Genomic DNA, 72,089 nt, shown 5'->3' on the forward strand with positions numbered 1-72,089 from the left:
AATTGTTTTCAAGGACAGCAAGGTCCCTCTAAACATCAACGCCTTTCAATCTCTCATCATTTAAAATATTCCACCCTTCTATTTTTTTCCACTGAAATGAACGACTTCACATTTTGCCGCATTCTATTCCATCTGCCACCTCCTCACACAGTCACTCAGCCAGTCCACGTTCCCATGAGTCTTTTTTGCATCCTCCTTACAACCCACACTGCCTCCCAGCTTTGCATCATCATCAAACTTCTGTGTATTAAACTCGGCACCCTTATCCAAATTATTGATGCAGATTGTGAGCAGCACTGATCCGTGTGGCACCCCACTGATCACAGTCTCCCAACCCAAAACTGACCAATGTATTCCTACCTTTTGCTTTCATTATCTTAAGTAATCTTCAATCCACACATATATTTTCCTCAATCTCACATGCAATAATTTTGTTCAATAGTCTCTTGTGAGACATCTCACTGAAGTCCTCCTGAAAGTCTAGTTGCACCACATTCACTGGTTCCCCTTAGCTATGTGGCTGGTTAGAATCTAGAGAAACTCCAGCAGATTCGTGAAATAAAATTTCTCTTTTATAACTTTGTTTTGACTGCCCAATCCTGTCATTATTTTCTAAGTGTCTTGTGACCATTTCCTTCATAATAAATTCTAGCATTTTCCCTATTATTGAAGTCTGGTTCACTAATCTTATTTTCTATTTCCTTCCCTTTGTAAACAATGGGGTTATATTTTCATCCTACGAATCTGTGGCAATGATTATGGAACTTTGGAAAATGACAACCAGTGCATCTGCTGTCTCCATAGTCACCTCTTTCAAACTCTTGAGATGCTGGTCATCAGGACTTGGGGATTTACTAGCTTTCAATCTCACTAATTTCTCCAGTTCTACTTCCTTATTAATGTAAATCCTTTGAGCTCCTCATTCACCCTTGGCCAGTTGTCCCCCACTGTTGGATGGAGGATTTTGTGTATCTTCTTCTATGAAAGCAGAACAAAAAGCATTTGTTTAATTCTCTAATTTTTTTCTTTTTCCCCAGTATAAAAGTTCATGCTTCCTTGGTTATTCCTACAGGATACCGAGGAGTACATAGACAAGAGATACAGGGAGGCAGTCACTCAGAGGGTGCAGGAGACAGGGAGATGGGTGACTGTCAGGAGGACGGAGAATAGGCAGATAGTGCAGAGTACCCCTGTGGCTGTTCCCCTCAATAACAGGTATACTGTTTTGGATACTTTTGGAGGGGACGGCCTACCAGAGGAAAGCCGCAGTGACTGGGTCTCTGGCACTGAGCCTGGTCGTGTGGTGCAGAAGGGAAGGGGGGAGAAGAGGAGAGCGGTAGTGATAGGGGATTCCATAGTAAGGGGGGCAGACAGGAGATTCTGTGGACGTGAAAGAAACTCCCAGATGGTATGTTGCCTCCCTGGTGCCAGAGTCAGGGACGTCTCAGATTGGGTCCACAGCATTCTGAAGGGGGAGGGTGAACAGACAGAGGTCGTAGTACATATTGGTACCAATGACATACAATACAATATTCCCAAGTAAGCTTGTCACCGAACTCCGAGACCTAGGACTCAACACCTCCCTCTGTAACTGGATCCTTGACTTTCTAACAAACAGGCCACAATCAGTGAGGATAGGCAACAATACCTCCGGCACGATTATTCTCAACACTGGTGCCCCACAAGGCTGCATCCTCAGCCCTCTACTCGACTCCCTATACACTCATTACTGTGTGGCCAGATTCTGCTCTAACTCCAGCTACAAGTTTGCAGATGATACCACCATTGTAGGCCGTATCTCAAACAACGATGAGTTGGAATACAGGAAGGAGATAGGGAGCTTAGTGGAATGGTGTCATGACAACAACCTTTCCCTCAATGTCAACAAAACAAAAGAGCTGGTCATTGACTTCAAGAAAGGGGGCGGTGTACATGCACCTGTCTACATCAATGGTGCTGAGGTTGAGAGGGTTGAGAGCTTCAAGTTCCTGGGAGTGAACATCACCAACAGCCTGTCCTGGTCAAATCACGTAGAAGCCATGGCCAAGAAAGCTCATCAGCACCTCTACTTCCTCAGGAGGCTAAAGAAATTTGGTATGTCCCCTTTGACTCTCACCAACTTTTACCGATGCACCATAGAAAGCATCCTATCTGGATGTATCACAGCTCGGTACGGCAACTGCTCTGCCCAGGACCGCAAGAAGCTGCAGAGAGTTGTGGACACAGCCCAGCGCATCACGGACACCAGCCTCCCCTCCTTGGACTCTGTCTTTACTCCTTGCTGTCTTGGTGAAGCAGCCAGCATAATCAAAGACCCTACCCACCCGGGACATTCTCTCTTCTCTCCTCTTCCATTGGGTAGAAGATACAGGAGCCTGAAGGCACGTACCACCCTACTTAAGGACAGCTTCTACCCCACTGTGATAAGACTATTGAACAGTTCCCTTATACAATGAGATGGACTATGACCTCACGATCTACCTTGTTGTGACCTCACACCTTATTGCACTGCACTCTGTAGCTGTGACACTTTACTCTGTACTGTTATTGTTTTTACCTGTACTACATCAATTCATTCTGTACTAACTCAATGTAACTGCACTGTGTAATGAATTGACTTGTACGATTGGTTTGTAAGACAAGCTTTTCACTGGATGAGGAAGACAAGGAAGATTGATGAGGGTAGTGCGGTGGATGTGGTCTATATGGATTTTAGTAAGGCGTTTGATAAGGTACCTCATGGTAGGCTTCTTTAGAAGGTCAGAGGCCAAGGGATCCAGGGAAGCTTGGCTGTGTGGATTAGGAATTGGCTTGCCTGTAGAAAGCAGAGGGTTGTGGTGGAAGGAGTGCCCTCGGATTGGAGGGCAGTGACTAGTGGTGTCCCGCAGGGATCGGTTCTGGGACCTCTACTTTTTGTGATATTTATAGATGACTAGATGAGGGGGTGGAAGGCTGGGTTAGTAAGTTTGCGAACGACACTAAGATCGGCGGTGTTGTGGATAGTGTGGAGGGCTGTCGGAACTTACAGAGGGATATTGATAGGATGCAGAGCTGGGCTGAGAAGTGGCAGATGGAGTTCAATCCGGAGAAGTGTGAGGTGGTACACTTTGGAAGGACAAACTCCAGGGCAGAGTACAAGGTAAATGGCAAGGTACTTGGCAGCGTAAAGGAGCAGAGGGATCTGGGGGTTCATATTCACAGTTCACTGAGTTGCCTCACAGGTGGATAGACCAGTTAAGAAGGCCTATGGGATGTTAGCTTTCATAAATCGTGGGATTGAGTTTAAGAGCCGCGAAGTGATGATGCAGCTTTACAAAACTCTAGTTAGACCACACTTAGAGTACTGTGTTCAGTTTTGGTCGCCACATTATAGGAAGGATGTGGAGGCGTTGGAGAGGGTGCAGAAGAGATTTACCAGGATGCTGCCTGGATTAGAGTGTATGGAATATGAGGAGAGGCTTAAGGTGCCAGGGCTTTATTCACTGGAAAGGAGGAGGATGAGAGGAGACATGATAGAGGTATATAAAATATTGAGAGGAATAGATAGAGTAGACGGCCAGTGCCTCCTTCCCAGGGCACCAATGCTCAATACAAGAGGACATGGCTTTAAGGTTATGGGTGGGAGGTTCAGGGGAGACGTCAAGGGCAGGTTTTTCACCCAGAGAATGGTTGGTGCATGGAATGCGCTACCTGGGGTGGTGGTGGAGGCAGATACATTGGACAGGTTTAAGAGTTTGTTGGATAGGCACATGGAGGAATGTGAGATAGAGGGATATGCGGGAGGAAAGGGTTAGATAGTGTGAGGGTGGTTTGATGGACGGTACAATATGGTGGGCCGAAGGACCTGTTTTGTGCTGTATGGTTCTATGGTTCTATGGTTCTATGGACCTTGGTACAAGTGACAATAATAAACCAATACCAAATACCATAGGTAGGAAAAGAGGTGATGTCCTGAAGAGGGAATATAGAGGGTTAGGGAGGAAGCTGAAAAGCAGGACCTCAAGGGTAGTAATCTCTGGATTGCTGCCTGTGTCACGTGCCAGTGAGGGTAAGAATAGGATGATTTGGCAGATGAATGCGTGGCTGAGAAATTGGTGCAGGGGGCAGGGTTTCAGATTTATTGATCATTGGGATCTCTTCTGGGGAAGCTATGACCTGTACAAAAGGGACAGGTTACACCTGAAATGGAGGGGGACCAATATTCCTGCGGGTAGGTTTGCTAGAGCTGTTGGGGAGGGTTTAAGCTAGTTTGGCAGGGGGATGGGAACCAGAGTGATAGGTCAGAGCTTGGATCATTTACTGTACAAGTAGATGCAGAGTGTAGAAAGACTGTGAGGAAGGATAGGCAGTTGATAGGGCAAAATTGCAGTCAGTTGGATGGGCTGAAGTGTGTCTACTTTAACGCAAGATGTATCAGCAACAAGGCTGATGAACTTAGAGCGTGGATAAGTACATGGAACTATGACATGGTGGCCATTACAGAGACTTGGCTGTCGCAAGGGCAGGAATGGCTGCTGGATATTCCGGGGTTTAGATGTTTTAGAAGGGACAGGGACGGAGGTAAAAGAGGTGGGGGAGTGGCTTTGCTGATCAGGGACAGTGTCACAGCTGTAGAAAGGAAGGACGTCCTGGAGGAATCGTCCACTGAGTCAGTGTGGGTGGAAGTCAGAAACAGAAAGGGAACAATCACTCTATTGGGAGTATTCTACAGACCCCCCAATAGCAGCAGAGATGCTGAGGAGCAGATCGGGAGGCAGATTTTGGAAAGGTGCAAAAATAACACAGTTGTTGTCATGGGTGATTTCAACTTTCCTAATATTGATTGACACCTCCTTGGTGTAAAGGGGATAGATGGGACAGAGTTTGTTTGGTGTGTACAGGAAGGATTCCTGACACAGTATGTGGACAGGCCGACTAGAGGAGAGGCCATACTGGACCTGGTACTAGGCAATGAGCCTGATCAGGTTTCAGATCTCTCAGTGGGAGAGCATTTTGGAGATAGTGACCATAACTCCTTGACCTTTACCATAGCCTTGGAGAGGGATAGGAGCCGACGATATGGGAAAATCTGTAACTGGGGGAGGGGGAATCACGATGCTATTAGGCAGGAACTTGGGAGCATAAATTGGGAACAGATGTTCTCGGGGAAGTGCACAGTGGAAATGTGGAGGTTGTTTAAAGAATACTTGCATGGGACTCTGGATAAGTTTGTCCCATTGAGGCAGGGTAAGGATGGTAGAGTGAAGGAACCGTGGTTGACACGAGATGTAGAATACCTAGTCAAGAGGAAGAAAGAAGCTTACCTCAGGTTTGGAAAGCATGGATCAGACAGGGCTCTGGAGAGTTACAAGGTAGCCACGAGGGAGCTTAAGAATGGACTTTGGTGAGCTAGAAGGGGGTATGAGAAGTCCTTGGTGAGTAGGATCAAGGAAAACCCCAAGGCATTCTACACATATGTGAAGAATAAGGGGATGACTAGGGTGAGGGTAGGACTGATCAGGGATAAAAGACGAAACGTGTGCCTGGAGTTGGAAGAGGTAGGGGAGGTCCTTAATGAATACTTTGCTTCAGTATTCACCAGAGGGAGAGACCTTGATGTTTGTGAGGATGGCGGACAACATGTTAGGGCATGTTGATGTGAGGAAGGAGGATGTGCTGGAACTATTGAAAAACATTAGGATAGATAAGTCACTGGGGTAGACGGGATGTATCCAAGGTTATTACGGGAAGCTAGAGAAGAGATTACTGCACCTTTGGCGATGATCTTCTTGCATCACTGACCACGGGAGTAGTGCTAGATGATTGGAGGGCGGCAAATGTTTTTCCTTTGTTTAAGAAAAGAAGTAGGGATAACCCTGGGAATTACAGGCCAGTGAGTCTTACTTCAGTGGTGGGCAAATTACTGGAGAAAATTCTTAGAGACAGGATTTATGGGAATTTGGAGAAATATAGGCTGACTAGGGACAGTCAGCATAACTTTGTGAGGGGCATGTCGTGCCTCACGAGGGCCTGTACTGTGCTGTAGTGTTCTATGTTCTATAATTTCTCCTATTTCTGTCTGTAAGGGACTCACATTAATTTTTACCAATTTCCTTTTTACACATCCATATTAAGCTTTTACGGTGTATTTTTATGTATCTCTTGGACTATTCTGCTTTCTGTTTCTTTTTCAATGCCTTGGTCTTTCCCTGTTGAATTCTGAAATATTCCCAAGTGTCAGGCTTGCTGACCTTTCTGCTGACATTATAAATCTTTGGATCTGATACTCTCTATAACTTCCCTTTTTAGCCACAGCTGGACCACTTTTCCTTTTGAGTTCTTGTACTTGAAAAAATATATATTTGTTGTCAGCTGTGCATTAATTCCTTAAATGTTACCTATTATTTATTTACTGTTGTACCTTTGAACTATGTTTCTTCGGCTGTTGTTCTCCACTATTTTCTTCTTCCATGAAGCCAGACAGAAAATCTCTGTTTAATATCTCTGCAGTTTTCCTTTTCCCCAATATCATTTCTCCTGTCTCAGTTTTTCAGTCTGTTTTTAATTTTCCCACTTCTTGTATTCTCCTCCTTTCCTTTTGAATTTCTTGGTCACTCTTTGCTGAAATCTATTTTTTTTCCCAATCTCATGGTAATGTTGTCTTCTCCTTTAATCTATACAATCTTTAACTTCTCTTGTTAGCCATGGCTGGGCCCTTTTACCATGGGGCTTTTGTGTCTGGAAGGATTATATTTCTTACAAACCATGTATTAATTCCTTAGATGTGATCAGGAGCATGAATAGCACTGGTAAGCATTGGAAAACACAAGACCTTCTAATTTCAGTTTCTCTAGATGCTGATAGATGGTTGTCAACAATAACAGACCTAAGATGTGCAGCAGCGGAAACTGTGTGAGGCTCTGGTGAGTGTTTCACACAGAGGGAGGAGGACTTCACTCTGGGCAAGAGGAGTGTGATGTCACAGGCCAATAATGTCATCATCCAATGGAAAGTGTGGCCACCACCATGGAGCATCACCTGAGAACTAGCAAGCACATCATGAATGCACCCTTGAATAGTGCGATAGATACCCCACCACTGCTTCTTCAGTGCCTGACAGATCAGCAAAGTAATCACTTCATAGGGAAGCGTGGGAGTGCTTAATGAAGGATAATGGTGTGAAGGCCGTGGAACCAATGGCTACTGTCAAACTGCCTTCCTTTCTTATGCATTGCCCTCACCTCTGTATCCTCCACTATCTCCAGCTCAGGGAGGAATTCAGCATTGTCATTTATGAGTCTGCTCCACGCCTATAATAGTAGGCTGCAGAACACTTAGACAAAAAAGGGGAATTCAAAACCCAGATGCTAATAAACACTTTACAATCTAGTGCTTTGTTATTCTGCTTTGCATTCTTAATCAATGTCCACTACTGTGCTGATTCTGCCCAAACTCACTTCATGTAGAAACCTTACAGCCAAATAGAGAGACACACCAGGGAACCAGGCCCATTGGCCCACTGAGTCCTCCTTGAGTATCAACCACACATTTTTTATACAATGCTAACTTATTTTGTTCTCCCCACATTCCCATCAACTCACTTGACAGATTGTACCTCTCATCTGCTATAGGAAAGATGCCATTAAGCTGGAAAGAGTGCAGGGGAGATTTACAAGGATGTTGGTGGGACTTGAGAGACTGAGTTATGGAGAGAGATTGAGCAGGTTGGGACTGTTTTCATTGGAGCATAGGGGAATGAGGGGTGATCTTATAGAGGTGTGTAAAATCATGAGGGACATAGATAGGGCGAATGCCCACAGTCTTTTTCCTAAGGTTGGGGAATCAAGAACTAGAGGGCATAGGTTTAAGGTGAGAGGGGAGAGATTTAATAGGAACCTGAAGAACAACTTTTTTATCCAGAGAGTGGTCAGTATATGGAATGAACTGCCAGAGGAAGTGGTTGAGGCAGGTATATTACCAACATTTAAAAGTCACTTGGACAGGTATATGGATAGGAAAGGTTTAGAGGGATGTGGGCCAAATGTGGGCAAATGGGACTAGCTTAGATGGAAACTTTCATTGGCATGGACCAGTTGGGCAAAGGTCCTGTTTATATGCTGTATGATTCTATGGCTCTATAGAGCTTATAGTGGCCAATTAACCTAACAACCCACACGTCTTTGGGATGTGGGAGGAAATCAGAACACCTGGAGGAAACCCACGTGGTCACAGGGAGAACACGCAAACATCACACAGAGAGCACCGGAGGTCAGGATTGAACCCAGGTTGCTGGAGCTGTGTGCTAGCTGCCACCTATGCTGCCCTTAGAAAAAGGAAACTCATACGTATCTCTTCATTTGCATGGGCCAAGGGCACAAGAAGACAAGATTTTAACTGCCACACCTCCTTCAGAACAAATGCTATGTTCTGAGAAGATGCAAAATAATATTGAGGAACTTCCATTGTTGTGGGTTGTACTGCAAGTGCAGAGTTATTGTAGCTGAGTCATTTCTTGTCCTTTCTCAGAGGCCTGATTGTCAAAAAACATTGAACTGCTCAGTAAGGCCTTTGTATAATCAAAACGACTTCTTGTAGCTGTGAGAAGGACCATTGTACAGAGCCTCTCAGCTGTTTGGGCTTGTGTTTTTACACTGCTGATGTACAGTTCATGACTAATTACCTCACAAGGATCTGGCACTGGTTCAATAGCTTTCTGCTTCCTACAACAGGAGATGTCATGTGCCACCCAAAGTTTGCTGTATAACTGCTCTTTGAGAATGATTTTGGAACAAATACTCTTAGATTTGTCATGCAATCGTTGCCAAGGAGCCAATCCTTCAAGAGAGAAGGAGGAGTAATAAATCCCCATGACAAATGCTTTCTGTTGATTCCCTATGGCACTGGAATATATTACACAATAAATCCCACTGAAAACAATGTAAGAATGAATGATGAGCAATTACTTTAACTTTGAAAGAAAAGGCCTTGTAAAAACTGAACCATGTTAGCATTTTGGGTACATAGTTTCATTGGTGCCATTGTTATAGTTCTCCTGTGATAAGCCTTGCTTGGTATTTGATTCTTTAAGGTCAATAAGACTAAGCCTAATACAGGAGGTATAATAGTGAGTGAGTTACACCAACATCCAAGATGAATTTCTACACCAAAATGTTTTAGAGGATATATTCGAGTATATTGACAACATTGCTCCAACCACACATTTACCTGCATTCCTGATGTAGTAAACTATATCCCGGGACACATGTAGAAACTGCACTCTAACTATACAGGTAAACAGAAATCTGCACACCAACTAATGAATGTGAGGTTGGGGTATACTGCTGAGTCAGAAGATTGAAGGCTGAAGACCTACTTCAGAAATCTGAACACACCTTTCAGTGCAACACTGAAGGAGATCCATTTTGTCAGAGGTGCTATGGTTCAGATGAGACATTTAATCTGTATTCTTAGATGCACATGGCAACCTCATGACATTACTTTGAAGAAGATCAGGAGTGTTCTCTTAATTGCCTAACATTTATCCATTATGCATACCCAGAGTTTCTAAACAATGCACTACCAGGGACCATGCATAGCAGTGTTAACTACACTTCAGAAGTATTTCACTGGCTATAATAAGCTTTTGACAGCCTGATGTTTGTGAGGGACATTCTATATCCACATGCTTTCTTTTATCTCACACAAGAATTTGAGAACAGCAAAGGATCATCCCCTGCTCTCCACCTCAGGCCTAAAAATACCCTGAGATAAATGCCAAGACACTCCTGACCAGAGTCACTGGAGATCCTGACTAAAATTAGAATCACATTGTAATATGAAAGTAAGAAATAAAACCCCCAGTGGCAAGTAATGAATTGAAAAGGAACTTAGGGGGTTCCCCTGAGTCTTTAAGTCCCCTGATGTTTGCTAGGGGGAAATTTTTTTTAGCATTTTTAACTGCAGTCAAGTTTTAAGCTGTCCTGTGGGTCTTTTACTGCATTAGGAACTGCCTCCTTTCTGTAACTGCAATTGGAAAAGTACTCAAGTTAAGTTTATTGTCATGTGCGCCAAGTACGGTGAGGTACAGGTACAATGAAAGACTCACTTGCAGCAGATTCTGTATAAATATGTACAAATTATACAAAAATTATGCAAGATAATGAAGAGAGAAAAAAATTGTGCATAAACAAGACCTTAGTGCAAAAAAAAACACAATCAGAGAGAAGTCCATAGCAGTGCAAGAGATGGTCCATAGTGTTCCACTGCTGGGGTAGGATTAGGATTGTGATGGTTGGTTCAAGAACCTGATGGTTCCAGGAAAGTAGCTGTTCCATAACTTGGTGGTGTGGGACTTTAGACTTCTGCACCTTCTGCCCGACAGTAGCAACGAGAAGAGGGCCATGACCCTAACGGTGGTGATTCTTGATGATGGATGCCACCTTCTTGAGACAGTGCCTCCTGTAGATGCTGTCAATGATGGGGTGGGCTGTGCTACTAATCGACTAGGCTGCATTTCCTACTCTCTGCAGCCTCTTGCGTTCTTGCTCGTTAGAATCACCGTCCAAGAGAGAAAAAACATTTATTGAATGCTGAAAAGGCTGGGAACTGACCATTTCTACTTAGAACATTATGGAATCAAGCCCCAGTCTAGAGAGGTGAACCTGCATCTCAACTCCACCTACCAGCCTCAGTTCCATAATCCTCAGTCCCCCATCCATAAAACCAGACTAAATCTTCACATTCTGAATTAACTCAATCCAAGTAACATTTTTAAGGGAAAGCATGCCAGACTTCAACCTAACACTATTCTTCAACGGCCTTGCTCTAATCTTCTCACCAGAGGAAATAGTTTCTTTATATCTACCCTATCCAATGATTTCAAACACTTAATATAACAGAAATTATATTAACAACATAATGCTGACAATATTGCATCAGTTTGTGAGTTGGCAGTGAGACAGCAAGCAATCCATTGCATAGCAAAGAAAATTAATTTATTTAAGAACAGAGTTTGTCTAAAGAGCAGAGGGAAGAGATACTATATTAATTGATCTCTGCAACGAAAGCAGGAGTTAACTTCTCCTAAAAACACAGTGTTAATGATAGTTCCATATAAATTATGTGCATAATATCAAAGTCACTTTCACTGACTGACAGGGGAATTACCAATTAATTGACATTCTGGATGGTCAAAGAATTGTCCATATAAGAATGTAAGAATTAGGAGCAGGAGTAGGCTATCTGGTTCTTCAAGTCTGTTCCACCATTTATCAAAATCATGGCTGATCTTCTACCTCAGCACCATTTTCCAGTGCTTTCCCCATATTCCTCAATTCCCTTGATATCCAGAAATCTACTGATCACCGCTTTAAATTTTTCATACACCTCATATTTCCTTATGATATAGAAAGAGGCTATTTGGCCCATTGAGTCTATGCTGGCTACTAGAGCAATCCCATAATTACCATTCCCCTCCTAGTTCCCAGTAACTTATTCTCTTTCACATCAACACTGATTCCCCTACCACCTCCATCACTGGGGATAATTTACAATAAGCAATTAACAAATTAACCAGCATGTCTCTGGCATGTGGGAAACCCATATAGTTACAGGAGAACATGCAAAATCAACACAGACAGCGTCTGAAATCAGGAGTGAAACCGGGTCATGGAGCTGTGAGGAAGCAGCCCGACCTTCTGTGTAAATTGGTGCGCTCAATGAACTCAATGATTGAGCATCTTGGATAACAGATTCCTGAAGATTCATCACCCTCTGGGTGAAGAAGTTTCTCATTTCGATCCTAAATGGTCTACCCTTTACTCTGAGACTGATCCCAGATTCTAGACATCACAACCAGGGAAAAAGTCTTCCCTGCGTCCAGCCTATGGATCCCTTTAAGAAATCAGTAAGTTTCAATGAGATCTCCTCTCATTCTTCTAAACTCGAGGAAATCTAGGCCCAGTCTTCTCAATTTCTCCTCATATGACAAACTTTCCATCCCAGGAAGCAGTCTAGTGAATCTTACTTGCATTTTTTATGGCAAATATATACATATGGAGCATAGTTCCATGTAAATTATGTGCATCAAATCAATCCCATTCACTTACAATATTGTGGTAATCAATTATGATCAATTATGAGTCGCCCAATCATTGCCACTCTACTTTGTCACTTCGTTTAGCCTTCTCCCTAACACCCAAGCATTAGTAAAGTTAAACTCAAATGCTGGCTGTTGATATTTACAGAGGTTTTGAAACACTGTGACTATCAGAAAAGATTGGACAGGCAGGACCTATTCTCCAGTAAAGAGAAGTCAGAGAAGTGACCTAATAAAAGTTGTGAAAATCATAAGAAGGTTTGATAGGTTAGTTGCAAAGAAGATACTTTAAGTTGTAGGAAAGCCCAAACATAGGGACTATAAATATAAGAGAGTCAATCATAAATCAAATGTGGCAACTGCAATACTCAATGAATGGTGGGAATGTGGAAACACAAGAGAATGCAGATGCTGGAACCACAGCTGATGTATCACAGCTTGGTATGGCAACTGATGCTGTCCTGATGCAGGTTTTGACCCAAAACATTGACAATTCCTTTTCCCTCACAGATACTGCTTGACCTGCTGTGTTCCTTCAGCAGATTGTGTACTGCTCCGGTGGGAACGTGGAGCTTATGGGTGGGTTCTAGTGAGAATATGGATCTTTTTCAAGAGAAGCTACATGTGTACTTGAGGGAGAAAAAAATGATATTGCAATATGGTTAGAGGAAGTAAGATAATAAGAAACTCAGAGTATAGACATCTGCATGGACCTGTTCGGCTGAATGGCCTGCTATTTCTACTGTATTCCATATTGTGAGGTGTGGTGTGCCTGTGAATGAATGGTTTAAATTCAAGGCACTAAATCAGAAAGCAAATTTAATTTGTATTTCCAAGCAGTAGGTGGAATGATCGGTGTGTATTCAGGGAGAATGTTGTTTGAAAGGAGACAGTTCCCTCTTTCTCTACTGTGAAGTTCTTGTAAATTTTATTTTGCCAGCGGACCTTCACTTGGATTCTTTAGGATTTTGATTTTGATCAGCAGTGTCCTCATATTACACATTCTTTAGTCTCCCACGTGAAGCAAGTGTTTGAAAGAGAACTTCTAAAACCAAATCAAGCTGAGTGTTTGAAATAAACTACTTTCATATCAAAATTAAAATTAACAGTGGGAAGAACCTAATGCAAGCCAGTTGGTATGCCAGTATCACACAGGATCACTTTGAAACTTCACTTATTAATCAGGTTGCATTAGACTCCTGTCACTTTGCTTAATTCATTGTCTGGTATCTGGGCATTGCTGGCAAGGGTAGTAATCATGGCCCATCCATGACTGCTCTTGAACTGAATGGCTAGCTAAGCCACATCATAGGGGTAGTTAAGAGTCAACCACATGGAATGTGTCTGGAGACATATATAGGCTTGAGTGGGTAAGGACGGCAGATTTCCTCCCCCAAAAGGACATCAGTGAAACAGATGGGATTTTACAATAATCTGGCAGTTTTCATGCTTTTGCTGGTTGTTTGCAGTGAGTCGTAGTGCAGAATTATTGAACACAGAAATAGGTTCTTTGTTCACCACGTCTGCACTGATCATCAAGCACTAATTTACACTAGAGTCATAGAGTCATACAGCACAGACACAGGCCCTTCGGCCCAACTGGTCCATGGCAACCAAGATGCCCCATCCAAGCTAGTCCCATTTGCCAGTGTTTGGCCCATAACCTTAGAAACCTTTCCAATCCATGTACCTGTTCAACCGTCTTTTAAAAGTTGTTGTTGTACCTGCCTCAACCACTTCCTCTGGCAGCTCATTCCACATACATACCACCCTATTTGTAAAAAAGTTGCCCCTCAAGTTCCTATAAAATCTTTTCCCCTCACCTTAAACCTATGACCCCTAGTTCTTGAAAGCCCAGCTCTGGAAAAAAGACTGAGTGCATTCACCCTATATATGCCCCTCATGATTTTATACACCTCTATAAGATCACTCTTCAGTCTCCTACACTCCAAGGAATAAAGTCTTAGCCTGTCCAACCTCTCCCTATAACTCAGTTCCTCAGGTCCTGGCAGCATGCTTGTAAATTTTTTCTGCACTCTTTCCCGTTTACTAACACCTTTCCTATAGGAGGACGACCAAAACTGAACACAATATTCCAAGTGCGGCCTCACCAGCATTCTGTACAACCGCACCATGACCTCCCAACTTTTATACTCAATGCCCTGACTTATGAAGGCCAGCGTGTCAAAGGCCTTCTTCACCACCCTGTCTACCTGTGACTCCACTTTCAGTGAACCATATACTTGTACTCCAAGGTACCTCTGTTCTACAACACTCCCCAAGGCCTTCCCGTTCACTGTAAAAGTCCTACCTGAATTTGATTTTCCAAAATGCAACACCTTGCACTGATCCCAATTAAACTCCATTTGCTATTCCTCGGCCTCTTTATTCAGCTGATCAAGATCCCCCTGAAATGTTTGATAACCTTCTTCATTGCCCACTATTCCACCTATTTTAGTGTTAACTGGAAACTTACTAACCATGCCTTGCACATTCTTATCCAAATCGTTGATACAGATGACAATGGGCCCAGCACTGACCCCTGATACACACGGGCCTCCGTCTGAGAAACAACCTTCCACCATCACCTTCTGCTTTCTACCATCAAGCCAACTGTGTACCCAATTAGCCAGCTCTCCCTGGATTCCATGTGATCTAACCTTCCAGAGCAGCCTACCATGTGGAACCTTATCAAAGGCCTTACTGAAGTCAATATAAACCACGTGTACCGCCCTGCTCTCATCAACTTTCTTGGTCACATCATCAAAAAACTCAGTCAAGTTTTGTAAGACACGATCTCCGATGCACAAAGCTATGCTGACTACTCCAATCAACCCCTGACCTTCCAGATATATGTATGTCTTATCCCTCAGTATCTGAAATCCCATTTTATTCTGCCCACATTCCCATCAACTCTCCTCTGGATTTTAACACTTACCTACTGACCAGCAGCAAATTACACTGACCAATTAACCTATCAACACATGTCTTTGGGACGTGGGAGCAAACTTGGAGCACCCGGGGGAAACCCACGTGGTCACATGGAGAATGTGCAAACTCCACACAGGTAGCACTGAAGGTTGGGATTAACCTGGATCACTGGAGCTCTGAGACAGCAGCTCTACTGGTTGCACCACTGCTGTTGTTTCCAATTCTGGATCACTAATTAAATTTAAGCTCCACAGATGCCATCGTGGGATTTGAACTTCAGTCTCTGGATTGTGAGTAAAGACATCTGGATTCCTAGTCCAGTAATTTAACTGCTGTGCCACCACCATAACCAAAATAATTACTGTTCTTTTATCATACGATGCAATTTCCAAATACTCCTACACTTAACATCCTTGCACCCAGTTCCTTGCCAAAGTCCTGCTGCACTAACTGACCTCCCACATCTGTGCCACTGTGGACTTCTGAGCCTGGGCAGTAACAACAGGACATCATCTCCAAGGGAATTCAGGCTGAGCCTGACACCTCCCATCTTACATCTTCCCCTGTATGTGCTGACCTGCAGTGACTCACAGTTGAATAACAGTTAAATTTCAAAATTGAGCTGCAAAGAATGCAGAAAAGATTTACGAGGATGTTGCCAGGACCCGAGGGACTGAGTTATACAGAGAGATTGAACAGGCTAGAAAAATGAGTTGTGACATTATAGAGGTGTATAAAATCATGAGTGGCATAGATAAGGTGAATGCACACAATCTTTTTCCAAGGGTTGGGGAATCAAGAACTTGACAGCATAGGCTTAAGGTGAGAGATTTAATAGGAACTTGAGGGGCAACTTTTTCACTCAGACAGTGGTCAGTATATGGAATGAGTTGCTTGAGCAAGTAGTTGAGGCAGGTACATTAACAACAATTAAAAGACACTCGGACAGGTACATGCATAGAAAAGGTTTAGAGGGATATGGGCCAAACATGGGCAAATGGGACTATTTTAGATGGGTATCTTGGTTGGCATGATCTGGTTGGGCCGACGGGCCTGTTTCCACGCTGTATGTCTCTATGGCTCTAAAATTTTCATTGGCCTCCCCTCCCCTATCTCTGGAACCTCCGCACACTCTACAAGTCACTGAAATCTGTGCTTCTCTAATCCTGGTTGTTGCACAACCTGATTTTAATCAGTCTACCTTATCACTGCCTCCACCTTGGCCTCACTTTCCTCCTTTGAGATGCTCCTTAAAACATTCCACTCTCACATAACCTGCCCTAACATGAATTAGGGATAGCAGTATCATTGCAAAGGTTCAGAGATTCTGTTAAAGTAAGAGTGATGCTAAATTCTTAGGATGCATGGATAGGTTGGTCAAGTAAAGTGGAGGATGGATTTAGGATAGTACGGTGTATTATGATCCTGATAACAGAATTAGCACATTTATCCACCCAGGCAGCTGAATTAGCAACTAAGATCTATCTTCCAGTTCCAGTTGAGTTTCCATCCCTTCACCAAAATTCTGTCTCCATGATATACCAGTCCAAAAAGGACCAATCTGGGTAGTGGTGGGCCTTAATATCTCTTTCCAGCACAGACAGTGGACAATGAAATGTGCTTCAGCTGTCTTATCACAGATCTGTTGGATAAGTCTGTTCTATAATGTATGTCCTGCTAAATTAGAGCAATATTTAATGGCTTAAATATCTGTGCAGTGTAGTTTCTCCTTTGTAGATGTGAATACCTTTATATCAGCTGATGGAAAAATTATTCCTTGCCCCTATTGCGAAGATAATTTTTAAAAGACTGCTGGAAATATTCTGAAGAAAAACAGCTTAAACTCAGCCTTGTGCAAAATGAGTCTCTATAGAGGTAAATCAAAAAGTAAATGGATTAGCTCAGAGGGATGACAAAGAGGATAATCTTTCCAGAGTGAAATTATCCAGCAAGAGAATGTATCAATTGATTGCAAACGCTACAGAATGAGGAAGCTTGAAATCTGGGAATAATAGCACACTAGAAAATAAAAGCCCCTTGGGAGAAAAATGTCATTATCAATATTAAAGGCATAAATGGGGCCAGGTGGATCATCAAAATGAATAGTACCAAAGAATGAACAAAATAATTAATTTTCTTTGCTGAGCCTGTGATGTATTCTGTGGGGAATTGTTATAATAGTCCCAGCACATGAAATAGTGGGCAGAACTCTGAGAACATGTCGAGTTTTATTGAATAGTTTGACAATTTGTCCATAATACAACTGATAGCCGAATACCAAAAGGTCACGATAATGCCACACTCATCAGATCACCATTTCAAGAACCAATCTACAACTAAGTGTTGTTGAGACATTGATTCATGTTGACAAAATCAATACGTATTGTGATGATATATATATATATATATATATATATATATTCTCAAATGGTAGAAGGATTTTCAATGAATGCTGTTGTATCATAGTTTCACCAGGTGGGGGCTCCAAACATCTGTTACTTCAGACAAAGATTTATCTTACTGGGAGGTTAATATGCATTGCATTGCATTGCAGCTACCAGGAACCAAGATAAGGTTTCATACCCACCATTCTCCTCCCTCCAGCCCCCCAACCCACCTTAACCTTGTCTAACCAGACACAGTGGAGAGAACAAATTTATTATTAAAGCTGTCAGCAAGGCTGCTTCACAAACTGTGGCATCAGTGGTTGTTTTTGCATTCTGAATAACATATCAGGGTTTCATGCTATGAGATAATGAAGAGTGATGAGAACACCTTAATGTTTCCTGTATCAAAACACTTCTGAAACTTAATTTCAACTTTGACTGGTGGGGGAATCACAGAGTCATACAGCACACATTACAGCAGATAAGTACAATGGCCCATCACGTCCAACGTATTTATCTTTACTAGTCCCATTTACCCACATTGGGTCTATAGCCTTTTATGCGTTGGTGATTCAAGTGCTTGTCCAGATCCTTATTAAATGTTATGAGAGTAGCTGCTACCATCACCTCCTCAGGCAGCGCATTCCAGATTCCAATCTGCGTGAGATCAAAACACTCAGCTAGACAGAGTTAATGGAGGGGAGGCTGGTTTGCGTGATGGACTTGGCCGTGTTCACAACTCTGCAATTCCTTGTTCAATCTGTGTTCTTAGTGGGGATTATGTCTGTCAGCTCACACACACTGCTTTTTCAATTGCATAAAGGAACATCGTCTACATCCCCATTGACTCTTACCAATTTTTACAGATGCACCATAGAAAGCATCGTATCTGGATGCATCACAGCTTGGTGTGATGGTTGGTATGGCAACTGCTCTGTCCAAGACTGCAAAGAATTGCAGAGTTGTGAACACAGCCCAATCCACCATGCAAACCAGCCTTTCCTCCATTAACTCTGCCTACACTTCCCGCTGTCTAGGGAAAGTAGCCAACATAATCAAGGACCCCTTTCACACCGGTAATTCTCTCTTCTCACCTCTCACATCGGGCAGAAGGTACAAAAACTTAAGGGCATTCCAGCAGACTCAAGGACAGCTCCTATCCCACTGTCACCAGACTCTTGAATGGACCTCTCATACATTAAAAGATGAACTCTTGATCTCTCAATCTAACTCGTCGTGATCCTTGCACTTTATTTGTCTACCTGCATTGCACTTTCTCTGTAACTGCAACATGATATTCTGCATTCTGTTGTTCTTTTTACTACCTTGATGTACTTATGTATGGCATGATCTGTCTGGATGGCATGCAAGCAAAAACTTTTCACTATATTTTGGTGCACGTGACAACAATCATAAACCAAAATCACCTAATGTACACAGCAACTTCAAGCTATATCAAGGTGGTCTGGATTTAATCAGCAGTATCAGCAGTAATGCATGTGGCATTTGCTGAATGTGCTGCAGATCAATTTTTCTGACTTCCTGTCTCATCCCAAATGGACACAGCCCTCAGAACTTATACCACTGACAGTCAAAGAGTCCGCTTTCTTGGCAGTGGTGGGACTGCAGCAGGGGTGGGTGTCTGCTTAATGTAAGGTTTTGGTAATAACAATTAGTTTAATGCACATTTGCTGTCATTTTTCTGTATGTTGTCGGATTGGATATCTAACATTACTGCTACTAGTTTGGACAGATTTTGGAACTAACAGTAGCAAGGGACAGAGAGGGTGAAACATCGTCCAGTGCAAATGAGATCAACAGAATATATACCAGCCAATAAATAGAAGCAATGATACCATCCCGAAAGTATGAAATATCCTTTTTACTCTTTTCATCTCAGTCACGGTCTACAGTTCAGGCAGAGGGATTTTTTTCTACAATTTTAATATTTTTTCTTGAAATGTGGTTATCACTGACAAGAATAGCCTTCAAGAAAATGAAGATGAGTAGCTTCCTTGACTATCACAGTCAATTCGACGAAATTACTCTTACAATGCTATTGGTTAAGGCTTCCGATGTGTTGATGAATTAACGGAGAGTTGTGTCCAAATCAGAATGGTGTGTGAATTGAAGGGCAGCTTGGAACAGGTTGGTATTTCTATATTCCTTTTGCACTTGACCCAGTAGATGATAGTGTTCATGAATCATTAGTAGTTTGGTGCATTGTATCCATTATATAATAAACTTGCCAAAAATGGTGCGTCACTGGAAGAGAAAATGGTTGTCTAAGGTAGTGAATGGCAAGCTGCCTTGTCTTGGGTGGTGTTGGACTCTGTTGCAGTTGAACCATCCGGGCAAGTGGCAAGCATTCCATCAGACATCTGACTTGTGTCTTCTAGGAGGTACAGAGGAGTTGGGGAATCAGGAGGTGAACCATTCACCACAGAATATCCAGTCACATTCTGTGCTACTCGTCATGGCAATAATGTAACTAAATAGTTAACTGGTGATAAACAGTTTCACGTTTCACTGGATTTGGAATAAGTTAAACTAATTTCAGAGTGAAATCACCACCAAGGAACTTGAAGCCCTGCTGATATTTCCTCTCAACGCGTTGTACTTCTTGCATTTTCCCTCATTTCTTTGGTTTTGGGAGTTAACTTGACGTAAGCATTCCAGACACGCAGTGTGTGATCCCAGGATGCAGTAATGTACTGAAAAATGAGCACAATGCTGGATAAAAGTCAATTAGAATGGAGATTTCCTAGAGGTGCTGAAAATTACAAACCATTTTGATGGAGTGAATTGGAATAAATGGCAACTGGGTCAATAATTAAATGCGTCAAATTTATGCTAATTACTAATAGAAGAGAGAAATTGAGTTTTTTTTTTACACAACAGATGTTATAATCTGGGACGCATCGCCTTCTAAGATACTGACTCATGGAATGTATTTTCAAAATTAGACCCAGTCCCTTTTTTTTCCATAATTGCCCTGCAATGATATTCTGTCCAATTATATGTCCAAAGTTATATTCGAATTTGGTACCAACGTATTTTCGGGCAATGTATTCCAGATCATAACAAGTTGCTCGTCCCTCTAACTTTGTACCAACCATGTTAACTCTGTCCAATGGCTATTGATTCTCCCACCACTGAACATCATATTTTACAAACCAACCTCCTGTCAAAACCACTCATAATTGGGAAAACTCTATTAAATTAACCTTACAGCTGAAGTTGCACATCACTTGTGCCATTCTGGTAAATCTCCTTAGCCTTAATGTCTTTCTGAATGCATGGTACCTGGAGCTTCCCACAGTATTCCGGTTCTAGCCTAACTGTTCCAGCATAACATGGGTGCTTTTGTATTCTATGCCTCTGTTTATAATACCAAGGACTTCATACCTCTATTAAGATCTTCATCAACTTTTGACACCTAAAAATATCTATATCTTTCTAATCATACACCACCTCTAAAATCGAGCCATTTAGTTTATATTCCATTTCCTATCATTTTCCATAGAATAATACAGCACAACACAGGCCCTTCGGCCCACCATGTTGTGCCAACCTTTAAACTACGCCTAACCCCTTCCTCCCACATATCCCCCTATTTTAAATTCCTTAAAATTTTCTTCCAATGTATAAGGTTTTGAAAACCATATCATTAGTCCTTTTACGGCTTCCAAAGTCTATTCATTGTTCAATGCATTTACAAATCCTATGTCATCTGAAACTTTAAAAAAAAGTCAGGCTTTTAATATTTATTGAATAACAGTAGTCTTAGCCTACTTCTGAAGGCTTTTTAAAAATGTAATAAACAATTTGACATTATTCTTTTCTGTTCATCTTCCAGCCCTTTCTGTATCCGCACTGAGAGTGTCTCTTCAATTCTAATGGGTTTCAGTTTCCTAAGTGTAGGTATTTGGTGATACTTCTGAAAGGCAACATACACAATATCAACAACACACTCTTCACCAACACTGTGCATTAATCAAAGCTGGATAGGAATTGCCATTAAGAAATCTGCAATGGCAGTCATTTACTAACCTATGTTCTTTAAAATAACAATCTATTACGCTTTGGGTTACTGTCTCTACAGGTTTGCCCTCCACCAACGTTAGCTGATTTGCCGTCGTTAGCTGATTCAGAGTCAGAGATGTACAGCATGGAAACAGGCCATTTGGCCCACCACATCCACGCCGACCAGTGTGCACCCATCCGCACTAATCCCATCTCCCAGCACTAGGCCCATACTCTCCTAGGCCTCAGCGATTCAAATGCTCATCTAAAGACTTCTTAAATGCTGTCAATTACCCTGCTTCCGCCATTCTCCCCCCATATCCCCTCTGATCTCTTTCCCCTTATACTAAATCTGTCTTCCAGGTTTATCTAATGGGGAAAAGTTTTCTGCAGTCTACTCTTTCTATATCCCTCTTAATCTTATATATCTCAATCATCTCCCCTCTTAACCTCCTCTGCTGCAGGGAGAACAGACCCAGCCTCTCCAAACTCTCTTCATGAAGGAAACACTTCATCCCAGGCAACAGCCTGGTGAATCTCCTCTATACTCTCTCTAGTACTATCACATCTTTCCTATCATGTGGTGCTCAGAATTGCATGTGGTACTCCAGTTGAGGTCGAACCAAAGTTTTATAAAATTTGAGCATAATATTGCTTTTTTTATTCAATGCCTTGACTAATGAAGGCTAGTGTCCTGTATGCCTTCCTAATTTAGTTCTCTCCTTTATTTTGAACAGTTATTACAATTCACTATAGTATTACTCCCAGGAATGTTTGATTAAACCTTGTGGAGGAAGTTTAATAATCTTTGTCCAACCCCTATTGCAGCTGACCTGAAGGTGCCAGATGCCTCAGACAGAAATTCCCAACACTAATATGCCCTATTGATGAGCAGAAAATGCCCCAGAAGGAAAGGAGTCATAGTATTGGTGCAGAAGGAGCCGAGTTACCTGGGTTCTTTCAGGGATGTGGATGATGGAACGGATTGAATCAGTGTGTCCAATATTTCTCTGCACTTGTATAAATGTTTCGGGGTCATAAACACTGAGGAAATATTTAAGAAAGTTAATTAAACAGAGTGGAGGAGAAACCTCAAGTAAATCAAAAGGATAGCTTTCAATAAGCTTGCTTCAAATCCACAAGAGGAGGTCTTTGATGTGCGTCTTTACTTTTGCAAGGATGTGTTGGCAGTGCAGTGTTTAGGTGACTGAACTAGTAAGCTAACCACTGCACCAAATAGAACTTATATTCAGTTAATAATGTGGAAGTTAAAAAAAAGACTTAAAAAGTTTGACTATGAAACTACTGTAAAAACCCATCTGATTCACCAATGCCTCTCATCTTTACCTGGTCTGGCCTGTATGTGACTACAGACCTTGACCTATAGTTCTCTAGAGCATTAAGTGCTGGCCTTGCCAAAACAAAATTTTTGCGTCCCAGATGGAGGAACAGCCACTAATGGAGGAGGGACGAAAATCAGAAGCATGTCACCAGCTAGATTTGGAGCAACATCGTCAAAGGACTATAGCTCTGGAAGGAGGGAGGGATGAGACAATGGAAGAAATTTGAAATCAATGATGAGAATGTTAAACATCATCAGATCAAGAGCCAATGTTTCCAATATGAACATATGGAGGATGTACATTACTTTATGCTTTTGTGCATCTGAGAATTAACCATTTCTCACCTGATTGTAGTGGGTAAAAAAGACCAGCTCAAATCAGAAAAAAAGTCACAAAAATTAACCATCAGAAATTTGCAGGTGGAGAAAGAATAGGTAGCTTGAGATGAGCAGAATTTGGAAAACCTCCTGCAATATCTCCCTCTGCTGCTTGACTTTAGCAAAAATACCCACACTTCATAATCACATCAACTATTTTGTTAGAATACATTAAAAATAGCAGCCAAACATTCGCAATACCTATTAGATGTTCACACTCTAATTTTCCATGCCAGGCAGCTACCATCCTCACCAACCCCCATCAGTCCATCCATCCTCTCGTTGTCAAGACTCACCTCATGTTTTCCTGAATCCCAGCTATAATACAACCATTGACCTGATCAATGCAAAGACAATTAACCGCCTCTTGCGTGACCAGGATCTGCATACATTGTGTTCCATCTTCACTCTGTTACAAATAAACAGTGAGATCAATGTTGGGAAACACTCAGTATTCTTTAACTGCTGCATGGGGTGCTTATAATGTTATTGCAGTTCAGTAGAGGGTGCAGAAAAGGTTTACCAGGGTGCTGCCTGGATTAGAGTGCATTGCTACAAGGAGAGGTTGGACAAACTGGGGTTGTTTGCTCTGGAGCGGTGGAAGCTGAAGGGAGGCCTGATAGAAGTTTCTAAAATTATGAGAGTCATAGATAGAAGGCTGGTATCTTTTACCCAGGGTCAAAATGTCTAATACTAGAAGGCATGCAATTAAGGTGAGAAGGCAGAAGTTTAAAGGTGATGTGTGGGGCAAGTTTTTTTTTTACACAGAGGGTGATGTGTAAAATGCGATGGGTGCCTGGAATCCACTGTCAGGCGTGGTGGTGGAGGCAGATACGATAGAGGCATTTAAAAGGCTCTTTGATAGGCACATGAATATGCAGATAATGGTGGGATACGGACCACGTGTGGGGATCATTAGCTCAATTAGTTTGGCACAACATTGTGGGTCGAAGGGTCAGTTTCAGTGCTGTAGTGTTCTATGTTCTAGACCTGCACTTCCTTGGCAGCCCACAGTAGTTTGCCCATATAATGCCTATATATTGAATAGCAATGTATTGTACATATCTGCTCATTCCCATGTGTCAAGCCTGGGTCAGAAGATTGTGGTTTTGACCTTTATTCCAGGGCGTAATCCTGTCTGACATTTCACTGCAGTACTGAGGGAATGTTACACTATCAGAATCGCTTGGATGAGGTGGATATAAAAGTAATGTAGTTTGCAAATAGCAGTGGAGTCCTCCTTCTGTTGTATTTATCCATGAAGTCATATTACTACAACAGATAATCTTGTGTAATTATCTGTATAGTGTTTGTGGGACCTAACTGTGTGCAAATTGGTTATATGTTTTCTCTATAGAATGATAATTATTTTTCTAACATACAGTACATATTGTCTGTAAAATGTTTCATATTGCACTGAGTGAAGGCTTACCTACAAATGCAATCTTCTGCCTCAGCAACAGAACACTGCATACCACCTCTTGCACGACTGTGGACTTGTCTCTGATTGTTTTTTTTTGCACTAAGTCTTATTTTGCAGTCTTTTTTTCTCTTCACTGCCTTGTATAATTTATGTATAAACTAACTTTTGTGTGTTGTCTGAAACCACGTGCCTGTGACACTACTGCAAGCAAGTTTTTCATTGTACCTGTACCTCATGGTGCTTGTGTACATGACACCAAACTCGACTTGACTTGACTTGACACTCCACTTTCGTCTCCACCAACCCAGTTTCTTCAACTGGTTCTGGCATACCACTGTTCCTTGTGATGCACTTACCCAGATCCGGATGGTCCCATCCTCTGAACCACTGAGCCATTTATTTAAGAGGGAATGCCACAAGATGGAAGTGATGTCGGCCTCGTGACCTTGCAGAATGCTCACCAGCTTCATCTCACTTGCAATGGGGCTGAAGTGGCGAATGTAGACCATCCCATCGCTTGAAGAATAGGCAAACTCATTCCTAACCAACAGTAAGGGGTTCTGGATGAATCCTGTTTTCAACAGCTAACATGTACTTTACCCATCACTATCAATCAAACCAACAATCAATAACAAACAAAGATAAATCAGGTTACTTTGCGAGGGACCCTTTGGTATAAATTATTTGGTGGAAAAAAATCATTGAACTCAGAAGCCCCAACCTATTGGTAGTACACTGGTGCTGCTAGTGGAGCCACTACCTCACACCTCCGGTGACCCAGGTTCAATCCTGACATTGGGTGCTGTATGTGTGGAGTTTGCACCCTCTCTCTGTGACCGTGTGGATTTTCTCCAGATCCTCTAGTTTCCTCCCACATGTCAAAGATCTATGGGTTGGTAGGTTAATTGGTATTGGTTTATTATTGTCACTTGTACTGAGGTACAGTGAAAAACTTGTCTTGCATACCATTCGTTGGCTGCTGTAAATGGTCCCTTGTAGGTGGGTTGATAGAACTGAGAATAGGTTACAGGGAAAATTAGTGGGGAAATGGGATTTCTCTGTGAGCTGGCATAGATTTGATGGGCTGAATGGGACATTTCTATACTGTAAGGAAGTATGAATAGGAAATTAGGCAGGTTAATAAATTTGAAGCTTAATACATAAATTGCTAATAATTGTTTTTCACAATTGGTGTGAAATTTACTTTAATCAATTCTTGGAGTGTGTGATCTTTTGTAATGCTGGCAATTAATGCACACGCCCAGTTGTCCTTGATACGGTAAAGGCGTTTGGCCACCCCTGCTGCAGTCCCAGCAATGAAGATGTCCTCACAGTGCTGTGATACAAGGGAGAGACATGCCAAGCCACTCCAGAGGGTGGTTTAGAATTGCTCATCTTGATGTTAGACTGAGATCATGGGTAGGCCAGACTAGGTAAGAATAATAAGATTTTTCCCTACAGTGGGTTCGTGAACCGTTTTGAAAGCACAAAACTGCAGATGCTGAAGATCTGACGAAAGGCCAGCTCTGCTTCACTCTTCGTCGATGCCATCCGACTTGCTGAGTATCTTGAGCTTTTTCTGTTTTTATTTTATACTAGTGAACCAAATCCTGACAGCTTTGTGGTCGCTTTTACTGAACCCATTTATTTACTCAAAGGTTTGTAAAATCTGAATTTAAAATCCCAAAATCCCTTGGCAAGGCACTGTCTAGGGATCTACATTACTGGTTGACATGCATTACCACTATGGTGCCGACATGTGTAATGTGTCTTCATAATCTATACTTGAACTAGCAACACACAAGCCCAATGGACCTTGCAGTGCGGAAGTTTATTCTAATGGCAATTCAGTTTCAGATTCCAGCACCATTCCAAACCTTGGCTGATCTGATGAAAGTCTCTGCTGTCATAACTCTAAGGAACGTGCAACATGCAGGAGGCAATTGTATATGAATGATCCACAATGAAAAGCTGCTCAAGGCTTCTCACTGCAGAAGGGCAGCTGAAGATCCAGGTTTGGTTTAAAGAACAACTTATATTTATCCAAGTGGGCAAAGGAAAAGGGAAGTCTAGAGGCAAGTGTAGATTTGATCTGGAGGTGGTTGGAGATGGGTGGGCCCAGGTGACAATGGAGAAAAAGCAAGTACTCTTAGTGTAGGAGAAGATGTGGGACTGGAAAACCAGTTTAATGTGAAGCAGGAACTCAAGTCTGCAATCAGCCAGTTCAGCCACGGACAGTGGAGATGGATGGGGTTGATGGCCAAGGAACAGGGGCTAAAATCAATGTTTCCCGACCTCCTAATGTTTAACTGAAGGAAATTACTGCTCAGTTTCAGATAAATTGTGAGACAAATTAAATGTATGGGGGTGTTTGACAGGGTTGACAGCAAGGATGAAGAGAAATGTCCTGCGATCTCCAAGAATTAAAGATTAAGCAATTTATAATTGAGCGGTCTTAAGATCTGTTATTTTAATTTTCTCTGAATATTTTCACTTATTTATTGTATAAATAGTGGCGAAGGGGGTGAAATTATCCATTTGGACAACCATAGTCCATGAAAATTGATGCTGAGTGACCAGTGAGGGAACTGGGGAGATAGGGCAACTTGACAAGGAAAGTCTAGTAATGAAACTGCATTTGGAAAGGCTTCAGCCAGTGCAGTGTCTGAGCTGGGAGTCTGGCACAGGGAGTAAAGAATAAAAAGACTGCTCAGTGTTAAACTTTAGAGTTTTTTTTCCAAACCAATTTTGTTGTGTATGCACAGTGAAATTGCTTGCACTAAATCCTTTATCACTTTTTGACAGGCTTTGCCCATTTATTGGAGTATGTCATGTGAATCCCATTACCTGTTAATCATTTGTTTGCTAATAACACAACCTGCGACTTGGAATCCCTAGCAACCAGATGAATATTTACTACTGTGTATACTCTGGGATTTAAGCAATGGCCAGACAATAGACAGGTTTCTGGTTTCAGATTGCTTTTATGGCAGTTTAGATGCCTGCAATTTTTAATTTTTTTGCCCAAGTTTAGTTGTTTCTATACCTCCGGTCACTGAGTCTGTCAAAGGTTAATTTCCAAGGTGTCTGTCCCTAACCTTCATACTACCCTTTGGGAGCATGGGATGGAGAGAAGGATAAAGGATGGGGGAAGGAAATGGATAAATCCTAGGAAAAGGGTTTGGGATCACGACCTGAATGAGGTGGTGATTGGGATGTTTTGAAAGGAGGTGACTCAAAACAGAGGTCCCATTTTTTTATGAACGTTATTACTTTTAGAGAAATGTAAGGTGATAGGCAATAGGGGCATGAGTAGATTATGCACACCTCTCAGGCCTCGATTTAATAACATGGCAAGCCTTACACTTATAGAGTCATACCGCACAGAAACAGGCCCTTCAGCCCATCATGTCCATGCTGACCACCAAGAATAATTTCTCCATTAATCCCACTTTTCCTCTTGTATCCCCATCAACTCCCCAATTCCCTAATATCCATCCCTGGTCTCCAAACCCTGAAATCCTTGACTTTTTTAAGATCCCAAAGATAAATTGACCTTAGTCTCGAATATACTGAAGCACTGAGCATACACAGCCCCTGGGATAAAGAACTTGAAAGAGAAAATCTTAAATAACCAGTCCATTTTCCTGAGACTACAGCCCCTATTTCTAGTTAGTAAACAGTCTCTCAGTTCCCAATATCCAGGCTCTCTCAGAGTCACATTTGTTTCATCAAGATCACTGCTCACTCACCTAAACTCCACTAAGAAGATGCCCAACTTCCCTAAATCACGCTTCTTAAGGATAATTCCCTCATTCTAAGAAGTAATCTAGTAAATTATTATTGTATCACTGCTATGTACATTATTCCTAAGGTATGAGCATCAAGATTTCTCCCAAGAGTGCTGTGGTGCAACAGTTAAGTCTCTGGGCTGGATGCCAGTGTTCTGGACCATTGATCAGGAGACCTTAACGGAGTGGCTTCTCTAATTCACATGTTCTGGACGTGTCAGAGTCTTAAAAATATTGGACAGAGGTCTTTAAAACTTTTTCTGTACTTTTCAAAATAAATTTTAAACTTAATCCTTTGACTGCATTATTTGGGATCGTTGGAGAAAAAGATATAACTTTGAAGGCTTCTGATTTCCACATTCTGGCTTTTATTTCTCTTATAGCCAGGAGAGCTGTATTGCTTAAATGGAAGGAAGTTACTCTGCCTACTCATGCTCAATGGTTATGGGATGTTACGTCACACCTGAATCTAGAGAAGATCCGTTGTTCAGTTTTTGAATCTAACTTAGACTTTCATACCTTGTGGGGACTTTTTTTTGAATTATTTTCAAAATCTCTGATTTGCTGACTAAAATGCAGATATTGGCTGACATTGTTATGTTTTAAGGGTTTTTCCTTGTTTTTTCCATCAAACAGCTTCGGTTTTTGGTAGTGGGAGTAGATATTTTTTATAAAATATTTCAATTTGTTTTCCTTTATTAACTATTACATGTGATTATTAATTTAGAGTATTGTGATCTTAAGTATGATTTAACACAGCATATTTAGTAGTATTTTTACTCTCTTTCTTGATGCATGCACTCTGTATTTCTTTTCATGGATTTAATAAAAATATTGTAAAAGAAAGGAGACCTGAGTTTGCATCCCACCAATAGCAGTTTGGTCATTTAAATTCAAACAATTAAGTACAATCAAGAATTAAAACAAAAGCTAGTCCCTGTAACCATGAGACGACCAGATTATTGTAAAAACACATCTGCTTCACTAGTGTCCTTCAGGGAGAGAAATCTGTTGTCTTTACCCACTATAACCTGTAGGTGACACAAGAGCTACCATCTATGGTTACTCTCAGCTACTTCCTCAGTTCAAGGGCATGAAAGATTAACACTACCTTGCCAGTGACATTCACGTCCTGTGACAGATAAACAAAAAAATCTTCCCGAGAAGCTTTGCCAAAGCCCAATACAATTGCAGAAATAAAACAGAAAATGCTGGAAATAGTCAGCAAGTCAGGCTGAAACATTAACTGTTTCTCTTGCAAAAGACGCGGCCTGACCTGCTGAGTATTTCCAGCATTTTATTTTCTTATTTGAAATTTCCTGCATTTGCAGTTTCTTTTTTTATTTTCACAATTGCAGAAAGATTTCCTTACTCTTGTTTTCTAAGCACTTTCCAATAAAACAACATATCATTTGCCTTCCTAATTGTTTGATGCACCCACAGTTTAATTTCTGCCTTTATGGGTGATTGAATTCTTTGAGAATATTTGTTAGTGTGTTTGTGCCATGTTCTTGCATAGCCAAGTGTATAACCACATTGGTTAACTGTGTACAGTGGGAATCCTTGAGGGCAGCTGTTTAGAAAATTAACTGTGGATTCACATAGATTTATGAGAATAATTTTTATGCTGACCACAACTCACCGCTTTGTGCTGTAGGCAAGATCTAAAATGGCACCATCACAGGCCAGTTCTGGTATATTGCCACCCTCACCTCGCGCAGTGTTGGAGAATGTGCTGTACAGCACACCTGCTTGCAGATCCCACACACATAATTGCCTGTCCCAACCACCAGAGATCTGTCAAACATCAGACAGCAGCATAAAGGCAAAGGTAGTAAACAGTCACATCTGCAAGACAAACTAACAATTTTGCTTTTACATGTGACTCTGAAATCTAGTGGTACTTCCTCTATACTGTCCCATCAGACCAAAACACGTCAGGTATGGCATGAGTTAAGATAAAATGCCACCATACTGTCCCATTGGACTCTCTCAGGGAACCACAGATGGGATCGATAAATAGTTTCCTCCATACTGTGTCTAAACTACTGTGATTATTTACAGAGCAAATTCATGTTTAAATAGATCACAGATTTTTGAAGGACGTGCATTGATTTCAGACATGGAAGATTTTATTCCCTTCAATCAAGCACAATGGTTGTGTCAATGGTCCATAATTTTCCCCTGGGTGGAAATATCAAATACAAGTGGGCATAGCTTTAAGGTTAGACAGCGTAAGTTTAAAGGAGGTTTACAAGGCAAGTTTTTTCTTACGCAGAGACTGGTGGGTGCCTGGAACACACTCTCAGGGGAAGTAGTGGAAACAGATATGATGGCATTGTTTAAGAGATATTTAGACAGTCATATGAATAGGCATGGAATGGAGGAATACGGACTATGCAGAGACAGATGGTATTAGTTTGGATTGGCATCATGATTGGCACAGTGTTCTAATATATGGGCAACGATGAGTTGTCCTGCTCATCGCTGACCTGCAGACGAAGTTCTAACTTGCCTAAGGAGATCCCTCAGTGGGAACTTGAATTTGGGGGCTGGTTCTTGCAGTGGGACCAACTGGGCTGAAACCTTTGGAGAAGCTATCTCTGTGCCAGGTCCAATCTAGCGCAAGGTCTTTTTGTGGATTCCCCACCACAAGTGGTGGGCAGAAATGAAATAAATATAAAGATTTCTCCTCAACTTCAACAATGTGCCTCAGTCCTGTTATCTGGGCTGTGCCTCAGTATAAATTTTTTCCTATTTTGTTATAGCTGTTGTCCTTGGTGCTGACTGCCTGTGACTAGGGACAGTCTTGTGTTCCAAGTCCATGTTTGCTTGAGATTACATTGCCCTCACTCCCTTCAGACGCACACAATCAGCCGAGAGAAGACATTTTGGTTCCATTGATCTGGGTGATTATAAATCCAAAGTTGTTAGGTCAATACCTTTTGAATTACTGGGAAGCTAAATGATTAGGAACCATCTTACTAGCATCATCGTCACCTACCCCAATAATACTCGTCAAGTTCAGGGATCCTCAGGTCCAGTACATGAAGGGTCTTGATGTGCGTTGACCTTCTAGGCCTTGTGTTAGAGGAGCTGAAAGGAGTGAACTCACCAGGTAGTCAGTGTCGTAGCCTCGATCTCTTCCAACCACGGCGACTCCTCCCACAGGCTGAACGTGATGAGACAACACCTTCTTACAGACAAATCCTACATCAGAAAAGGACTGCAGTTAGTGTCTTTGCACGTGTCGGAAGGTATTGGTGTGCTTAGTGCATGGGTATGTGAGGAGACAATGTGTGTATGTATGTGCCATTGTCATGGAGTTGTACAGCACAGAAACAGGCCGTTCAGCCCATTGAGTTTGTGCTGACTATCAACTGCTCATTTACATTAATCCTACAGTAATCCTATTTTATTCTCCCCACAGTCTCATCAATTTCCCCCCCCCAGATTCTATCACTGACCTATACACTGGAGCAATTTACAGTGGACAATTAACCTACCAACCCACACGTTTGGGATGTGCAGGGAATCTGGAGCAGTAGGGAACCAGGAAGAAATCCACATGGTCCAGAATGTGCAAATTCCATCGGCGGCACCCAAGGTCAGCATTAAATCTAGTTTGCTAGAGCTGTGAAGCAGCAGCTCTATTGGTTGGTGTGTATGTGCGTGCATGTGCATGTGTGTGTGTGTGCATGCAAGTGTGTGCACGCACATGTGCATTTGTGCATGCGTGTATGTGTGTGTACGTTTGCATGTGCACGTTTGCGCTGGTGTGCATCTGTGTACCTATGTGCATGCACGTGTGTGCACGTGTGTGTGTGTGCACATACACGTGTGTGCATGTGTGTGTACGTGTGTGTGTGTGTGCACATGCAGCAGTGAGCTGTAGCATCAGAAAAATCAAAGTAGATCAGGAGGGACAAACAGACATGTAACTACTTTTCCTCCATCTCCCACAGAAGTTCCTGTAAAACATGACAGAGAGGTGGGTGGTGTATGGGGCAGTTCAGTTCAGAAGTGGGAGTAGCAATTACCTTGGGTTTCTGTTCTGATTCCTAATCAGTGACTCCCTGCTGGAACGTGCAAGTGTATGACTGATTAGGTGACGGGGTTGGGGGCAACTAGTAAGTACTCTAATAATCAAATTACCTACCAGAACAATTTAAAACTAGGATCTCCAGCCTTGTGTAATTCGAGGGAAGAGGAGAAAAAGTAGAACTGTGGCAATGGTGATGTGACACCAAGGACAGGGATTATTGTTGATTCATTATAAGGTTGCTTCATCTGTGTGATTTGTGCCCAAGCATTTTCAGCACCATAATGGTACCAATGACGGCCTAAGAAAATGAGAAAGCTCAATCCTCCCTTAATCTCTCTGGACGAATGCCATCTCTGAATGTCCCTTAAATCTAATGAGAATCCTTCCCAGAACTGTTTAATGGTTGGTCTTCACCCATTGAACAAGACATAGACTGTTTTCCAAGGAAACAAGGATAGAGAGAGAAAAGTTCAACATCAAACTGTTCTCCTCAAATCACCCCAGGAAGGACAAAATGGCTTTCTTTCTGACAATCAAGAGAAATGATAACCTGCATTTGAATGGGTTCATTTGTATAATTATACACCTTGAAGTTTTTCTTAGGGTATCATCAAATAAAATTTGATAACAAGTCATGTTTGGGGCATAGATACGTTAGGTAGGAGGAACTTCTCCCAGAGCAGTGCATCAGTTTAGGGTAAGGGGGAAGAGGTTTAGAAAGGATCAGAGAAAGAACAATTTTACCCAGAGGGTGGCTGGAATCTAGAACACACTGCCTGAGAGGATGGTGGGGCAGGTACTCTGACATTTAAGAAGTATCAAGACGAGAACTTGAATCATCACGGCGTAGAAGGCTACAAACCAAGTACTGGTAAATGGGATTAATATATGTAAATACTTGATGCTTGGCATGGACATAGTAGGCCTATAATAGCATATATTAAGATAGGAGATAAGAAGAATGGTCAAAGAGCTTCTTAAAAGTGAAAAGAGTGATTAGGATAAATTTATAAAGGAAATTCCAGGGCTTAGAGTTAGGGTAACTGTAGGCAACTTTAAGATTGCATTATGTATTATGTAACTGCAATATGTAACTAATACTGAGCAATGTTTTGAAAAAATAGAAGGATGTAATAATGAAAATCATGTGCAACATAGTTAAGCATAAAGTAATGTATTTTAGGTAAAGTATTTTACTGTAAAGAGGCCTCAGCTCTGGGAGATAATATTGAGTAGGAATCGAGGGACACAGATACACGTCAACGAAGCAGCTGCACAGGTTAATAAAAGCGTAAATTAAGCAAAGCATTGTGGTTATTTCTAGAAGAATTACATTGAAAAGCTTAAGATGTATGTCAAACTTTGCAGCTAATACTTGTTAGACTACAACCAGAGTACTCTATACACTACTGGTCCCATTACTGCAAAAAGACATGAAATCACTGAGAAAGGTGTCCTCTCTACCTGAAACACGGTTAGTGACCGAACCATTCTCCTCTTCAAGTGGACTGTATTCTCTGTCAACCCTTTGCTTGGACAAGTATTCAAAATTCTAGAAAAAAGTCAGGAAGAAATTGCACGAGGTGGATTCGATTTTGTGTTTCAGACCCAAGTCCTGTGTAATAAATATTCCCCTCTAATTTCTAGTAGCACACACCTTCCAATCATAGTGGCAAGCCGTGCTTCTTTCCCCAGTATGCCTAAACCAGGGGTCTGGATTCATACTGGCTACCCTTCCATTTCACAGTAAGTCTGGATGGAGGATAAGTTTAGAAGCATTGCCCGACCCACTGAAGATCTAGTACTCCGCTCACAAGGAAGGAGATTCTGACATTGGGCTTCAGCTTTCATTACAAGAAGAACAGTGCAACCAGAGAAGTTACTACACTGTGGGTTTCTTGTTATGATTTTCTATCCCTCCTTGTTCTTCTTTTTGTATGCCTTCATTCATTATGTGTGCAGCCACTTGAGGTTTCTTGTCTAATCCCTATTTCCACTTGAAGGACATTCACCAATTATTCTTCCCCATGACAAAATCTCTCCCCAAAGCTGCTCCATCTTCAAACTTTGCTGCATTACTCTGACAGAAAGCATGCATCATTAATCAATATTTAATACTTAATACTTAAAAGCTTCAGTACTGAAAATGCACTCCTTCAAATGGAAGGGTGTTCTGCACATGACCCAATCACTTAATTAGCATCAAATGAAATTTGAGCATGAAGTGATCACACTTATAACAGCACAGAAGGAGGTCTTTTGGTCCATAAGATCCATGCCAGTTCCCAGGGAAGCAATCCCATTAGTCCCCTTCCATTCTCCTTATTCCCCTGTACTCCTGGAATTTATTCTCCCTCACACACGATAATCAACTCTCTATTGACTCTTTTGTCATTAACCTACATTAAGGGATAATTTACAGCAGCTAATTAACCATCCACCATGTCTTTACAATGCTGGGGAGAAATGGAGCACCCAGAGGAAGCCCACATGGTGACACAGAGAACATGCAAATTCTACACATAACCCACCCAAAGTCAGTATCGAACCCAGATCCCTGGCGCAGTGAGGCAATAGCACTAACTGTTGAACCATCACATGACCCTACTTGGGTAGGCAAAGTCCCGTCAAACACCCACTGGCCAATCAATGCAAGCCCATTCTCAAAATATGTAATTGGCCTTTGAATTTTCAGCATTGTAAGTCACTGATCAGAACTCAGTTCACGATTGCTCAGGGTGCCTGCTTACCTGGAGATGTCAACCCATCTCTTGTTCTCTCTTACCCTTGTGCTATTCTGCTCTCGAGTCCTTTTTGAGGGCATCATCTTGAGAATACTGGACAGAGAGTCATCAAAGCCCCAGAGGTAAATATTGCCATTGTCAGCAGCGAGGACCAGCATATCCAGCTCTTCCACAAACACCGACCTGCAACCCAAAAATTCATGTCCAGACGTCAGACTCCAAGCAGCATTCAAGAAAACACTGACCAGCCATGAGTTAACATATCTCACTGCTCTCTTCATTTGGTTGCATTTTGTTTGTCTCCTACTCAATGACCCTTATAATCTCATTCACGAGACAGACATTTTGGAAGCATCAGTAGAAAATGCTGAACAGGTGAAAGGTACCCACTTGAAACATTAACTGCCTCTCCCTCCACAGATACTGTCTGACCAGTACTTAAGCTTCTAAATATTAAACATTAAACATTGATTAATGATGCATGCTTTCTCTCAGTAACGCAGCAAAGTATGAAGGTGGAGCAGCTTCAGGGAGAGGTTTTGTAGTGGATAAGATTAATTCCTTCAAGAGGAACTAGGGAGTAGCCAAGACATCTCTTAAGTGGCTGCACACATCACGAATGAAGACTGACCAAAAGGAGAATAAGAAGGATGGAAAGCCAGCAAAAAAAAAGAAAACAAAGGTTTTCATTTTTTATTTTTAAAAAACTGTCACATTTAACGTTTAACCTCCTGTTATTATGCCATATTTCCAGATTTAGAGGGCAGCTTTGTTCAGTTGGATTCACTCCTGTTTCGGCTAACTCTAGGTCTCTCCAAAACTGCTCTCCTGTGTCCTTTAAACTGCAACTGATGGGCTATCCAGTTCCTAAGTTTTGGAATCCCCATCCAAACCTCTCTACCTTTCTCCCCTCCTGTGGATGCTACCCAGAGTCAACCTCCTTCCCCAAGCTTCTCATTATCCATTTTTATGGCCTGAATCCTCTGAGAAAGTGCCATTAGTTCCACATGTAACTCTGAATATCTGCCCTTCCAACTGTGCAGGACTTCAGGACTTGTGCACAAATGCACAGACAATTACTAGGGATTTCCCAAATCTGCTCCAGTGTTGGTGACAGAGCACAAAGTTCTGCAATTTCCCAGCACCATACACTGGGGAATCCACGCACTGGTTTTAAACCTGCCTCAGTGTCAGTGAGCCCAGACACTTGAATGGAGAAGATCATGAGAGAAAGGTTAAACATTAAATACTATACACTTTCTGGAACCGAGTTAACTTTACTAAATTGTTTATGCATCTTTCATACCAGCCTTTTGAATGCATTTGAATATCTGAGACATTTACAAATATTCAATGCTTCTGAGAGGTTTGACAGCCCATAAGTCTTTAGGCAAAATTAACCACCTTCGAGTTTAGTTCCTTGGATGGGGCATCCCAGTTATAAGCAGAACACCCTGCACTGCTCAGGCCATCGCTGATCAGCTTGGAGCCATGTTACTGAGGAAGTTCACACTGGGGAACTGGTCCACATAAGTACAGGTTTAATGGGGCAGGTTCAAGAAAGATTCGGGCCTGTATCTTTCTGTGGCCCATTATCAACCTCTGATTATTTTCTCTTTAGACAGCTTACGTAAGGAACAGTATACAGATGCAAGTTGTGGTTCTTCAGTTCAAAGGTTGCCCCTGTTAAGAACCTGGGCACCTATCTCACTTCAATCTGCAGAGCACTGATGAAGGAGGGCTGTTCTGGTGCAGTACCATCCCTCAGAAATAACAACTCAAGGGCAAAAGACCCCATAACACTGGGTAAAACTGCTCTGCTTTTTGAACAGTGTCCTGGTGTAACGAACTGCATTCCTTCCTCAATGCAATTAACTTGACATTCATTTTATGTGTAGTTTGTGGAAGCTGGTTTTGTGAAAATTGACCGTGATCATTTATCTTTGTTACAGCAGTCATGACATTTCAAAAGTAAATGATATTGAAGACCTGGGGGTTCTGCATCAATCTAAATTCTTTCTTAGCTTATCCATCTTGGCTTTCCAAAATGACTCAGATATTTTACCGTTCACTGCTTCAGTTAGTCACCTGTTCTGCCTTTTATATCTCTGAGGAACTTGTTCCCCTGAACTTTGGTTTGTGGACAAGAGTCCCCAGCAATTTTCCTTCACAAAGTCTCGATATGACAAACAGGTATATCTCGTCCAAATAAAGAACTTGTACTTAGCTTCCCAAAACAGCAATGAAATAAGCAGTTAAATAATGTGCTTTAGTGATAGTTGCATCATATACATAGTGGTGTGGATACCAAGGAAAAGTCCCAATACATTTTTGGATGGTGTCATGGGATCATTCATGTGCAAGGCTAAAGAAGAACTCAGTTTAGTGTATCATCAGGAATTTGCTGTCCCACCTGACATAGAACATAGTACAGCACAGGAACAGGCCCTTCGGCCCACAAAGTTGTGCCACACTGATCATAGGAGCTGTTCCGAACTGTTGGCCCAAGGGGGGACACTCAGGTCATTCAACTGGGCTTAACCGTCTGACTCAGAGGCAAACGTGCTGCTGACTGCACCAAACAGACATCCCATGGAGAGTACACAAAACTCCTTTACCTGGTAAAGCTGAGTGGGATGGTGGATTCACGCAGTGTCTTGACTCCAGATGATTCCTCTACTCTGCTTAGAGGCACACTTACAGGACGACGGGCTGACAGGGCTTTGCAGCGACTGGACATCCTTGCCACTTTGGCGCTGCTGTACCTGTCCTTTTCTATGGACTGTGTTTCAAATATATTGAACAACTCATGACTGAAGGGTGGGAAACATGACAAACATGTGGCAGTCAGTAACAGTCCAAAGATTACAAGCTAAACAATAATCTAAGGAAACTCCTTGAATGGAGTGTTAAAGAATGGCTAAATACTAGGAACCTCAGAGAACATGGCTATGGTATTGAGAAATGACATCTAGCAAAGGATTCAGAGTGATGGTGTGTTGGATTACAGCAGTTATTGAAAACTGATGCACTTATTTGACCTCAGTCCACTAAACAGTGCTAGAAGTGCAATATTCCAGGGCTGGGTGGGAGGAACTCATAGGTAAAATATCCAACTTATCCTTCACCATTCTACTAATTACATTATGCAAGGTGATGGGTTTGGTTGCTATCCTTGACAATGAATCTTCATTGATCCTTTTACAACAAATAGAGAAACCAAGAGAGGGAAACCCCAGTGGAGGAATTCACCTGCTTCTCTTATACATGTGACACCCCTATACTATATGCTGAAATATTATTTTACTGAAAGAAATCAGTGCCCATCTCCTCTCCTCCCCCATTCTTTATTCCATGGTCCACTGCTCTGTCTTATCGGATTCCTTTGTCTTCAGCCCTTGGCTTCTTCTACCTATCACCTCTCAGTTTATTACAGCTTCTCCCCCTCCCACTACCTTCCCCCTCTCACCTGGACTTGCCGATCACCTGAACTCACCTATCCCCTGCCTGCATGTTCTCCTCCCCCTCTCCCCACCTTCTTATTCTCTTCCTTTCCAGTCCTGATGAAGGGTCAGAAGGGTCAAGGCTTGAAACACCGCCTGTTTATTTCCCTCCATGGATGCTGCCTGACCTGCTGAGTTCCTCCAGCACTTTTTGTGTTTTGCTCCAGATTCCAGCACCTGCAGAATTTCTTGAGAGTCCAATTGGAATGATGACCATTGTGTCTTCTGACTGTCTCACTTGCAAGGTGGACAATTAATGAAGAACAATCAGACAAGGTGTTCATCTGTCAACTCTTTTGGAAGGGGTAATAAGCACAAAAAAAAACGTTTCAGTGTGAATCTGACCTGTACAAAAAGTAAGATGACTGTTGTCGTTCCCATTTTAGAAGTGTCCCATCACTGTGTCCACTGAAAAGGAGTATCGGCTCCTTCTGGGCTGGGATGGAAGAGTATATGGAATGATTAACAATAATTGTATCAATTAGAATTCACAGAATAGTGGGCCAACATCACCTGCAAAATGGTACTGCCATAGTATAGGGAAAAACAACATCCAATTTAAGCAAAACGAGCTTGCAACAAAAACTGCGAATGGGTCTTTAATCTGAATTCTCATTTCTTCTCTGTCATTTCTGAGATATCCCATTAAAAATAAAAGTTGCCAGATTTCTCATCAGATAACAGTGCCCATGTTCTGAAACATTCTCATTGTCTATAAAATGCTGTGGCTCTGTGATCATGAAAGGCACTACAGAGGAGTTCACTTTCCTGTTAATTGCACATTTTTGGTATGCAGCCTGCAGGAGAACACTTCCCCAATCCATTCTCTCCTTTTCAAAGTCTTCCTGTGACAAGATGGGCCAATCAGACATTGGGGTGGGTTACTGTCATGATAACCTGGTGTAAAGTGTCACCTTGCTGGAGGTAAATTGGGCAGGGAGGATGACACATGAGAGGTCTCTGGGTAGCATTCATGGGAGAATGCATTGGCTGGTCTTTCTTCTCCTTAGCTTGAGGATGCTTCAGATCGTTGCTCGCATAATCCAGGTTGAAATCCCACTGCATCACTGACAGAATGTTGGATTATTGGAGGGGATTACCCATTGTATAAAATGTTGAAATAAGATTCTAAGGCATTTATTGTCCATCCCCAATTGTCATCTGAACTGAGTAGCTCATGAGGCTACTGAGAATCAACCACTGGTGGGCTTGGAGTCACATCCTGGACAGTCCAGGTAAAAGGGGCATCCTTCCTTCCTTGATCTTTTGTGAACTAGGTGTATTATCCACAATAATGTGGTGGTCACCATTGTGAATACTCACTTGTTGTTATAAACTTACATAATTATTTGAATTTAAGTTCCTCAGCTGCAGATATGAGCTCTCTCCTCTGGACTGGGGTAGTGGTGGAAGCAGATATGTTGGTCAAGTTCAAGAGATTGTTAGATAAGCATATGGAGGAATTTAAAATAGGGGGATATGTGGGAGGAAGGGGTTAGATAGTCTTAGGCGTGGTTTAAAGATCGGCACAACATGGTGGGCCGAAGGGCCTGTATTGTGCTGTATTGTTCTATGGTTCTATGGAGACAAAGCTAGGATAACACCCTAGCTGTTGGGTCTGCCTATCTGCATCTGTGAACCGATAAGTGATTTGAAGCTGTGGTACAGCCTCTGCTCCAGTTGTACTCACTGTAGCTCAGGCAATCCACTGGTTGCTTGCTACGTAACATCGTGACGGAGCCCATCTTATTGTACTTCCACACCGTCAGGTCTCTATGCTGCCTGCTGGAACCTGCCATGGAAAAATGAACAAGGATTAACAAGCCACTTCCTAGTTGCCCTCTCCTTTCAGTCTTCTCATTATCAGGGCTTGACACTGCCCAGGTACTTTAGCAGGAGGGCCTATGGGGTGCCTGCCCGGAGCAGAAGATTTTCACAAGTGTTTTCCATTTAGTGTCAGCAAGCTATTGAATCACCAGGGAATCATTAACCAGATACTGCCCTGCCTTTTACTTGCGTAGGGCTTTCTTTATGGTTGTAGTCTCCCATAGATACTGTGAACAGGGAGCCTGGTGGATGTTTCTCTTTCGAGTTAGAATGCAGAGAACGACTGTAGCACCATATTGTGACCTTGGCTCAGAACGCACTGTGAAGCTGATACCTTTGTAAGCTCCGTGGGTCAGTCATGCAAGGACAGAGCACAAACCAATCAAAAGCAGTAAGGAGAAGAAACTTTAATTCATTAATTATCTTAGCTAATGAGAAAACTTGTTACTTTTGCACAAAGTTATTGATGCAATAGATTGGATCATTGGTAAAATGTTCATCTCTATATCCAAAGACTCTAGGTTCAAGCACTATGTCTGAACTTAAGAACATAATCCAAGTTAATACTTGCAGACTAGTAAATAGCCTGTACAGTTGGGGGCATTGCTTTTTGCTAAACCAAGCTCACCCCACCCCCAACACCTCTTGGTTTGTTTTAAAAGGTGCAATTGAACTATTTTGAAGAAGAATCAAAATGTTCTCCCTAGTGTCCTGTCCAATATTTATTCTTTTCCAAAAAGAACAATAAAACAGATTTATTGGGACATTAATTTTATTGCCTTTTGGTTCACACAAATTGGCTGCTGAGTTTTTCAATAGAACTTCAATTATAATTCAATGGGTGAGATACTTTATTTCAAATAAACTCTAATGGCAATAATGTATTTGGTATCTTTAACATCCTTGCAGTTAAAAATCCTAGAATGAATGGTATAATGGGATTTTAGAGTTATTTGCAAGAAGGTTTTGCTGCATGGACGGAGAGCATATAAGGAGTATGGGCTTGTTGCTTGGATTCCAGACACCATTTTCAAGAAGGAAGACTGCTGCTATAGTAGACGTTACTGTACAGTTTGAAGATAATAATGGTTCTCATGGTGCTGCATGGTATAAAAAAATTATTAAATATGCCCACTCGAAACCAGTTATATTGGATTGCTTTGAGGTAATGGATGGTGACTTCCCTTGGATTTGTTATTAGTGCAAGGGTAAGCAGTTTCAGGCAACGTCTGTTTTATGAGTTCAGAATATCCTAGTGGGTAACACTTTGGGATATCTCAAGCATAATAAAAATCCTAAATAAACATATGTCTTGCAAGAAGATATATTTTGTTATCTTCAGAGGAAAGTGAAAGTGCTGATCGGTTTGATGGTACAGCTGGAAACATTGTTAACGTAACTCCTTACCTATTATGTGGTTAGTTTCAGGGATGCAGACCAGTTGATGCAGTGGTTGCCCATTCTCTTGACTTTGGAAAGTTTCGATGGACTCTGAAACCTTGGAAAGGAAAGTGAGACAACAATCAGTCCACAGGTGTATTCGAGGTAAAGTATCTGGGTTAATAGTTAATAAATTCATTATGTTAAAGGTATCTTTGAAGAATGCTGTGAAAGAAGTGAGCTTGGAAAGTATCAACAAAGTTTGCAAAGAACCCATCCTATGGGAAACAATCTGGGTATTTTAAAATCTGCAATGAAACAAGATGAGAGAAAGAAAAAGAATGCAAAGGACAAGAATAAGCAGTAAGATATCATGCCAGATGCTGAGCTTCTTCAAAATTGTTGGTGTTGCCCTCATCCAGGCATGTGGAGAATATTCCATCACACTCCTGGCTTAGATCTTGCAGATAGTGGAGAGGCTTCAGATTGTCAGAAGTAGACATGATATTTATCTGGTTGGCATAGTTGAGTTTCTGATAATGGTGACCTCTATGTTGTTGATGGACTGGTACTCAGTGATGGTAATGCCATTGAATGTTAAGGGTAGGTGATTAGACTCTCCTTTGTTAGAGACATCATTGCCTGTCACTTTTATTGTGTGAATGCTACTCATCACATCAACCTATGCCTGTACATTTTCTAACCTTAACCCTTGATGCCCATTGTCTTTAGTTTTATCAGGGTTCCTTCATGCTACACTCACTCAATTGTCAATGGCAGTCACTCCCATCTCATATCTGAAATTCACCTCTTTGGTCCATGTTTGGACAAAGCATTTTATGAGGTTTGTAGCAGAACAGTCCTGGCTACACCCAAACTGGGCATCAGTGAGCAGGCTATTGGTGAATAGGTGCCGCCTGATAACTTTTATCACTTTTCTGACATTTAGAATAGACTGATTGGGTGGTTTGTAGCTGAATTTGATTTGTCCTGCTTTTTATGGACAAGGCATATCTGGCAAATCCTGGATTTTCCATAGATCTCAGTGCTGTAACTACCCTATAGCAGTTTGGCTAGATGTTTGGATAGTTCCCTAGTGCATATCTTCTATTTTGCAGTTGGAATGTTGTCTGATTCCAAGGCCTTTGGGATTAATTGATTTTGCTAATCATTTTAAATGAGTGTCCTCTGGTTACCAACCTTCAGACGCTGAAAGTAGTTTTTTTTACCTACAACCACCAAAGCAATTTATTATTTAGAATGCTGCTCTTAACATTTCTCCTCATTAAACTTCCCTGGTTATAGGAGAACAAGCCCACCTTTACAATGTCCCTATATATTTTAAGTCCCTCATCTCTCATCCTATTGTAGTAAATCTCTTTTCCACCTTCCCAAGACCTTGATATCACCCCTAAATTGTTGTGCCCAGAGTACTCCTGCAAAGATGAATCAACATTGTGCAAAGATTTAGCTTTTTTATTGCTTTTCTCCTTCTCTTAAGAAGACTACATCAGAAGGCTATTCGACAACTTTCTCACCTTGTCAAAGGTATATGTGTATCTCCACCCAGACCCTATTGTCTTGCTCTCAAGATAAAATGGTGTCAATCATTTCACACTCCCTTTCTTCACTTCTTATATCAAAATGTCTTACTTCATAAGTTTCTGCATAAAATTCAGTCTGCCAGTTGTCTGCCTATTATACAAGTTTGGTGTTGTCTTCTAAAGTGGGCAACAAATTCTAGACTTCCAGCAACACCCATATCTCAAAACTTGAATAACTAAAAAAATGTTGCCATCTTCCCCACTTTTACCAACTTTCTTCGTTTCATTTCATGCATAGACTTGGAAATCATGTCCTGTGTAATTATTATAACTTCAAAAAAAATACTGTGGTCCTAATCCCAGACTTGAGGAAGCTACACTGCTAACATCTCTCCTGCAGTGACATTCCATCTCTACTTTCAGTCTCTTTGTCAACTGCACAGGTATTCTGTCACTGCCCCTTCAATCACAGGATTTATTTCCAGTAAGATAAAAGCGACACTCACAATTTCTCCGGAGCTTGGGTCAAAGATGGAAGGGGATGGGACGCCACTGCAGATCCAGACAGTGTTCATACAAGGCACAAAGCAAAGGCTACTTATAAATCCAGAAAAGTAGGGGAGCTTCAGGACCAGCTGTCCATCCTGTGACCAGACTTTCACACTTTTATCAAAGGAGCCAGTCACCAGCCTGAATGAATCGAGAGAAAAAGTTCATTGAACAATACTTTTGGGGGCAAACATTAGTATTATCTTTTAAAAAGGGGGCAAACATTGCCCCCTTTTACTGTGCACATGATCATGTATGTCACTCATTCTTATCTCTTTTATTCATTCTTGGGAAACAGATGAATGGGAAACAGTGATGGGAAACAGCCATCACTAGTGTCTTTGAGAAGGAGATGGCAGTGTGCATGGTGAGGTTGCTCCCACAATGTTTTCAGGAAGTTCTAAGATTTTGTTCAGGTGACAATGAACCACTAATGAAAGAGAGAAAATCATCATTGTAAACTGATAATTGTCAGTTTATTAGTATCCTCCACACATGCAAGAAAGTGATTCCCCTAAAGCAGAGAGGTGGGGTTTTGCAATTTGTTTCCTGTACAAGCTGTTGGCATCAAAGTCTGTACTAGCTACCTTTGTAAGCCTCCCTGGATTACGAACGCCTGACTTATGGACACCCTGTACATGTGAGCAAAAGTTTGGGAGATGTCAGGATGGATGGGGATGGACTTGCTGGTTGCGGTGGAACTGCAGGCATCTTCTGCCGGGTGGGAGTGGGGCATTACTGTGTGCATTCTCTCCCCACCACCCACCAAACCCCCTCCAGAGGGTTCCCAGAGCAGAGCTGGGATCACTGAGCAGGCTCATTCAGTGATTCAGTGAGGCCAGCTGGTGGCCACTCTTCCCAAGCCTGTTTGTTCTCCCATCACAGCTGTTTCTATGATCCTCTCCCACACACTGTTGTTCATTTCCGACTTATGAACAGTTCAGGTTATTAACAGTTCTCAGGAACAGAACCCTTTCATAACCCATGGACTGCCTGTATTATCTTTACTAAGGTGGTCAGAAGTACATTCCTGGCTCATCAATGAGTATTTATTTTCCATCGTCATACTGGGTATTCATGGTTTATCTTGTAAAATAACATCAGACACCACATGGCCAAGTTTCAAGGTCTAAATTCTTTGTTTTGTAAGAAATTGCAGAGAAGAATATTGGCAATTAATAGATTCACTCTGCCTTGTCTGGGCAGAAGATAGAAAAGCTTGAAAACTTGCACCAATGGGCTCAAGGACAGCTTCTATCCTGCTGTTATAAGACACTTGAATGGACACCTTGTACGATAAAGATGAATTCTTGACCTCACAATCTACCTCATCACGGCCTTATACCTTATTGTCTACCTGCACTGCACTTTCTCTGTAACCGTAATATTGCATTCTGCATCCTGTTACTGCTTTTCCCTTCATATTAACTCAATGTACATACGTTTCAAAATAATCTGTATGGATGGCATGCAAACCAAAGTTTTTCACTGGATCTCAGTACATATGACAATAACAAACCAATTTCCAATTACCAATTATCTGACAGTGAGGTGGACTGTGCTCCTTACCTTGTGCTCTCCATTTCTCGAACAACCATTAGATTTGTGATTCCTGCATCATGAGCACTGGGGTTACAGTGGACGACCTGCAGGGTTCTGCTGTTTGGATACGAACTGGTGTTGTAAATGATGAGTTTCTTGTCGTATCTGCTCAAACAAGAAAAGTGGAATTTTTCTTCAGTCTGAGGGAGTTAAAATCCCCTTTAATTGCCATAATTGTCTCATTCTTAGCTCCCATCTTCACTACCCCTGCTGCCTCCTGACCTACACCAAACGGTGAGGGAACACAGGAAGATAAAAGCCATACAGCCCTTTGATCTGATTCTATCTTTCAAACAGATCACAGGCCTTCTGCACTTCTGCCTGCGTTTACTCCGTGTCCCTTGAGACTCTTTCCTAATAACAATCTACTAACCTCAGTCTTTGAAGCTTCATTTAAAACTCTGAATTCACAGCTTTTTGAAGGGAGAGGCCTCCATCTTTTTATTGTACAGTGAGCTGCATTCCTGATTTCAATCCTGAATGATCTACAAATAAAGTTGATGTCCACCCCTTTCCCCTACACCCCAACTTCATTCCAGATTCCCCCAGCAAAAGAAATTGCTTCTTCCCATACACTCTATAAATATTTTTAATACCTTGAACAAATCAACCCTCTCCCCCCAAAAAAACATATAAAATTCAACTTCTTTCCCTTAAATTGTAAGGGTGTTTATTAACTTTGTGTACCTGCTATTTTAAAAGCACTATTGACCCTAAACCATCCACTTCACTTCCAAGATGTGAAAACGTCTTTTCACTTCTGCCTGTGTTACTACTTAAGATAAGATTTCTTTATTAGTCACATGTACATCGAAACACACAGTGAAATGTACCTTTTGCATAGAGTGTGCTGGGGGCGGCATGCTTCCGGTGCCAACATAGCATGCCCACAACTTCCTAACCTGTACGTCTTTGGAAAGTGGGAGGAAACCAGAGCACCCAGAAGAAACCCACGCAGACACGGATAGAACGTACAAACTCCTTACAGACAGCAACCGGAATTGAACCCAGGTCGCTGGTGCTCTAAGAGCGTTGCGCTAACCACTACACTACCGTGCCTGCCCATTCACTTCAGGAATATCATGGTGTTATTTCTTCTTCCTGTACACTGCTGTGCTGCTGTTCTGTTTGCACCTAACTAGGGCATGGTTTGATGAAATCCTATACTTCCAATTCACTCTGCCTGAGATTATATGCTCAAATTCAGAGCTCAGCTAATGTTTGAAATACTTCATTTCAAAACATAAAATGGACACAAATGCGTTCCACCTAAAAATACCCTTTCGTTCATTCAGCCTAGCCCATTCAGTATTTAAATATACTATCACCTCACCTCTCGTCCCCAGGGAGAAAAGGAAAATAAAACCACATTGAAGGGAAATTTGGAGAATTCTTCTCAGGCACAGAGTGTTAGAAACTAGACCAGAAGTTCACTTGGCTCTTATAATTCTAAGCGGTGTTGACCTATTGTATGAGGCAATCTATGCCCAGATGGAAACAGGTCCAGTTTTTGTATGAAGGAATACAAAGACATGGAGCCTATGGCTCCTGTTATCAAGTGTCATTGATAAACAGACACCTCACAACATCTCATCTAGATACAGTGTAAAATGCTGCCCCTGTACTTTTCAAACTTGGCAGAAACACAGCCAAACTCCATCATCTCCTTATAAACCTTATTTAGATAATCCCTAAGTATATTAGCTTTCTGCTTTGCCTTATTATCAATGTTCCTGTAGAGAATCACCCACATGGATGGGTCTGGGGTTACTTTAAGCCAGACCAGGCAAAGGTGGCAGATTTTCTTTTCTATAGATATTTTGTGAACCTGATGGGTTCTCACAACAACCTGGAAGGTAGTTTTATGATAATTATTACTGGTGACTTTTTTTTAATATTCCAGATTGTTTAAATTCCACAGCTGCTGTGGTGGGATTTGAACTCAGATCTCTGGTTTGTTCTTCCAGGCCTCTGGGTTCCGAGTCCAGCAATTTAACTGCTTTTCACCATTGTAGCCATTATTCTGTTCATTCGCTGGAATAACAATCTCCTGACTTAGTTGGAAACCATTTAAATGAAAGGAGGACAGCAGTGTCATGAGAACATTCTTACCTCAAAGTTTCCCAAGGCACTGCCCCACTCTTCCCCTTCCCTCATCTGCCTATCACCCACCTCACCTGGATCCACCTATTATCCAACAGCTCTTGCTCCACCCCTTCCCCTCACCTTTTTATCCTGGCTACCTCCCCTCTTTCTTTCCAGTCCTGATGAAGGGTCCTGACCTGAAATGTTGACTGTCCATTTCCCTCCATAGATGCCGCCGGCCTCACTGAGCTGCTCCAGATTTCCAACATCTGCAGTTTTCTCCTGTCTCCTTCCAGACTTAATATTTCTTTCATCAGCCTGAACTAGCTACCTAACAATGCCATAGCAACACCATGACTACCCAGATTGCTGCCCTTCTATAGGCCCACTACAGCCAAGGCCACTGGTTTGTCAGCAGATCAAAGGATGGACAATGAATGTTGGGACTGACATTGATTATGGTTCTGTGAATCAGTTTTGTATGTTTCACTGCATTAAAAACACTACATGAAGGCACATTGTCGGTGGCATTGAACACCTTAAGGGTGAACCCATGTTTTGAAACCAAACAACGCTTCATGAGCATTATTGTGGTGAGCCTCACTTAATACCAAATAAATGCAGACTCTGCTTCTACAAACTTAATATAATACAACTTCAAGGTATTGAAGTTCCTCATTCTCTCTTCTCTCCCCTGTCATTAGGCAGAAGATACGAAAGCTTGAGAATACTTACCACCAGGCTCAAGGATGGCTTCTATCCTGCTTTTATAAATCTCTTGAATCGATGTTGAACTCTTGATTTCTCAATCTACCTCGTTGTGGCCCTTGCACTTTACCTGTCTACCTGCACCGCACTTTCTCTGTAACCGTAACACTATATTATGCATTTTGTTTTTGCTTTCTTCTTTTGTATACCTCGATGTCTTGTGTATGGAAAGATCTGTCTGGATGGCATGCAAACAAAGATTTTCACTGTATCACGGTACAGGGTGACAATAATAAACCATTACCAATTATATTTAAAGCACTAACTGACTTACTAGCACTCACCAGCAGAGAATATATCCGTGTATCAAGACAGACCACAGCTGACACAATGTCTTTATGCCTGTGGTTAGTGAAGCTCTTCCCCAGATCTAGCACGTGTCCAGAGTCTTTCTTTTCATCCAAGGGAAAGACTCTGAGCTGGTTTTTGAATCCACAAATGAGCTGATGTCTTCGGTGATTGATTGCCATGCAAAATACCGAGGCATTTAACTGGAAGTGAGAAACAAAATGAACAGGCACCACATACTTAAACTACTCATTCATTTGCCATTTGTGGGATTGTGTTCAGTTGAAGTGGGCTCTTTCCTACATAACAATTGTGAATGCATTCATTTTCTGTAAACCACTTTCACAGGATAGTTACTATACATGCAGTGCGTGAATCATATTACTTATTATTTGGCCTTCACTTATTTCCATGACTAAGTTGTAGTTCTCTGGCCTCTGAGTCAGAAGGTTATTATTATATGTTCCACTCTTGAGACTTGATAATCCAGAATGAGACCTCAGAAAAATCTTGAGCAGGTACTACATTGTGAGAGGTTTCTTCTGCCAGATGAGATGGTAAACTAAGGCCTAGCTAGCCTTTTCAATCAATACAAGGGTCTGAATTAGAGGAGCTCTTCTTGACATTATGGCTAACAATTAAAATTGATGGAATGACATTACCAAAACTGATGCTCTGACCATCATCACATTGTAGTTTGTGGGATCCCACTTTGCACAAAATTAGCCATTTGTTACGTTGTTTCAGTGACTAAATGTCAAAAGCTTTCCTTATTCTTTCTTTATTTTTAACACTGGCCTTTGAAATTAGACCTCTCCTCTATATTTCATTTGGGTCAATTTAACCAATCTTCATGACAAGTTGGAATAAAAGTTGGAACAAACAAAATTAAAATCCAAGGATAAACAGCGAAATCTGGGGAATTGATCGTACCGTAATCCGATCAAATACAGTGGCCCCGATAGTCCAAACCAATATAGTTCCATCGTTGGATGACGAGAAAAGAAGTTTGGGTTCAACCCAGTACAGTAACTGTGTGATCATGCCAGTGTGTTCAAAGACGGTAAAGGTCAGTTGTCCAGTCTCCAAGTCCCACCATTTAATGACACCATCTGAAAGAGAGCAAGTATTCATTGAGCAAACAAAGCACCATAATTATGCTCCATATTTGGAGTTCCTTTCCCAGTGCTTTAGATAGGAAGACAAGTAGTAGAAAGACAACCCCTCAAGCAAGTTCCACCATACTGAAATGTATGTTAATTCTATTAATCAACCTTCAATCCCAATCCTTTGTTACACTTATGCAACAAAAATTAAGATAAGAAAAGATAAGATTTCTTTATTAGTCACATGTACATCGAAACACACAGTGAAATGCATTTTTGCGTAGAATGTTCTGGGGGCAGCCCACAAGTGTCGCCATGCTTCCGGCGCCAACATAGCATGCCCACAACTCCTAACCCGTACTTCTTTGGAATGTGGGAGGAAAACAGAGCACCTGGAGGAAACCCATGCAGACACGGGAAGAATGTACAAACTCCTTACAGACAGCAGCCGGAATTGAACCTGGGTCGCTGGCACTGTAATAGCGTTAGGCTAACTGCTACAATCTCAGTCATGGAATTTTCAATTGACCAAACATCCACAGATTGTTTGAGGACAGAGTTCCATATTTCAACAATATCAACACAGAAAAGTGTTCCCTGATTTTCCTTTTAAATGGCAACACCAATTTTAACTTTATTTTTGTTTTGTTGGCCAGATGGGCAGCTGCAAAGAGGTCCCACCTTGCCAGCACCCTACGTACAGAAATTGATCTCAATCAATCTATTCCTCTCAGAACTGCACACATCAAGGACAGCAGTATCCAGCGGTTGAGTTAGAATGAAGGTAACTGGGATAGGATGGTGAGGAACTACACAGTATTTTTCACATCCAGGAGTGCCATTATGTTGCACATCAGTGCTACAGAGGGAATAGGTGGTAGTATTCACCCACTTTTTCACTCTAAACTCCCACTGCTGCTGTCAGCTGACATTGTGCAACTGAGAAAGAAGCTCTTGGGGTGAAAATCAAAAAAACCTGCAGCTGCTGGAAATCCAAAATAAAAACAGAAAATGCTAGAAATACACAGCAGGTCAGGCCACATCTACCAACCTGAAACGCTAGCTCTGTTTCTCTTCCCAGAGACCCTTGATTGATGGTCTTAATGGATTGATTAGGGTGCTCTAATTAATTTCATTCTATAATTACTTTTCTCCTGAACATTTTGCTTTTTCTCTCATGTAGGCGTCCTCCCTGTTTGAATCAGAAGGGAGAACATGCAGTAAACACAGTTTCCACAAACTCCGAGAGCAATGTGGCAAGGATATGAAAAGGTTAGGTTGTAGCAATGAACCCAACCGAATCGTGTGAATAAATAACAAAACCAGTGGGTAGGGGAAGGTTACAGATGCTATCTATTTTCTTTCCTACAAAGTTTATGATCAACATTTTCACAAGTAATTGGCAGTTTAAGTTGAAGTATTTAGAACAGAGACAAATTATGGATCTGTTTTAGAAACTGACAGGAGACAGAGAACAGGGATAATGGTCCTTGACTTCAAAATGGCAATGTTGTGATCAGCGGGGTCTTCCAATGATCCAACTTGGGATTGCAACCATTCATCAGGTTGATACATGAGATAGTAATGGGATGGAAGGCCAAGTTGGTTGATGTCACAAGAATAGATGGCATTGGAAGCAATGAATATAGAAATATGAATTTATTATGAGATATTAGTAGTTTAGTGAACAGTAAAACTGTGGCAAGTGGGTTTCAGCATAGATAAAAATGAGATCAACTGAAGCTTGATAGAACCAAATACTTTCTAAATGGTAAGAAACTAGAGCAGGTGGGATCCAAAGAAGCAGGGCTGCAGAATGGGGGGCATGCACATAGATTTTTAAAGCATTATGAACAGTAACAGAAAATAATCAAAAGGCATATAGAAGGCTGGCCTTTATATCCAGAGGACTGGAGTTCAAGGGGTGGGGGGTAAAAGTTATGCCTGAGCTACACAAAGCCTTGGATAGACCACACCTGGGCACCACTCTTCAGGAAGGTTATATTGGCCTGGACATGAGCACAGCACAGATTTATCAGGAGCATATCTGTGCTCCAAGGGATAAATTATGATTAAAGAAATAAGGATTGCATCCCCTGGAATTTAGGTGTTTAGGTATCTAAGGGGATCTAAACTAAAGAAATAAGGATTGCATCCCCTGGAATTTAGGTGTTTAGGTATCTAAGGGGATCTGACTGAATATATAGAGAGAGGCACAGAGACTAGTTCCAAAGGTTGGGCAGACTAGCACTGCAGGCATGGTCTGAAAATGAGAACCAGGACTTTCAGGCCTGAAGTTAGAACAGTGTTCTGGGCATAGAGAGTGGTAAAGTTTGACAACTCTCTTCTGCACAATTGAAGCTGGGTCAATTGTTAATTTCAAACTTAGATTAACAGACTTTTGTTCACCAAAGCATTTCTGGGATATGGGGAAAAAGTGAGGTCATAGATCATACAAGATGTCACTGACTGATAGAACAGACTTGAGGAGCTGCATGAGCTATTCTTGTTCCTATGTCCCATGTTCACACCTCAATAGGTTGCCCGTCACACCGGGATTACTGAGAGCCCATTGCATACTCAGGTTGAAAAGTCTTCCTGTTAGCCCATCACCTCTTTGCATGTTCTTGTACAGCTGTGGTTACACTGGGTTTGGACTACAGGATGTGGGTGGGAATTTCACCCTCCAGGCTCCTTCTCCTGGAGTTCCCAGCTTAAAACATTGTTTACTTCATGCCATCCATTGCAATAAGCAGCAGCACAGATATGTTACCTTATTTTCTGGCCACTGTCCAGCAGCTGGTGAATTTTCTCAGAAGCTCAGCTCCCTCTGAGCAGAGACGGAGTGGGCACCTGATTATTCAGAACTGATTTCAAACAAGCAGTGACAAATTCTTGCCTGCTTTACCATAAGACAGATGTAAACTGGTTGACTTGGTCCCATCAAAGCTATTCCAAAACACAATTAACTCAATCAGCTATTAGTTGGAGTAAAACTCAGATGGATTCTGGCATCACTACCTTTGTGAGTTATTGCCTTTTTTCTCAGCTTTAAACCCTTTGAAGCTAAATGCAAAGGGGGAACAGGAAGTGGCTGTAAAAAGCGAGGGAAAGCAAGCCTGTCTGGTATTGGTTAATAAAATGTTCAGATGTTAAACCCATGCAAAGTTTGTCTCTTGATGAAGAACAAACGTAACATGGTGTCAGAAGTTGGAGTGAGTTCTGAACAGGGAGAGTAGATGAATACCGTGTGCAATTGCACATGATTAGCGAAAATGCTTTGGACATCTATAATGGCTTTCAAATTGATGAGACAGCTTTTGAGTTGGGCACTTTGATGAAAAAATTTGAGGAGTATTTTATCCCAAGTAAAAACATCACATTTGAGAGATATAATTTTTTTTCCTGTGACCAGAAACAAGGTGTTAGTTTTGAATACTTAGCTGAGCTTTACACACTGAGTAAGTCTTGTGAATTTGGAGATTTGAGAAACTCACTAGTTAAAGACAGAATAGTTTGTGGAATTCCAGATAATGGACTCAGAGAAAGACTGTTGTGTGAAAAAGATTTGACCCTGGAAAAGGCGGTGAATGTGTGTAGGTCAGCAGAAACCACATGAGCACAAGCTAAGGAGCTGCACAGTGCAGGCACAACAGTGCATGCTGTGAAGACAGAGAAGCAGTACACAAGGCATTTCCAAAAGCAACAGCAAAGCAAAGAGGAAGGCTCAAACAGCAAATGCAGCAGATGTGGAGGTAGACACATTCCAAAGATGTGTCCTGCTTATGGGAAGTCCTGCAATAGCTGTGGAAAGAACAATCACTTTGCAAGGTGCTGCAAAGCTGGGCCTAACAAGAGAAAGGTGCACACAGTTGATGAGGAAATGGAGGAATTCTTTGTGGATTCTGTACAGACTGTGGCTGCTAGTAAAACAGAATGGATTGTTCCAGTGACTGTGAATGAGACAGTAATTCTATTCAAGCTTGACACCAGAGCTCAGGTGAATGTTATCCATGGATGATTATAAGACTCTCACAGTAAAGAGTAAGATTTACCCTGTGAAGTTAAAAGTGACAGGCTACACTGGAGAGAATGTTCCAGTAAAAGGGGGCTATATGGTGACCTTTAAGCACAAGGAGCAGCACTTAAAATCACAGCTACTGATTGTAAAAAAGAGAGTACAGCCAATATTAGGTCTGAGTGCACATGAAAAGCTCAACCTAGTGAAGAGTTTTCAAAGTAGCTTCACATACCAAAGATGACCACACAACACTCATGGAAGATTACGCAGATGTCTTTGAGGGGCTCGGATGCTTACCTGATGTACACAAAATTCACATAGATGAGGCAGTGGGTCCTGCTGTCCATGCATGCAGGAGAGTTCCATTTCATCTTAGAGATAAACTTAAACAAGAAACTAGCACGCATGGAACGAACGAATGTCATACAGAAAATTGAAGAACCAACAGATTGGGTGAGTTCACTGGTCATTGTGCAAAAGAAAAATGGAGCATTGCGGATATGTCTAGACCCAAGAGATCTCAATAAAGCCATCGAGAGAGAATTTTAAGTTGCCAACACAGGAGGAGATCATGTCCTGGTTTTCAGGTGCCAAATGGTTTAGCAAGCTCGACGCATCATCTGGGTTTTGGCAGATGAAGCTTGATGAGGCAAGTTCGCGACTGCGTACTTTTAACACACCACAGGGAAGATATCACTATCTTCGGCTGCCATATGGGATCCTGTCCGCACCAGAAGTCTACCATAAAACCATCTACGTGATTTTTGGGGGCATACCTGGTGTCGAGATCATGATAGATGACATCATCGTCTGGGGGTCCACCAAGGAGGAACATGATACTCGACTGAGACAAGTGCTTGACGTGACAAGGAATGTCAATTTGAAATTAAGTAAAGAGAAATTCTGAGTTTGGTATTTAGACACTGATCTTTATAGGACATGTCATATCTGAAGACGGAGTGAAGCCTGACCCACGAAAGATGTCAGCCATTGAAAACATGGAAAGGCACCAAAACAAAGAGGGGGTGAGACGTTTCTTGGGGATGGTGACTTACCTGGCTAAGTTCATCCCTCGACTGTCAACAGTGTCAGCACCACTTAGGTCACTCCTTGAGCAACAAAATGAATGGATTTGGTCTCATGAGCAAGAAGAGTATTTCCAGATGTTGAAAAGGGTCCTAACTGAAGAGTCCGTGCTGAAGTTTTATGATCCGGAAAGGTGTATCAGGATATCAGCTGATGCGTCCTGGCACAGCCTTGGATCAGTACTACTGCAGCAGCATGATGGCACACGGCAACCTGTGGCCTGTGCACCAAGGGCTTTAACAAGTGCGGAAGCCAACTATGCATGGATAGAGAAAGAGCTTCTTGCCAGTACATATGCATGTGAAAGGTTCCATCAGTACATCTATGGGCAAGCTATTGAAGTGGAGACAGACCATAAAGCATTGGTCTCAATTATGTCCAAACCACTGAATGACTGTCCCATGAGGATACAGCACATGTTGATAAGGCTACAGAAATATGATGTGAAGATGATCTACACACCAGGAAAATATATGTTTGCTGTTGATGCTCTGTCTCGAGCAGTCGACAATACAGAAAAAAGTGACCAACAGGTTAATGCAGATATACAGGCCGATGTTGACATGATTGTCACCTCTCTTCCAGTATCTCTGGATAGAACAGAGCAGATTAGGAAAGCAGCAGAGGCAGATGAAACAATGAAAGTATTCAATCATACAATACGGAAAGGATGGCCAGCAGCAAAGGATGACTGTCCAATGTGTATTTGGGCTTATTGGGCATGCAGTGCTGAACTGTCAGTAGTGAAAGGTATGGTCTTCAAAGGGAACAGGTTTGTGATTCCAGTGTCACTACACAAGGAGATGCTCCAGAAGATACATGAAGGGCATCTTGGGGAGGAGAACTGTAAACGTAGAGCACGTGAAGTGATGTACTGGCCAAGAATGAACCAAGACATCAGCCGGACTACTGCTTCATGTGAAATATGCCTTACCTACAGACCAAAGCATCAAGCAGAACCACTTACACCACACCCTGTACCAGACAGGCCGTATTTCAAAGTTGGAGTGGATTTGATTGACTGTAATGGGAAGAGCCATATTGTTGTAACAGACTACTTTTCCAATTACCCAGAGGTGGCGACACTGCAATCAACATTCAGCAAAGCAGTTATCACGTTCCTGAAAGCTGTGTTTGCGAGGCATGGAGTTCCATGTGAAGTAGTATCAGACAATAGTCCACAATTTTCGAGCTGTGAATTTGAATCCATTGCCAATGTTTGGGGGGTTTCGACATATAACCTCAAGCCCACATCACCCAAAATCTAATGGCCTAGCAGAGAGTTCAGTTAAGGTGGTGAAGGGCCTCATGAAGAAAGTGCAAGATGGACGAGAGGATTTCCACAGAAGTCTAATGATTTACAGAAGTGCGCCACTGCAGAACAGCCTTTCATCAGCCCAAATGCTGATAAGTCGATGCATACGCACTAACCTTCCAATACATGAAAACCTGTTGATACTTGAAAGAGCACACAAGGTCAAACAGGCTAAAGAGGAAGGGAAAGAAAAACAGAAACAGAAGCACAAGACAGCAAAAAGCCTACCAATCCTGAAGCCTGGGGATCAAGTGCAAATCCGAGATCATGATTCTGGCACATGGTCCATGCAAGGAGTTGTGCAAGAGAAAGTAAATCCACATTCCTACCAGATCCAGACGGAGTGAGGGACATCTCTGAGGAGGAACCTCGTGGATCTACGACCACAAGCTCCAACCCATGGCTGTGACCTGTCCCCTGTCAGTACACCAAAGAGGCCAGCATATGAAGAAAATGAATATGTGGACCAGAGTTCTCAGGAAAACACCAATAGTAATGCAGCAAATGAAAGCAACGCACCTGTGAAAACAAGTACCACACCAAAATGGACCATTAAACCACCTCAGAGACTGATTGAAAGCTGCTGAGTGGACAAGGGTTCTTGGCGGGTTTATAAGGACAAAGTATTGTGTTTGTTTTTCTTTAAAGGGGGAAGATGTGTTATTATGTGTTGTTATGTAGTTATAATAAAGAACTACAATTCCCAGTAGGCAATGCAAGGGGGTCACATGGGGGAACAGGAAGTGGCTATAAAAAGCGAGGGAAAGCAAGCCTGCCTAGTGTTGGTTAATAAAATGTTCGGATGTTAAACACGCGAAGTTTGTCTCTTGATGAAGAACAAACATAACAAGCAACACAAGGTTAAAATATCGGGGGAGAGTTAAACAGGGGGTTGGGAGGGTAAACTGGGGTGAGGGGGTAAACGGGGGCTTAGCACTACTGTCCCCGACACCCATGAGCTGATTTGACACTTCAGCGGGTTGCTGGGACAGCGTTGCCCACTCGGATGGATTGAACTCTGGATCAGATGTTAACCCCAGACTCGTTTGTTTGATGTGCTTGCTGTATAAAATCCTTCGGCTAGAAACGCAGAAATCTTTCCAATAAAAGATATATCAGCGAAAATCATTCTAACAAATTAAAAACAGGTTTATTACTGTTTCAAGTGTCTTGATGCGTCTGCCCACATTACAGCAGTAATTAGACTTCAGGCAAAACAAATATTGACTGTAAAGCACTCGGGGACGGCGAAAGGCAGTAAATAAATGCAAGCACATCTTTCTTTTGAAGCAATTGAGTTATATTTGAGAGGTGCAGTACGAACATGTTGATTACGTACCCTCAAAGCCGGTCAGAAACTCCCTGCGTGCCGAGTGATAGCCCAGAGCACTCACTGAACGGCTGTGGCAGTCTGAAATAGTCAGATGTTTTTGCATGGACATCCTGTGTCAAATCATGGAAGGACGGAAGAACGCACAGAAGAGTAAGAGGATAGCCTGTGTTATATCTCTTGCTTCGTGTACCAGAGTTGCAACAGCTCTGTACCCTGCAGCACCAGCTCAGCGAGGAACACTGCACGGGAACCTTCGGTTCATCAGCACCCAGGACACCAAGTGCTGGGACTCCCTCCCCTCTATACAACGTGCCTCTCTGAGCAAGCCCTCCGAGCCAAACCAGTGTCCCAACGCCTCCGTTCCGCAGGGAACGACGCAGACACTTGCAGAGTTTTAGAAACTTCCTGCTCTGCGACCATGGAAACAAGACGCGAAGGTCAGGTGACTTAAAGTCAACAACTCCGGCCCCATACTCCAGCTTCTGAAAAGCAAAGGATCATTTATAGCAAAAATTTAGATGTATTTACTGCTGTAATACGATACTGAGCCTGGTCCTAACGCTAAATGCAATCTCGTCATCCTGACTTCTTTTAACTGACATTGCAAAGCTACCAGTCACATACTTTCCGATATCAGTGATGCAAGGAAAGCTTCGAATGGAGGAGTTGGGAATGCGCCATCGCCTCATTATTACGTGTTTAACTCGAGGAATGTTATTGCAAGTTTCTCCTAACTTCAAAAATATGCACAGCTCACCTCCCTGGTCCCCGACCACTCCGGCCAATACTCCAGCTGTTGGTGTCTCGGTTGGGGTAAAAGGACATTTAGTTCAAAGTTCGACAGACCTGAATGCGAACAGCAGTCACCCAGCAGCCGGCTCGGAACTCTGACATTATAATCTTGTGCTCAACTCTAACTTTCAAAGCTGATTTTCCGAGGAAGTTTGCAAGCCGGACTTTTCAGCGACTCCTAACCTACCAGCCACACATGGCACAATGTTCTGCTAGCACCAATGTCAACCTCATCCAATCATGTCATCAGTGTTCATACTAAATTTCATATGTCAAATTAATGTGAAGAATAAAACAAAAACCACGGACTTGGGGAACTGTGCAACAATAGGATATTTTGAAACAGAGTATCAAATTAAATCTAAACTTAGATGTGCACGCTAATGCAACACAAGAGCAAAAAGGACAAACTGCTGGGGGAACTCAGTGAAATTCAGGCTCAATATTGAATCCTGACACAAGGTCTTGATTATCCCTCCGCCTTCACAGACGCTGCCTGACCTGCTGAGTTCCTCCAGATGTTTGTGTTTTGCTTCAGATTCCTCCCTGGGTTACTAACTCATGGACAGCCGGTACATACGACCAAGTGATTGGGAAACCGGCGGGATGGATGGGGATGGATTTGCCAGATGCTGAGGGTCTGCAGGCATATTCGGCATATTCGGACGGGGGTGGGGGTGGAATGGGACATTTCCGCGTGCCTTCTCTCCCCACCCTCTGTCCCCCAGCCGCAATAAGCAGGGGCTGGGTCGAGCTGAGCAGAGCTGGGAGCCCTGAGCAGATTCACTCGCTCACTCACTATCAGTGAGGCCGGCTGGCGGCCGCTTTTCCCACGCCTGCTAGCTCTCCCACCACAGCTGTTTCTGTGATCCTCTCTCACATATGGTTTTTGTTGATTTCCGACTCACAGCCAGATCAGGTTACGGACAGTTCTCAGGAATGGAAGCCTGTCGTAACCTAGGGACTGCCTGCATAGTAGCTGCAGTATCTAGTGTCTCCATAATGGTGAAGTTAATTCACAGAGAAAAAAATACAGTCTCTTCATCCTGACTTCCATTCACTAACACCGTGAAGCTACCACTCATCAAAAAAGCAGAGGACATCTTGTTACTTATGAAGGAATTATGAAATGGGCTCGTTTGAAAAAAAAGTCACAGACAATCGGAGAGATCTGCCATGTCGATGAAAGGAAAACAAAGATAATTGAAGTGAGCCTAGATCAACAAGCACTTCCTTTTTTCTTGCTATTGAGGATTTGACCTGGATGATTGTTTCCTGGCCACTTGTTTCCCAAATGACTGATGCTAACATTATTTTACTGTAAGATACTAGGATCCTTGTCAATGGGTATAAAAGCAAGCCTAAGGACCAAGAGGCTCGAGCAGAGTGTCCAGGGGCTCATTTTGGAGAAGACATTAAAGTCAGAGAGTCACATAGCAGGGCCCTTCACCTCACGAGGCACCCATTAACACTCATCCCATTTTATTTTCCTGACTGATTTATCTCCTTATCTTGCTTTCCTCTTTCTGTTCCTTTCTTGCTTTATCTCTTTCTCTGTCTCTCTTTCTCTCCCTCTCTCCTCTTTCTCCTTCTTTCTCTGTCTTTTGTCTCTTTTTCTCTATTTGCTTCTCTCTTTTCGCAGTCTGTTTCCAGTCTTGTGCTGTTGAGATGTGCTCTGGGGTCACATAATGAGAGTGACATCGGTGGAAGCTAAAATATTTTTAAAAGTGCTGGAAACACTCAGCAAGTCAGGCAGCATCTATAGAAGGAGAAACAGAATTAATGGCCCAGGCTGAAGACCCTTCATCAGAAATGGGGAAGAGAAAACAAGTTAATTTTAAATTCAGGGAAGGTGGAAACAGATGGGAGCCAGGCTGATTGCTCAGGTATACGCTCACCCTGTTTGTAATAAATGGAGAGGGTTATCACTACAGTCTGTTTGTTCTGTGCACTTTCTTCATTACACACACGTCCTCTGATAACGTCACTGCACTGTTTGCCCTGTGATGTAGTTAATCCCCACCAAATCTCCCCACCGCTGCTACTCTGTATCTACAAGACCTCCTGCCAACAGCTTTCATCTTCAGAAAAATGCTCTTCGAGTCAAGCGAAAACATTGGGCAGGTAACGAACAAAATAAGCAAACATATATTTGATTACAATTGTGTGGAGAATGTGCTGATAATTTAGTGACTAGTGTAGGGTGACCGCTGTGGTTGTTTCGGCAGCTCTCTCCACCTCTTAATAAGTGAGCTGTTGGTTTAAATCTCACTCTAGAGACCTGACCACATATTCCATGCTGATGCTACAGTGGGTGCAATACAGCCACTATTTTTATGAGATGTGAAACTCAGGTGTCATTGGCTCTCTTAGGTGAATGCAAAAGATTCAGTGTCACTGTACTATACTGGGTGTTCTGGCCATTAATTATCCCTCAAGAAATAGAAGTGCTTTCATCACATTGTTGTTTGTTGGAGCTTTATGTCTATAACCTAGTTGTTGTTTCCTACATTACAACAGGAATTACACTTCAAGAACATGTCAATGTGGAGCCATGGGTTATGAAATTCAATACTTTTCTGACAGCTCTCAAGATCTTTCTTGCCTAGCATTGCTTGACTACATGATCTTCATTGGGCCTTTTTATTACTTTTATCGAGTCATAGAGTAATAGAGTCATACAGCATGGAAACAGGACCTTCAGCCCAACTGGTCCATGCAGACCAAGATTCCCATCTAAGCTTGTCCCATTCGCCTGCATTTGGCCCATATCCTCCTAAACCTTTCCTATCCATGTACCTGTCTAAATGTCTTTTAAATGTTGTTTATGTACCTGCCTCAACCACTTTCTCTGGCAGCTCATTTCATATACTGACCACCCTCTGGGTGAAAAAGTTACCCTTCAGGTTCTTATTAAATCTCTCCCCTCTCACTTTAAACCTATGCCCTCTTCTTCTTGATTCCCCAATCCTGGGAAAAAAAGACTGTGAGCATGGTTTTGATATGGTAAGTACCGCTGGTGATTTCACCTTCAATGTTTTGGGTTGTAAAACTGCAATGGACTGAATGTCTACGTTCAGCCTAGCTCAGGCTTTATCATGAAGTTGGACTGGATTTGGTACAAGGCAGTGAATCAGGGAGCCTGGTTACTACCTTGCTGTGTGGATGTAGTTTACCAAAGAGCGGCTGAGCTCCTCTGTTGGGCTCCATTTATCAAACCAATTCCCAGAATGGAGCAAAGTTTCTCAAAAATGGCATTGATTTTGACCAATGGAGTGAGGTTGGGTGTGGTGTCTCAGTGGGATGCACAGACTGGTCACTTATAGCTCTGATGAGCTCACAAAGCTCTTGAGGAGAAACTATGTAAGCTAGGTTTATTTTCCTTGGAGCAGAGGAGACTGCAGCTGATATACAAAATTATGAGGGGCATAGATAGGGTAGGTAGGAGGAAACCTCTCTATAGCAAAGGTATTAAAACTAGAGGGCATATGTTTAGTGTAAGGAATAGGAGGTATAGAAGAACTTTTTCACTCAGAGGGTGGTTGGAATCTGGAACTGCCTGAGAGGTGGTGGAGATAGGTACTCTCACAACATTTAAGAAGTATCTAAGTGAGCAGTTGAATAACCAGTATGTGAAAGGCTATGGACCAAGTGCTGGTAAATGGAATTAGTATTGATAGATACCTGATAGTCAGCATAGATATGATGATCCCAAGTGTCTCTTTCAATGCTATATGACTCCAGGTTTTGATAAAGAACGGGCTTTCATTTTGATTCTTGCCTGTACTAATATCAGGTTAGTGAATTGCAGTTTACCAAACAAACTTGTTGTATCAAGGCTTCCCAATATTTGTCCCCCCTGACCACCAGTGACATGACTCCAGAGGAACAAAGGGCTGGAATTGCAGGATGTTATTGGATCGAAGAGTGCACCTTACTTCTTTGCTGGGCCTCTTCCATTGTCTGTGTAACTGGCCCACAAACTATATCTTGTGTATTCTCTTGCTTCTAATCTAAAGGAGACCATCAATCCAAGCTTCTTGAGAACATTGGGCCCTTTAATTCCTTTGCATTGGGGAGTTACAACTGGCCTCAGTTTCAGTGAGGAAAGAAATTCGCAGGTGTGTGGCCTGAACTTCAAATTGGACAATGTAGTCTTAATAGAAGACTTTCATTGTGAAGTGAATGCTGGGATAAATTTGCCCCCCCACCCCCATTAAATACTCTTCTTGCAAAGCCAAATAAAAGAGCTAAAAATCCCAGAGATGAAGAGGCTGGACTTACTGAGAGATAGTAAATCTTGTAACAAAAACTTGTTACTGAGACTACATCTAAATAAACAGGACTTCAAAATTCTGGACTTTTCTTACAAAAAGATTACTATTTATTTAATAAGTTGGCAGTAACCTTTTCTGCCAAAATAAATGAATTAGTTCCTGAGCTTTAGGGGACTGATACCACAACATGCATTAAGAGACAAACCGGTTTGATTACCCGTTCAAGAAGAAACTTAATCCTGTTTAGTTCAAGGAGTTTGATGACCTATATGATTTGTCTGTTTGGTATTGGAAAGGCAGGTAGGAATAACAAGCACCTTGATCGGCATAAACAGACATTGTTTAGATTCTGGGCAGCTGGTATACTTGATCCTCCTCTCTGTGTCCCACTGCAATATCCATTTTCTGTTATTCTCAAAACAGACGCAGTTTAGCAAAGACCTATGGTTCTGCTGTAGAGATCAGAGAGCTGAACTCAGCTGGTGCTCTACAATCCTTATTGAATGAGCCTCTGTCAACATACAGAGCATAGTTAACAACGCAAATCTTTTCACAGTGATCTGGAATTCACAACCGGGAGGATGGTAGAAACAGAATCAACTTGGGTCCTTAAATTAGAATTGGATAGGGCATTGAAGTAGATTAATTGGCAGGTCTCTGGGAAAAGAGGGGGGATTTCAACTGACTGGATTGTCTGCAATGAGCTAGCATTAACTTAATGTGCTAAATGGCTTCTTCTGTTCCATTACAATTCTGTGCTTCTGTGTGGGAAGCTATAATATGGAAAATAACATTCCCAGGAGTGGGGCTTAGTGAGATCTAATAGTTTAGTGACAGAAGATATAATGGAATGGGAGGTTGGATCTGCCAAAACAGTGACTGGCAGGCCTGTGATCTGATATTCTGGTAGCTAGGAGACTTATAATCTGTTGTGAGAAGAGCAAAGAGACTTGGAATGGTACCTGGAAGTCTTGGAATGTATCATAAAGGGAACTAGGAGACCTGGGAACAGGAATTCGTAGACTCATGAATCAATCTCAACAGTCAGCCAGCCATGAGTACAACAATATCATAATAAAGATGTTAAGTGTGGTTAAATAATGAAGTGTATTTGTCCAAACAGTGGAAAATCTTTATGTTTCCTAATTTAATCTGTTGTCCGTATATGCTGATTTTAAATAAACATAACTTCTTCCAGAATTGGTTTCTTAGTTACACAGATAATGGCGGGAGTCATTAATAGCAGCGATGTTTGACGTAAGGGTTAGATCATTGTCATGGAAACCAAATTATGTAAACATCAAATGACCTAACTGGTCTGGGTGTTGACCATACGGCATGCTTGATACAACTAGTATTACTATCAATATTGAAAGCCATTGTAGATTACTTTAATACTCAATCCAACTACTCAAACGTGATATCACTCCTCGTTTGCCTCACATGGAATTGTGACTGTGACGTAACCAAACTTCTGTTAAACCACGGTAGGTTTACTTAGCGTAAACAGCAAGACAACTTGGAAGAGATTAAACTGCCAATATCATTGTTTACTAAAAGCCAGAAATGGTCAATGGCTGGGCTCCTTCAGTAAATGACAAAGTTGATGTTGTTGCCTCAGGATAGAGTGTAGTTTGGTGAGTGAAAGACAGCTTATAAAGTGCTGTACCTGAGTTCTAAGAAGAACTCAGGCAGGCGGCATTGGTAACCTATGTTCTTTTGAACAGGCCTCAATGTACTGTGGTAGTGTGTGGTTGCTCTGTGACTGGCTTCGTTCATGCTATAACTGGGTCACAGTTGACAGATTATAGAGTTATACAACATGGAAACAGACCATTCGGCCCATTACATCCACGTTGACTAGTGGGCACCCATCCGTATTAATCCCATCTTCCAGCTCTTGGCCTGTAGCCTTCTATGTCCAGGCACTTTAAGTGCTCATATAGACATTTTTAAATGCTGTCAGAGACTCTGCTTCCACTATTCTCTGGGTGAAAATGGTTCCCCTCAGACCCCCTCTATATCTCTTACCCCTTATCCTGAATCTATATCCTCCAGTTTTATTCGCCTCTGATAAGAGGAAATGTTCCCTGCAGTCTATCTATACCCCTCATAATTTTATACACCCTCTTTACCTCCTCCTCTCCAGGGAAAACAGGCCTAAACTCTCTAGTCTCTCCTCCAAACTGAAACTGTCCATCCTGGTGAATCTCCTCTGCACGCTCTCCAGTGCTATCACTGAAACGATCCATCCCACTATGGACAACATAGACTAATTTGAACATTAGCTCATTTGCCTTTACTGGGGTTGTATCCGTCCAGGGTGCCACTTCCCTCCATTTCACCTCTACTGGTGCTATCCACCCGCGCCTGGAGGTAACTTGACCACTGCCCAGCCCTCAGTGTCGCTCACTGTTAATGATATCAACTACTGTTGTTAGGGTAATGGTTTGAACACCTGATCCAACTAAAAGATGATCGATGTGGAGAGACAACAGACAAAATGCTGGAGGAGCTCAATTGGTCAGGCAGCATCTGTAGAGGGAAATGGACAGTCAACGTTTAGGGTCAAGATCTGGACAGGATGCTGCCTAACCCGCTGAGTTCCTCTAACATTTTTGTTGCTCCTGATTCCAGCATCTGCAGTCGCTTGCAACTCCCTCTTGATATGGAGAGACTTGTACTTTGGTGTCATTTACTAATGTTCCGGTATAAGCCAGGTCAACATGTAAAATTAAAATTACTTGTGATTTCATTGACCACACTGCCTCTGAATGAGATATTTTTACCAATGGGCAGAGCTGAAAGTTATATTTCAGTGTGAAGCTTATATATCTCGTAAGTTTAACAAAGCAGATCTACTTTGTTAAACATGCTACGTATACAGTATACTTTGTAGGAATGGTGATTAGGGCAATAAAAATGACACTAAGCCACACAGAAGAGAAATTCTGACAATTGATCAAAAGCTGTCAAATAGGGAGGTCTTAAGGTTTATCTTAAATGTGGAGAGAATGAGAGAGATGGGAAGATGGAAAGGATTAGAAGGGAAGTCCAAAGCTTTGAGTTGGGACAGCTGAAGGCAGGGTTTGCTAGTTGGGGAGTGAAGGAAATCAAGGATAAGCAAGAGGCTGGTATTGGAAGAGTACATGGATCTAAGTTGTTAGGGCTGGAGGAGGTTGCAGAGCTAGAGAGGAGCAAGGCCAGGGAGAATATGAATTTGAAAATTGTGGCTTTGACAGACTGATGGACGGCCTGACTGGATTGTTTGGTATGTTAGGATTCAGGTTGCAGGGCTTTGAACAAATTCATGTTTACAGAAGGTGGAAGAGGCGAGCCTGGCCAGGAAGGCATCGGAATGGCTGAGTCCAGAGGTATGAAAGGCAAAAAGAGGATTTCAGCTGCAATATAGCTGAAACAGAGCAGAGATTGGTGGTAGTACAGAGATGGAAGTAAGTGGCCTCTTTATTGGAAATGATAAAGATCTGGAATTCAACTTAGAAACAAATAGGATGCTGAAGAAACAAACAGTGCAATATCTAAAGCAGTTCAAAGGGCAATGCAACTTTCTGGGCTCATCTGTCACTTTGTCAGAGAGTCATAGAGACATACAGCATGAAAACAGGCCCTTCAGCCCACTGAGTCTGTGCTGACCCTCAAGTACCACATCAATTTCCACTCTTCCATTTAACCCTATCACTATCATTCTTGAGAATGTGTATAAGGTATAATGAAAGGTTAGGAGAGTAAAAGATTGTGAACCCTGAAACGTGAATTAAAGGGTACATCACTATGGCTGTAATAGACTGCTTGAAATAGCTGTGCTTCGCTTTGCAGTGCCTTGCTTCAGAGATTTTGCTTGCTTCAGCTAGTTTTCTTCAGCCTTAGGGTATGATAATAACCAGTACAATCAGTTCCTGTCTCAGCAAGTCTGCACAATTGACTTTTGCTCCACTAAACTGACCCTGAGCCCACTATGAGAAACCTCATGTATACAAAGATAATTGGTGGAACAAGATGGTCTGAAAAGATTAAGGAACTATAGCTTTTGTAGAAGTAGTAACTTTTTTAAGTAAATTCCTTTGTAACCAATCACGATGTAGAAAATAAGTGCCATGCTGCCTGATAATGCATAATCATTCCTTGCATGGTAATTGTTTGCATCTCTGAAAAAGTATAAGAATGTATGTAGATCAATGTATCTCAGAGACCACTCAGTCTGGGACGTAGGTGCCTGGCTTGGTGCTCTCTCCTCAGATCAAATAAAGAAAGACATTGAACGAGAACAGTGGTCTTTTGAGTCTTCTCTCTGACCAGAATCGACATTTTGGCGAACCAGCCAGGAGTCCAAATGGCACCCAGCAGTGAATCGGTGTAAGTGGAAGAGACAGAAGCTCGCGATTGGAGAGGAGACGGGCCCACAGGGTGATTTGACCCTGGTCTCCTCTCAACCGTGATTCTGTAGCTCTCCCCCTTCGATCCCCGACTGGAGTGACCTAAGGACTCCTCGAACCGGAGAAGAGAAATCAGTCGGTAAGACCTATTTATTTAAGTATTATTAATCTGGCTAGGCGCAGAGCGGGGTAACCAGGCCCTGCCCGCTGAGAAAGGTTTGAACGATTCGATTAGGCGTCGAGTGAGGTAACCTGGCCTCACCGGCTGACGATTATTGAGACAAGAGAACGAAAGGGGGAAATCGGGTAAAGAGTTGAAGGTAAGAGATTGTGAGTGCTCGGGGAAAAGAGAAGGGGGGGAGGAGATAAGAGTCACCGAAACAGCATCCTGCCTTAGACCGGTTGTTAAGAGGGGAAATTCCCCCATGCGAAGGTCAGGACCTGAAGTGGATGCTGGAGTAGAGTGACAAAATGGGTCAAACTTTAGACAAAGGGGATGTTAAAACACCCTTAGGGAAAACTGTGTAAAGAAAATCCAGATCTAGAAAAGAGTTTTCGTCAACTTAGTGCACGATTGAACAAGAAATTGGGGGACTACAGTTGGCCATTGGGGGGGACTTGGGATTTAGAAAAATGTACGCGTGCTGAAACAGAGGTTTGGAAAACAAATTGTTTGCAAAATTGGAAGGATCTCATTACTAAATGGAAAGGGGTGGCAGAGAAATTGAATGAGAAATCTAAACAGACCTCTTGGGAAGTAAACGCCAAAAGGAGGGATATCCCTATTACAGATGACCAGGGTATACCCCGTCCATATATAATCCTTAAGGCCTTATGCGAATTGTATGATAAAAAAGGTATTAAAGCAAAGGGGGAAACTGGTAAACGAATGGCACCTTTGGACGTGTCTGGACTTCAACGACTTTTTTGGGAGTGGGGAAGACACCGATATGGAAGAGGATTTTGCCTCCGCCCGTCCCTTACCCCAACGGGGCGCGGCTATTCCCCCATTATATCCCCAATTTCCCTCCCAACTTCCCACCTGCTCAGAATCAGAGGAACAGGGAGTTGAGGAAAACCGACCTAGCAGGGAGAATTTTTTTGACCCCATCGTTTGTCGTACTAGGTCTCATGATAAAAAGGGAAACCTTCAAGCTCCCCTGGGAAGTAATCTAGGGGCTAGGAAAGTAACGACTCCCCAGGGTACGAAGCCCAAGACTATGGGAGCCCATCATCAGACCTTGGCACCCAAAATCAGGCAGACCCATAGCAAACCCACAGGGCAGGGAATGCATTTAAATCGCCCAGGGAGCAGGTGAAATAGCAACCCCAAAGATATGAATTCAGATACAGATGAGGATCATTCTAGGAGGGATCGACCAGAACTATTTTATAATAGGTCCTACCCAAAAGGTGACGGTCCCGCAAAGACCCCTGGTAGGCTACAACTTCCCATGCGTAGGGCACCGAATCCCAGGGCAGGACAAGCAGGACAGGGAGAGACTGTTGAAGTGTATTCTCCCTGGAAACTCCAGGAGATGTACATAATTATGAATGGAGCCCCAGACAAGAAAACAGCACCTGTAGAAATCCTTTTAAGACCTGATGTACAGCTTCCCCAAGTCAAACAATATCCTCTGAAGACCGAGGCAGTACAGGTGAAAGAGGCTCCCCTCCTTTCATCATATCATGATAATACTCCTCTGGTGGTAGTGGTCTCAAAAGTTCCTCGTGATCCTGGCCTCGGGGTGAATGTGCGACCAGCACCTTTTGCACGGGTATTAATCCCTCGACCGAGTTCATCATCTGGTGCAGAATACATTTTAATATGGCTAGGCCAACAAATAGACCCATGATGATTATTAAAGCATAAATTGCCAGATTAGCTAACCAACTGCTCCATCCTGATAAACTCCAGCTTCCCCACTCCCATCCAGGTTCCTTCCTCCACCTATTCCCTGCGTCCTTAATATTGGAGATGTGCTTTTGAATGTGCTGGGACAGGTCAGTGATATTGGAAGAAACATCAGGTATAAATGTACAGCATTCCTTCCCTATCATGGCGCAAGTGCCCCCCTTCTCTGCCAGGATAAAGTCCAATGCCATCCTATTCTGCAATACTATCAGGCGGATGGCTATCATCTCCGTTGTTATGCTGTTTACCTGCGATTGAGTGTCCCCTAAAGCGTCGGCCATATAGTTAGCAAGCTCTTCCAGAGCCGCTGCTAATTTCTGAATCTCCACCCCTGCTCTGGCAGTACCGTATGGTGGGAACAGAGTCCAGAAAAATCGATCCGTTTCTGTCACCTTTCGTCGTTGCCACATTAACCAGTCTGGGTGTTCCCGGGGTGGTTCAAAGTATGCAAATGAGGGGCAAGATAAGCAAGGTAACAGCATCCACTCCACCCTTTATGTGAGGTGGGTGTATACATGAAACCCAAGTCCTCCCCTCTGGGATTTGGTCTTTCCTCAGATAACCAAGGATAGGCCTTGTTCCCGCACACCCAATGGGTACTGTTCACGGGGCGCAATCCTCCCGCGCTTGTTCGGGTGCAGGTACTATTCCCCAACTGATAGGGGGCACTTTTATTATAGTTACAGTAACAGGTGGCATCCACTGGGGAAGCAGGAGGGGTAACAATTAGCCCAGGTCCCAACAGGGTATAATTAAGTGGAAGAGGCCTAAGGTGCCAAACTTTATAACATCAGGGATAACAGGCATTTTGGTCTAGGGACGGATAACCCCCTGGTTCACAATTTTCTTCCTCTAGAGTTCCGTCCCTCACCATAAATTGGATAGATCGGGTCTCCTAATGAGTAAGGGGTATTATTGAAAGGGGAACCCCTGACTCCCCATGGTGGGGGATCACTGCACATACCCAGCATCCTGTCTTGTTTTCTTGCCTAGCATAAACATGGCATAGTGATAAAAAGGAATTATGATTTTCCATCACTGATTCTATTGCCCCTATATATCCTAACACCATAATAGTTCCAATTTCCAATCCTCCCATTCTTGTTTTTATCTTCCTCCTTATTTTATCCCTCCTTTTATCCGGCCTCTGCTCCCTCTACTCCTGACTCCTCTCCCTGAGACGAGAATATAGTTATTAGGGATTTTTCACTGGATTTGAAGTTGAATATTCCATCCACCTCTTACAATCACTCAGATGTATCCACTCCTTGTTCCCCTTCACTTTGACGGCTGATGGTGTCTGTAACAGCACCTGGAACTAGGACCAACGAGGTCCTAGCTTCGGTCTTTCCCAGTCACGGATTAGGACCTAGTCACCTGGTCCAGGATCAGGCCAATCTCCCTTCGTATCTTTCTGATAAGCCTCTTTCACCTGTGAATGGAGGGACCTAAGAGAAAGGATCAATTGCTCACAATAGTCCTGTAATTCCTGTCCCATTATCTGTGAGTCCATAATAGGGGGATGGGGGTTGCCACTGTCCCCGGGGGTTCGGACAGGTCGTCCGTATACTATCTCGGCTGCAGTCAGTCTGGTACTATTCTGGGGAGTGACTCGCATATGGTATAATGCCAATGGGAGTACCTTTAACCAATTCTGTCCTGTCTCTAAAGTCAATTTAGCCAGTTTGTCCTTTAAAATTCCATTGGCTCTTTCTACGGCACCCGCTGCAGTAAGGTGATGAGAGCAATGTAATTGTTGATCAATGCCTAGGGCTGTGCACGGCTTTTTATTAATTTTTCCAATAAAATGAGGTCCATTGTCCGACAATAGTTGTCGTGGTATCCCAAATCGGGGAATAATGTCTTTTAGTAAAATTTTCACTACCGTGCTTGCTTTGTTGTTGACCGTTGGAAAAGCCTCAATCCATTTACTAAACATATCAAGGATGACTAAGCAGTACTTATAACAATCTACCCATGGTAATTCAATAAAGTCCATCTGTAATGTCTCAAATGGCCCCCCAGGGAGGGGAATCCTTCCTCTTTCACACTTAATTGACTTGCCCAGGTTTACTTTTTGGCAAGTCACAGACCTCGTAGCTTTGTTTCTAGCTGCCTCTTCCGTATTTGGATTCCACCATGTTTTAAGCAAAACCTTGCGCATTCTCCCCTAATTCTTAACTTACCCTAAAACAGCTCTTCACAGTCATATTCCCTTTCAATCCCTATTCACAGGCACCAGACTGTCGTTTTGTCATTCTCTGCTCAAACTCCCCTCAGTCACTGTCTCAAGTGTTCACTCATAATTCTAATGAAGGGTCATTGACTTGAAATGTTAATTGTGTTTCTTTCTCTATGGTTCCTGCCTGGCCTACTGAGCATTTCCATCATTTCCTGGTTTTGTCTCTCAGACACTATTTAATTACACTCCCCTCAACCATTCATTCACAATAACTCACCCCTCCCTCTCAAAGCAACTAGTTGAGGAGAGGGTAAATATTTACCCTCCCTTCAACTAGTTGCTTCCAATAACTCATCCCTCCCCTCTCAAACACTTATAATAACCCTTCCGTCAAACTCTCACTCACAATAACTGTCCCCTCTAACCCCACCTCACAAATCTTCTCATCTTCAACCATTACCCAATTTTCAATCTCCTCTACAAGTCTCACATCCAGTCACATTTCCCTCAAACTTTTATCTCAACATCCCACCCACCCAACTCTCAATGTGCAATCAGTCCAAGTGGAATTGGTTGCGTAATGGTGCCGAGTTGAACTGACGGTTGGAAGGGGGAACATTGCTGAAGATGGAGCTGGTGAGACGGGATGCTTACATTTGATTTGTACTCCCTTCATCTCAGAGCGTTTGTGTGGTGCACTGATTGAGGTGTTTAAAATGGGAAAGAGATTCAAAGGGGTGGATGCAGAGAAGCTATGTTACATGGTAGTGTTACGGACTCAGTGAAAGTCCCTTTAAGATAGAGAGTGTGTGTGTATGTGTGTGTGGGGCGTGCTTACGTCAATAGAAGATAAAGGACGTAATGACGTTGTTGAAGAAGTCAGAAGAAGAAGGAGAGAGAGAGAGAAGGGAGAGAGACACCAGCCTGCTTGTTTTCTCTATCGATGGATGAGAAACAATAACTGTGTTTGCCACTGAAA

General features: G+C 42.3%; 1 protein-coding gene across 1 annotated transcript; it reads right to left on the reverse strand.

Annotated features, from left to right (window-relative positions):
• Positions 1–19,618: 19,618 nt before the first annotated feature.
• On the reverse strand, positions 19,619–57,939 carry LOC127569629 (uncharacterized). Its single transcript, XM_052014431.1, has 17 exons — positions 57,557–57,939; positions 49,623–49,801; positions 48,672–48,892; positions 45,516–45,653; positions 43,904–44,087; positions 41,881–41,971; positions 40,337–40,438; positions 38,992–39,082; positions 37,762–37,956; positions 35,185–35,326; positions 33,864–33,951; positions 31,470–31,564; positions 29,997–30,151; positions 24,920–25,103; positions 23,437–23,549; positions 22,371–22,464; positions 19,619–20,108 (listed from the first exon to the last, which is right to left on the reverse strand). The coding sequence occupies exons 1-17, from the start codon at positions 57,657–57,659 to the stop codon at positions 20,001–20,003; spliced, it is 2,283 nt and encodes a 760-aa protein (XP_051870391.1). The 5' UTR covers positions 57,660–57,939; the 3' UTR covers positions 19,619–20,000.
• Positions 57,940–72,089: the final 14,150 nt, after the last annotated feature.

The sequence above is a fragment of the Pristis pectinata genome, chromosome 4 (genome assembly GCF_009764475.1).
Source record: "Pristis pectinata isolate sPriPec2 chromosome 4, sPriPec2.1.pri, whole genome shotgun sequence".
In the NCBI taxonomy this organism is placed as follows: domain Eukaryota; kingdom Metazoa; phylum Chordata; class Chondrichthyes; order Rhinopristiformes; family Pristidae; genus Pristis; species Pristis pectinata.

What these genes read in the sequence shown, in the direction of transcription:
- LOC127569629 (XM_052014431.1), bottom strand. Translation starts at nt 57,659, where the DNA reads ATGTCCATGCAAAAACATCTGACTATTTCAGACTGCCACAGCCGTTCA. An exon ending in ACCCAAGCTCCGGAGAAATT is followed by an intron (nt 41,972 to 43,903) that starts GTGAGTGTCGCT and finishes TTCCTTTCCAAG; the next exon opens with GTTTCAGAGTCCATCGAAAC. An exon ending in CTTGCCTACAGCACAAAGCG is followed by an intron (nt 25,104 to 29,996) that starts GTGAGTTGTGGT and finishes ACTGTTGGTTAG; the next exon opens with GAATGAGTTTGCCTATTCTT.